Source organism: Chiloscyllium punctatum, chromosome 50 (assembly GCF_047496795.1).
Source record: "Chiloscyllium punctatum isolate Juve2018m chromosome 50, sChiPun1.3, whole genome shotgun sequence".
Taxonomy (NCBI): Eukaryota; Metazoa; Chordata; class Chondrichthyes; order Orectolobiformes; family Hemiscylliidae; genus Chiloscyllium; species Chiloscyllium punctatum.
Window position 1 is genome coordinate 26,878,881 of NC_092788.1, and position 69,832 is coordinate 26,948,712.

The window sequence follows — 69,832 nt, forward strand, 5'->3', positions numbered from 1 at the left end:
CTGTCGCTGTTTAATTCACTCCTTGTGTGCCTGCACGCGCTTTTCGAATATTCTGGAATCAGCTCCGAAAATGTTTTTATTTCTGAAAATTCATCTCCGAATGCAGTAACTCTCAGAATATAAAATGCCTGACCAAAATTATTTCCCGTGCCCTGCTGGGTTTGAAGTTCTAACGTCTAGTTTCCACTCACTGAAACGAGGAAACTTCCTTCATATTTACTCTTAAGATCTTCACATCAGCTGGATAACCTCTATTCGAACACAACTAAGTCTCTCCTGATTTCTCCCGTATTATTCTTTATCTATGCCATCATCCCATTAAAACGCCTCTTTTCTTTTCTGGTGGCTTTATCTCCCAGTAAACCTCATTTCCTTCATTTCGAACAACATGGTATCATGGGCGTGTCATTCCTAATGTCTTCGTATTTCAGTAAATGGTGCCCGTGTCATTATTCATGTCCTTCTATCCCTGCAAATTTCAACCTGAGAAAGGATGCTGGGTCGAATTCAATGCATAAAAACTCACCACTAAGCTGTGCAATCTTATTACCGAAGCAGGAAAGGTGGAAGCAATTTCAATTACAGCTGCAACAGAATCGGGTCAAATCGCAGTCACATGCTTGACTGTTGTTCTTATAGTTATTTCTTCTCTACGTGGGCTGAAGTTACACAGTGAGGGATCAATTACTATTGCCAGACATACATAAGGGGGCGTATGAAATGCTGAAGTTGTGAGACCAGAGCAGGTTTTTATTGACATAGACCATTCACTGTTCGAACATCAGTCTTAGGAATTAGACAGAGAGCGATTTTGAGCAAAATTTGAGCAGGGACATTTACGCCATGACGTAATACCAAATTATGTGGTTACTTTGTTGTTTACCTCATTTGTGTGTTTTGCCTCATTGAGGATTTTGAAGTTATCCTCTCTGTACAAAAGTTTCGTGCTTTTGCACCATTATACAAAAGATGCAGTGCAATAACACCCAATGCTGTTTCAGTCCACTTGTACAGATATTGACCCCTGGAAACAGCACTATGCACTCGCCTCGAGTCTAGAAAATAATTTGCTACATTCCCATTCTTAATGCTCTTTTCATTACATTGGCTTCTGTTCTTCACAGAACCTGATTCAGCAGATCTTGTCACTGAGTCATTACTTTGGATGTGTTCAGATCATGTGAGCAGAATATCACAGTCCATAACCCAGAAGTCAGACCATACTCAGGGAACCGTACTCTGCTCTAGATCATTTCATGAACACCAGGAAGGAATATATATGATCTTCAAAATTTACTCACCTGTTTTTTCAGAAGCAAGGTAAACAATTCCAGGTTTCTGCTTTTGTTGTCACACCGACAAGGTTGTAATTGCTGGAACCAGTTGAGACTGTCCGCTCTTCCATATCAATTTTCTCCCCAGGAAGTGTTAAGATGATGGTCTGAATGGGATTCTTCAAAAAAGAAGAATCTTTTTATCGATTGATTTCTGGTTTAGGGCCGACCAGGCTTCCGCTGGTCCTCTACGCTAGCGCTGATCACAGCAGTTTCCCGCAGTCTTCAGCGTTTTTGTAGCAAGTACCTTCGAGGATGACATCAAAAGATATTTGCTGTTACTGTATGATACTCTACCAATAGAGACAGCTCTATCAATGGAGGCAGCTCAGTCCGCTGGGATGGGAAAATTTCTGCAGTGTGTCCTGCGGATCAGATACAATGCACTTTATCATTCAGATCATACAGAGTGAGAGTGCTCGAAAAGGCAAAGCGAGATTTCCCCACAGGAGTTTATTGTAGGTGGAACAATACCAGTGGCATTACCCGAACCGAGGAAAGAACAGTCTTAGAAGTCCATTTGGCAAGTTTACTTTTCAGACTCTGGTCACCATGCTCCACGAGCCCTGCAGCTTGTGGGCAATAAGCACAATGAAGTTGGTGGTGGATCCCAAAATGAAAGTATAATTCTTCATTAATATGTCCAATAAAATGGGGGTGAGGGTGGAGGGTGGCATTGTCAGAAGGTAGACAATATCAAATACCAAAGCAGGTCATAATCTCCTCGAGTAAAACATTTACAACAGTTTTAGCAGTAGTGTTGGAAGTGGGGTAAGCTTGAACCCATCAAGGAAAAGAAAATCTACAATGACCAAAACATAATTATAGTACTGACACTTTTGCAACTCAATGAAGTCTTTAAACATCTTTTGCAGTTGGCATTAGGTGGTCAGAGGTCGACTCACACTTGTCAGAGAATGTAGAACATAGAAAGTACAGCACAAAACAGGCCCATTCATCCACGATGTTCTGCCGCGATTTAATCCTAATGTAAAATATAATAACAACCTACACACCCCTCAATTCACTGCTATCCATGTGCAAGTCTAGAAGTTGCTTAAATGTCCCCAATAACTCTGCTTCCACCACTACCACTGGTAACGTATTCCATGCATTCACAGCTCTCTGTGTTAAAACAAAAAACTACTTCTGATATCTCCTTTATACCTTCCTCCTAATATCTTCAAACTATGAGTTCTCATACCAGTCAATCTTGTCCTGGGGAAAATACTCTAGCTATTGACTCTATCTATTCCTCTCATTATTTTGTACACCTCTATCAGGTCTTCTCTCTTCCTCCTTCTCTCCAGAGAGATATCCGAGCCTATTCAACATTTTTATCATAAGCCAAGCCCCCCAGTTCAAGCAGAATCCTGGTAAACCTTCTTTGCAGCCTCTCCCAAGCCTCTGTATCTTTCCTACAGGAGGGCAACCAGAACTGGACACAATATTTCAAGTATTACTTCACCAGGGACTTGTAGAGCTGCAGCAAAACGTCACAGCTCTTAAACTCTGTCCCCCCGTTGATGAAAGCCGAAACTCCATATGCTTTCTTGACAACCTTATCCACTTGTATTGCAACTTTGAGGGATCTATGTACTTGCACATCCAAATCCCTCTGTTCCTCCACACTGCCTTAAATCCTATCTTTAATCCTATATTCAGCATTCGAGCTCCACCTTCCAACATGCATCATTTCGCATTTATCCAGGTTGAACTCAATCTGCCATTTCTCAGCCCAGCTCTGCATTCTGTCTATGTTGCGCTGCAGCCTACAGAGCCATTTATACTATCGCTGACACCTCCAAACTTTATGTCATCTGCAAATTTACTAACCCTCCCCTCAACCTACTCATCCAAGTCATTTAAAAAAAACTGCATAAAGCAGAGGCACAAGTACAGAACCCTGGGAGACCCCACTCAACACTGTCGTCTAGGCAGAATACTTTCTATCTACAGCCACTCTCTGCCTTCTGTCAGCCAGCGAATTCTGTGTATATCTGTTTAATGCCTGGAAACAGAGTGTTGATGGAGGGTTGTCTGTTTATGTCTGATTAATGGTCGGTGATAGGGTGTGGTGCAGGGTTGTGTGTGTTTTTCTGTATATATCTGCTTAATGACAGGAGACAGACTGGTGGTGGTCGAATGCTGTGTGTGTGTATTTATGTGCATATCTGCTCAATGGAAGGAAAACAGGGCAGTGGTGGAGGGTTGTGTGTGTGTGTGTTTCTGTGTATATCTGTTTAATGGCACGAGATAGGGTTGTCCTGGAGGGGTGTGCGTGTGATTCTGTGTATGTCTATTTAAGGGCTGGAGACAGGGTGGTGGTGTGTGTGTTTCTGTGTATATCTGTTCAGTGGCAGGAGACAAGGTGGTCATGAAGGGTTGTGTGTGTGTTCCTGAAAATATCTGCTCAATGGCAGGAGGCACGTTGTTCATGGAATGTTGTGTTTGTATGTGTGTTTCTGCGTGTATCTATTTAATTGCAGGAGATAGGGTGGTCGTGGAGGATTGTGTTTGCATGTGCGTTTTTGTGTATATCTGTTTAAGGGCAGTAGGCAGGGTGTTCGTAGAAGGTTGTGTGTGTATATTTCCGTGTATAACTGTTTGATGAGAGGAGACATGGTGGTCAAGGAGGTTTGACTGAGTGTGCATGTGTGTTTCTGTGCATATGTGCTTAATGGCACGAGACAATTTGGTGTGTGTATGTTATTGTGTATATCTGTCCAATGGCAGGAGGCAGGGTGTTCATGGAGTGTTGTGCATGTGGGTGTTTCTGCGTATATCCTTTATAATGGCAGGAGACAGGGTTGTGGTGGAGGATATATGTCTGTGTTTCTGTGTCGAAGTGCTTATTGGTAGGAGACACGTTGGTGGTGGAGGTTTGTGTGCCTGTGTTTCTCTGCATATCTGTAAAATGGCAGGAGACAGGGTGGTGGTGGTGGAGGGGTATGTGTGTGTTTCTGTGTATATCCGTTTAATACCAGTAGACAGAGTGTTGGTGGAGGGTTGTCTGTCTGTTTGTTTTTTTTTCTGTGTCTGTCTGTTTAATGCTGGTGTTAGGGTGGTTGTGCAGGGATGTGTATGTTTTTCTGTAAGTATCTGCTTAATGACGGGAGACCGACTGGTGTTGGTGGAGGGTTGTGTGTGTCTGTTTCTTTGTATATCTGATTAATTGCAGGAAACAGTGTGGCGGTGGAGCGTTCTGTATGTATGTGTGTTTCTGTGTATATCTGTTTAAGGGCAGGAGACAGGGTGATGGTAGAGGGATGTGTGTGTGCTTCTGTGTATATCTGTTTTATGGGATGGAGAGAGTGTGGTGGTGGAGGGGTGTGCGTGTGTGATTCTGTGTATATCTGATGAACGGCAGGAAACGGGGTGGTGGTCAAGAGATATGTATGTGTGTGTGTTTGTGTGTTTGTGTATATACCTGCTTAAAGGCAGGAGACAGGTGGTAGTGGAGAGTATAGTGTCTGTATTCCTGTATCTATGTGCTTACTGGCAGGAGACAGGGTGGTGGTGGACGGTTGTGTATGCATGTGCGTTTTTGCGTATATCCATTTAAGGTCAGTAAGCAGGGTGTTCATAGAACATAGAATATAGATCATTATGGCGCAGGACAGGCCCTTCGGCCCTCAAGGTTGCGCCGACCTGTCATTCCAATCTGAAGCCTATCTAACCTACGCTATTCCATGTACGTCCACTTCCTTGTCCAATGACGACTTAAATTTACTTAAAGTTGGCGAATCTACTACCGTTGCAGTCAAAGCATTCCATACCCTTACTACTCTCTGAGTAAAGAAACTACCTCTGACATCTGTCCTATATCTGTCACCTCTCAATTTAAAGCTATGCCCCTCGTGCTCGCCGTCACCATACTTGGAAAAATGCTCTCCCTGTCCATCCTATCTAATTCTCTGATTATCTTATCTGTCTCTATTGAGTCACGTCTCAAACTTCACTCCAACGAAAACAGCCTCAAGTCCCTCAGACTTTCATCAGACGACCTTCTCTCCATACCAGGCAACATCCTAGTAAATCTCTTCTGCACTCTTTCCAAATCATACTTCTTATACTTCTTATATTGCGGTGACCAGAACTGTACACAATACTCCAAGTGCGGCCGCACCAGAGTTTTGTACAGATGTAGCATAACCTCATGGCTTCAGAACTCGATCCCTATTTTAATGCCTTCTTAGCAACACAGTCAACCTGGGTGGCAACTTTCAAGCATCTGTGTACCTGGACACCGAGATCTCTCTGCTCATCTACACAACCATGAATCTTTTCATAAGCCCAGTACTTTGAATTGCTGTTCCTCCGACCAAAGTGCATCCCCTTTCACTTGTCCACATTAAACTCCATTTGCCACCTCTCAGCCCAGCTCTGCAGCTTATCTATGTCTCTCTGTAACCTCTTTCGTCACTATCCACAACTCCACCGACCTTAGTGTTGTCTGCAAATTTACTAACCCACCCTTCTACTCCCTTATCCAGGTCGTTTATAAAAATGATGAACAGCAGTGGACCCAACACCGACCCTTGCGGCACATCACTAGTAACTGAACTCCAGATGAACATTTCCCATCAACCACCACCCTCTGTCTTCTTTCAGCCGGCCAATTACTGATCCAACCTGCTATATCTCCTACAATCCCATTCCTCCGCATTTTGAACGATAGCCTACTGTGGAGAATCTTATCAAATGCGTTGCTGATATCCATATACACCACATCATCCAGTTTACTCTCATCTACCTGTTTGGTCACTTTCTCAAAGAACTCTATACGGTTTGTGAGGCACGACATAACCTTCACAAAACCGTGCTGACTCTCCCTTATCAAATTATTCTTTTCTAGATGATTGTAAATCCTGTCTGTTATAAACTTTTCCAACACTTTACCAATAACTGAAGTAAGGCTCACTGGTCTATAATTACCAGGGTTGTCTCTACTCCCCTGCTTGAATAGGGGAACCACATTTGCTATTCTCCAGTCTTCTAGCACTATTCCTGTAGACAATGACGATTTAAAGATCAATGCCAAAGGCTCAGCAACCTCCTCCCTGGCTTCCCAGAGGATCCCAGGCTAAATCCCATCCGGCCCAGTGGACTTATCTATTTTCACACTCTGTAGGATTTCTAATACCTCTTCATTGTGAACCTCATTCCCACCTAGTCTAATAGCCTGTATCTAAGTATTCTTCTCGGCAACATTGTCGTTTTCTAGAGTGAATACTGTCGAAAAATATTCATTTAGTGCTTTCTCCAGCTCCTCCGACTCTTCACACAACTTCCCATTAATATTCTTGATTGCCCCTAATTTTACTCTTGTCATTCTTTTATTCCTTAAATACCTATAGAAAGCTTTATGGTTTACCCTGATCCTATCGGCCAACAACTTCTCATGTCTCCTTCTGGCTCTTCTGAGCTCTCTCTTCAGGTCTTTCCTGGCTACCTTGTAACCCTCATGTGCCCTAAGTGAGCATTCACATCTCATCCGAACATAAGCCTCCCTCTTCCTCTTGACCAGAGATTCTACTTCCTTCGTAAAACACGTCTCCTGCGCTCGACAGCTTCCTCCCTGCCTGACAGGTACATATTTATCGAGGACTCTCAGGAGCGTTTCCTTGAATAAGCTCCACATTTCTAATGTGCCCATTCCCTGCAGGTTCCTTCCCCATCCTATACTTCCTAAATCTTGCCTAATCGCATCGTAACTGCCGGTCCATCAGCTGTAAATTTCGTGGAAGTTGCGTGTGTGTGTATTTCCGTGTATAACTGTTTGATGACAGGAGACAGGGTGGTCGAGGAGATTTGAGTGAGTGAGTGTGTGTTTCCGTGTATATGTGCTTACTGGCACGAGACAGTTTGGTGTGTGTGTTTTTTGTGTATATCTGTCCAATGGCAGGAGGCAGGGTGTTCATGGAGTTTTGTGTGTGCTTGTGTGTGCGTGTGTGTGTGTGTGTGTATGTGTGTGTGTGTGTGTGTCTGCATGTGTGTGTGAGTTTCTGCATATATCTTTGTCATGGCAGGAAACAGGGTGGTGGTTGAGGGATGTGTGTGTGTTTGTGTGTATAACTGCTTAAAGGCAGGAAACAGGGTGGTGGTGGAGGGTTGTGCATTGGGTTCAGTGTCTACCTGTTTAATGTCAGGAGGCAGGATGGTTATATTGGGTTGTGTACATGTGTGTCAATGTGTATATCTATTTAAGGGCTAGAGACAGGGTGGGAGTGGAGTGTGCTGTGTGTGTGTTTCTGTGTATAAGTGTTTAATGGCAGGTGGCATGTTGGTGTGGAGGGTTGCGTGTGTGCTTCTGCGTATATATGCTAAATGACAGGTGACATGATTGTGTGTGAGTGTTTCTCTGTATACCTGCTCAATGGCAGGAGACAGGATGGTCATGGAGGGTTGTGAGTGTTTCTGCGTATCTCTATTCAATGTCAGGAGACAGTGGTGTTGAAGGGTAGAGTGTCTGTGTTTCTGTGTCTGTGTGCTTAGTGGCAGGGGACAGGGTGGTGGAGGATTGTGCATGTTTCTGTGTATACCTGTTTAAGGTCAATAGACAGGGTGTTCGTAGAAGGTTGTATGTGTGTTTCTGTGTATATCTGTTTAATGGCAAGTGACAGGGTGGTGGTCGAGGTTGGTGTGTGTGTGTTTCTGTGTATATATGTTTAATTGCAGGAGACGTGGTGGTCCTTGAGGGTTGTGCGTGCGTTTCTGTGTATATCTGCTTATGGCAGGCAACAAGATGTTGGTCGGGGGTTTTGTGTGTGTTTGTGTGTGGGTGTTTCTGTGTATATCTGTTTAATGGCATAAAACAATGTGGTGGTTAACAATTGTGTGTTTGTGCATTTCTACGTATATCTGTTTAATCGCAGGGGACAGGGTTGAGGTGGAGGGTTGTGTGTGTGTGTTTCTGTGCATGTCTGTTCAATGGCAGGAGACAGGGTGATGGTGTCGAGATTAGTTTGTGTTTCTGTTTGTATCGGTTTAATCGCCAGAGACAGTGTGATGGTGGAGGGTTGTGTCTGTGTGTTAATGTGTATATCTGATTAACGGCAGCAAACGGGGTGGTGGTGGAGGGTTCTGTATATGTGGGTGTTTCTGTGTATATCTGTTTCAGGGCAGGACACATGATGGTGGTCAAGGGTTTTGTGTGTGTACTTTTGTATATCTCTGCTAAATGGCAGCAGAATAGGGTGGTGGTGGACGGACATGTGTGTGTTTGTGTGTATATCTGTTTAATGTCAGCAGACAGGGTGGCGGTCGAGGATTGTGTGTTGTGTGCTTTTCTATGTATATCTGTATAGTGGGCAGGAGAAATGGTTGTGGTTCAATTGTAGAGTGCGTGTTTGTGTGTATATCCACTTAGTAGCAGGAAATAAGGTTGTGTTGGAGGACTCTGTGTGTGTTTCTGCATATATCTATTTAATGGCTGCTGACAGGGAGGTAGTGGTGATTTGTGTGTTTCTGTATATATATATATATTGAATTGCAGGAGACAGGCTGGCAATGGAGGGTTGTGTATGTGCTTCTGTGTATATCTGTTTTAGGGCAGGAGACAGGGTGATGGTTGAGGGTTGTGTGTGTGTGTGTATTTCTGTGTATATCTGCTCAATGGCACGAGAACAGTGTGGTGGTGGAGGGTTGTGTGTGTGTTTGTGTGTGTTTCTGTATATATCAGTTTAATGCCAGGAGACAGAGTGTTGGTGTAGGGTTGTCTGTGCGTTTTTGTTTGTGCCAGTCTCTTTAATGGTCGTTGATAAGGTGGTGGTGCAGGGTTGTGTGCGTTTTTCTGTATATATATCTGCTTAATGACAGGAGACAGACTGGTGTTCGTGGAGGGTTGTGTGCATGTGTGTTTCTGTGTATATCTGTTTAATGGCAGGAGACAGGGTGGTGCTGAAGATATGCGTGTATGTTTCTGTGTGCATCTGTTTATTTGCAGGAGACAGGGTGTTGGAGGAGGATGGTGTGTGTGTGTTTCTGTGTATATATGTTTAATTTCAGGAGACAGGGTGGTGGTGGAGGGATTTGTACATGTGTTACTGTATATATCTGTTTATGGGTAGAGATGGGGTGTCATGGAGGTTTGTGTGTGTGTGTGTTTCTGTGTATATCTGTTTAAGGACTGGTGACAGGGTGGTGGTGGAGGGTTGTGTGTGTATTTCTGTATATCTCTGTTTAATAATAGGAGAACAAGGTGGTGTTGGAGGATTGTGTGTGTGTGTTTCTGTGTATAACTGTTTAATAGCCGGAGACAGGGTGGTGCTGGAGTTTTGTGTGTGTATTTCTGGACATATCTGTTTAATTACAGGAGACAGGTGGAGGGTTGCGTGTGTGTTTCTGTGTATACCTTCTCAATGACAGGAGACAAATTGGGTGTCAAGGATTGTGTGCGTGTGTGTGTGTGTGTTCCTGTGTATATCTGTTTAATGGCAGAAAACAATGTGGTGGTGAAGGGGTTTGTGTGTGTTTCTGTGTATATCTGTTTAATTGCAGGAGACAGCGTGGTGGTGAAGGGTTGTGTGTGTGTGTTTCTGTGTATGTCTATTTAATGGCAAGAGACAGGGGGATGGTGTCGAGATGTGTGTGTGTTTCTTTTTATACCTGTTTAATTGCCAGTGAGTGTGTGATGGTAGACCATTGTGTGTGTGAGTGTGTGTGCGTGTGTTTCTGTGTAGATCTGTGTAATAGCAGGAGTCAGTGTGGTCCTGAATGATTGTGTGTGTGTTTCTGGGTATATTTGTTTAATTGCAGAAAACAATGTGGTAGTGAAGGGTTGTGTGTGTGTGTGTTTCTGTTATATTTGTTTAATGGCAGGAGACAGGAAGGTGTTTTAGAGATTTGTGTGTGTTTCTGTGTATATCTGCTTATTGTTCGGAGGCAAGGTGTTGGTGCAGGGTTGTGTGTGTATGTGCTTCTGTATATATCTGCTTGATAGCGTGAGACAACGTGGCGGTGGAGGCTTGTGTTTTGTGTTTTAGTGTATATCTGATTAGTGGCAAGAAACAGGGTTTTGGTGGAGAGTTGTGTGTGTTTCTGTGTATATCTATTTAATGGAAGGAGACAGTGTGATGATGGAGGGTTGTGTGTGTTTCTGCATATATCTGCTTATTGGCAGGAGACAGGGTAGTGGTGGAAGGTTGTGTGCTGGTGTTTCTGTCAATACAGTTTAATAACAGGAGACAGGTATTGGTGCAGGTTGATGTGCATGTTTTTCTGCATTTTACGTGAACCGTGCAATTTGCTGCAGAGACATTCACACCTGGACACGAGCCACAATGATAATAACTGAGTTGGAAACGTGTTGGAACTGAGTTGGAAGAGTGTCTATTTTTTAACGTTTTCAAGATGTCAATTTCAGCAACGCGCTATTGGAAACAGAAAGGTGAAAGGTACAATGGCTTCAACTTTCAGTACTGGATGCCACTGAGCCGCAGGAGGGGCGACTGTGGCTTGTTTCTGTAGTGTAGTGGTCATCACGTTCGCCTCACACGCGAAAGGTCACCAGTTCGAAACAGCTTTGTTCTACAACTGCAGCCTTTGACATAGACAAGAACCAAGTTTTCTTGCTTACTTTCCCATCTGCAAACCTGCCTTCGAATTTGCTTGAACAAATCTGCTCTCGAAGTGAACTGCAATACAATCCCATTTAAATACTGTGGAAAGAATTGAAAATGATGATATGCGTTCTGTTTGAGAGTAGTTACACCCTTCTGATGCTTCCACGAAGCGTGCAAGCATCAGAATTCCTCAACTCGTCTGTCTGTCAAATGTATCCCAAAGTCGTCACTGAAAGACCTCATTTGGAAGGTGTCTGTCGTTATTCAACGTGCGAGAATTGGCACCAGAGGTCCTGAATCATGTTTTGGAGCAGTTCGCACGTTAGTGGATCTTTCAATCAGCAACAGCAATGGAAGAAATTACACTCTCAGAGGAACCTCTGGACCTGTGCTTTCATAGCGTCGCTAGTACTAAGGTGCGCCCCGAGACCGAAGCCACGTTGGAACTGAAACGGAGGGATCGACAGAGAGACTACAGAATGACATCGCATCCATTTGGTTTTCTTTAAATCACTGAGGAGCAGGAAAATGTAAACGGGGAAGGCGAGTGGGGAAGTGAGGCAGTTGCAGCTCTGGAGAAACTCCTTCTTTGTGATTCACTCAGCAACCAGACACGTGAAGGTGACTCAGGCGTGAGAGCTCTTCACATCGTCAACAAAAAGCAAACAAGGGCAGTTAGCACCTCTTCCGGAGTGGGGGTGGGGTGAGGTAATTACCTTTTGACTTCTGTTACTATGTTCAGAAACTGCCTTTTAGATTGAGGTGAAGAGAAACTGCATTTCTAAAAAGCACCATGGAATTTGTTAAACTTTATTGAGTCGCTTCTCGTCGATTCCCACACAGGTTTCCAACTCAGCTGGTATCCATGAGGCTCATGTCCAGGTGTGAACATCTCTGCAGCAAATTGCACGGTGAAGGTAAAAGACAAGGAAAGTGGCATCTCGAACGGGCCCCGAGGTCAGACCTTCCTCACAATGTAATCTGTCGTTCTCGGATTGTAATGCTACCTCCGGTTTTAGGGTGGAACATTCTTTGGCAACCTTATTTGGCAAAACAGACACAGTGACTGAAACTATGCTGCACGGTATGATTTGGGACACGGCCTGCTCAGCTTTGTGCGTTTTCCCTGTAGTCCTGTGTGTTTCATGTTCCGTGTAAACGTGAAAGTTGTCCTGTTTCGAGCAATGGGTGAAATCATTTAGCAAAGCAAGAATCGAAATTGCAGTCAAGTCAAGCAGCTGATGGTAATTTGACTCAATCATAACCGATCATATATTCTGAAGCACTCACAAATACATTTGTAGCTGAATCCAGTCTGAGAAGATAGACTCAGCTTACCATTTATTTTTGTCTGGATTGATGGGCTATCGTTATCTGCTGAGAAATTGATATTGTAGACGGGCACATCCGAGCAGCTGTGCGAGTCGGAGAGGGATCAGAGAACCCTTTTCACGTGAGTTTGCATCTGTTGTTATGCAGGAGCACAATTGGAAATGCAAGGAAACGGTGTGCTGGGTGTGTTGGTTGCGTGGCCGAGCGGTCTAAGACGCTGAATTAAGGCTCCAGCCTCGACAGAGGCGTGGGTTCGTAATCCCACCGCTGCTTTCTGTTCCAGGCAAGTTGAGCTTTTACTGGAACCGAATGGAGACTGTTATTTCATCGCTGTTGCGAAACAGAGTCCTACGGTGACTCGACTCGTCGGTATTTGGGTTTCTGGCAAATGAGAAAATCGTTCCACTGTATTTCGATGTCATGTGTTATTGAATTTCTCCCACTTCCTTAATTTCCGTCCTGGAGACATCGGAAGGGAAAGGTAATCTAATCGAGACTGCGATTGGTGAAATTCACTTTTTATGGCCCATTCTTATTATGTTCTTTCTTTGTCGCTTTGCAGCATTGTCTGGGAAGTTGTGGTGCACTCAGGCTCCAGTCTGTTTGAAAGAGTAGTTTGGAATTGCCCAGCTGTTAGTTGAGTGATTACTTTATGGCTCATGCCCCCGGACTGTCTCACATTTAACATTCATTCTCGCTGTGTCTGAAAATGCATTTGGTTTTCCAGTTTTGTTTGTGTTCTGTGTTAAATGCTTTCTGTTTTGCGATTCGCTCAATACATTACGAATTAACAGTGTTTCTGAGGTAACTTCCAGCTGCAAAAATCCTCAACTGAGAATCTGGGAAACTTTCACGGAGTATGGTCAGTCGGAGCAAAAGTAAGGATGAGGTTCGTTTCTGCAGTGTTTCACAATACTACTTTTGCCGTGAGCAGTCGAACAGAAGAAATGATTTTGCCACAGACTGCGACGGTAAGCTCCACAAAAACGTAATTCTCTAAAGCAGGTGTAAGCAACACAACGTTATTGGGGTACACCGCGTGGAAACAGATACTTCGGTGTATCACGTCCATGCTCAGCACATAGCCAAATTTAAACAAGTCCCATTAAACAACGAGCTCATGGAAACAGAAAGGTGAAAGGAAGAATGGCTTCAACTTTCAGTGCTGGATAGCTCTGAGCCCCACCAGGGACGGCAGAGGCCTGTTTCTGTAGTGTAGTGGTCATCACGTTCGCCTCACACGCGAAAAGTCCCCAGTTCGAAACTGGGCAGAAAATGTTTTGTTCTTCAACTGCAGTCTTTTACATGGACAAGAACGGAGCTTTCTTGCTTGCTTTCCCATCTGCAAACCTGTCTTCGAGTTTGTTTGAATAAATCTTCTCTCGTAGTGAAATGCAATGCAATTCCATTTACTTGCAGTGCAAAGCATTGTAAAGTTTTTCTCCAACCTGGTTCTGATCATATGCCATTCTGTTTGAGAGTGTAGTTACCCCCTTCTGATCCTTCCACGAAAAGCAGTACGAATTTGCATTCCTTGCGCAGGCGGCCCGGTTCAAAGACAGGGAAGAAGCCGATGCGCTGGTGTCACAGTCCACCACGGATTCCTCAACTCGTCTGTCTGTCAAATGTATCCCAAAGTCGTCTCTGAAAGACCTCATTTGGAAGGTGTCTGTCGTTATTCAACGTGCGAGAATTGGCACCAGAGGTCCTGAATCATGTTCTGGAGCAGTTCGCACGTTAGTGGCTCTTTCAATCAGCAACAGCAATGGAAGAAATTACACTCTCAGAGGAACCTCTGGACCTGTGCTGTCATAGCGTCGCTAGTACTAAGGTGCGCCCCGAGACCTAAGCCACGTTGGAACTGAAACGGAGGAATCGACAGAGAGACTACAGAATGACATCGCATTCATTTGGTTTTCTTTAAATCACTGACGAGCAGGAAAATGTAAAAGGGGAGGACGAGTGGGGAAGTGAGGCAGTCGCAGCTCTGGAGTAACTCCTTCTTTGTGATTCACTCAGCAACCAGAGACGTGAAGGTGAATCAGGCGTGAGAGCTCTTTGCATCGTGAACAAAAAGCAATCAAGGGCAGTTAGCACCTCTTCCGGAGTGGGGTGGGGTGAGGTTATTACCTTTTGACTTCTGTTACTATGTTCAGAAACTGCCTTTTGGATTGATGTGAAGAGAAACTGCATTTCTAAAAAGCACCATGGAACTTGTTAAACTTTATTGAGTTTTTCCGGAGCTTACCGTCGCAGTCTGTGGCAAAATCATTTCGTCTGTTCGACTGCTCACGGGAAAGGTCGTATTGTGAAACCCTGCAGAAACGAACAACTTCCTTACTTTTGCTCCGACTGACCATACTCCGTGAAAGTTTCCCAGATTCTCAGTGGAGGATTTTTGCAGCTGAAAGTTACCTCAGAAACACTGTTAATTCGTAATGTATTGTGTGAATCGCAAAACAGAAAGCAGTTAACACGGAATACAAACAAAACTGGAAAACCAAATGCATTTTCAGACACAGAGATGCATGAATGCTAAATGTGAGACGGTCCGGGTGCATGAGCCATAAAGTAATCACACAACAAACAACAGGGCAATTCCAAACTACTCTTTCAAACATACTGGAGCCAGAGTGCACCACGACTTCCCAGACAATGCTGCAAAGAAACAAAGAAAGAACATAATACGAATGAGCCATAAAAAGAGAATTTTACCAATCAAAGTCTCAATTAAATTACCTTTCCCTTCCGATGTCTCCAGGACGGAAATTAAGGAAGTGGGAGAAATTCAATAACACATGACATCGAAACGATTTTCTCATTTGCAAGAAACCCAAATACCGACGAGTCGAGTCACCGTAGGACTCTGTTCCGCAACAGCGATGAAATAACAGTCTCCATTCGGTTCCAGTAAAAGCTCAACTTGCCTGGAACAGAAAGCAACAGGAGAGCTGCTTGCGATTCTCCGCGCGGGAGGTGAACAGGGCAATTCCAAACTACTCTTTCAAACATACTGGAGCCTGAGTGCACCACCACTTCCCAGACAATGCTGCAAAAAGACAAAGAAAGGACATCATACGAATGCGCCATAAAAAGTGAATTTCACCAATCACAGTCGCCATATCTCTGCCCCCTCTCCCTCTGTCCGCCTCTCTCTTACCCCCTGTATCTCGCCCACTATCTTTAACCACTTACTGTCCTCCTCTCTCTGTCCCTCACTCTCTGTCCATCTCTCTCTGTCCCCCTGTCTCTCTGTCCCCCTCTATCTCTCCCGCTCGCTGTCCCCCTCTTTCTGACCCCCTCTATCTCCCCCACTCTCTGCACCCCCTCTCTCTGTCACCCTCTCCCTGTCCTCTCTCTCTCTCTCTCTCTGTATCCCCCTCTTTGTACCCCCCTCTCTCTGTGTCTCTCCTTTCTGTACCCCTCTCCGTGTCCCGTCTCTGACCCCCCCCTCACTTTGCCACTGCGTTCTGTCCCCGTCTCTGTCTCTCTGTCCACCCTCTCTTTGTCCCCCTCTCTCTGGCCCCTCTCTCTCTGTCCGCCCACTCTCTGCCCCCCTCTCAGTGTGCCCCTCTCTCTGCCACCCCTCTCTCTGCCCACCTCTCTCTGCCCCCTCTCTCTGCCACCCCTCTCTCTGCCACCTCTCTCTGCCCCCCTCTCTGGACACCTCTCTCTGCCCCCTCTCTCTGCACAACTCTCTCTGTCCACCCTGTCTCTGTCCTCCCTCTCCCTGTCCTCCCTCTCTCTGTCCACCCTCTGTCTGTGCTCCCTCTCTCTGTTCCCGTGCTCTCTGTACCCCACTCTCTGTCCCCCTCTGTCTCTCTCCCCCTCTGTTTCTGTCCCCCAGTCCCTGTTCCACACTCTGTGAACCCTCCCTGTCCCTCAACTCTCTGTCCCCCCACTCTCTGTACCTCCATCTCTATTCCCACCCGTTCTCCTCTCTCTGTCCCCCACGTCTCTGTACTCCCCCCCTTTGTCACCCACTCTCTGTCCTTCTCTCTCTCTCCACCTCTCTCTGTCACCCTTCTCTCTCTGGCCCGCTCTCTCTGTCCCCCCTCTCTCTGTCACCCTTCTCTCTGTCCCCCTCTCTGTCCCCCCTTTCTCTGTCCACCCTCTCTCTGTTCACCCTCTCTATGTCCCCCTCTTTGTGTACACCTCTCTTTGTCCCGCCACTCTCTGTCCCCCTCTCTCAGCCCCCCTTTCTCTGTCTCCCTCTCTCTGCCCCCCAGTGCCCCCCTCTGTCCCCACTCTCTCTGACCTATTCTCTCTGTTCCCGCTCTCTCTGTACCCCACTCTCTGTCCTCCTCTGTCTCTCCCCCCTCTCTCTGTCCCACCTCTGTCTCTCCCCCCTCTGTCTCTCTCCTCTCTGTCTCTCCCCCTCTGTCTCTGAACCCCTCTCTCTGTCCCCTCTCTCTGCAGCCCTCTCTCTGGCCCCCCTCTCGCTGTCCCTTCTCTCTATGTCCCAGCGCTCTCTGTCCCCATCTGTCTTTCCCCCCCTCCCTGTGTCCCCCCTCTGTCTCTCCCCCCTCTGTCTCTCTCCTCTCTGTCTCTCCCCCTCTGTCTCTGTCCCCCTCTCTCTGTACCGCTCTCTCTGTACCGCGCTCTCTTTCCCCTCTCTCTCTGCCCTTCCCTCTGAACGCCTCTCTCTGCCCCCTCTCTCTCTGTCCCGCACTCTCTCTGGCCCCCTCTCTCTCTGTAACAGTCTCTCTGTCCCCCCCTCTCTGTCCTCCCTATCTCTGTCCCCCTCTCAGCGTCCGCCTCTCTCTGTGATCCCATTTCTCTGTCTGCTCTCTCTGTCACCGCTCTCCCTGCCCCCCACTCTGCCCCCCTCTCCATCACCTCGCTCTCTGCCCCCCCCCTCTCTGCTCCCCCTCTCTGCACACCCTCTCTGTCCCTCTCTCTCTATTCCCCCTCTCACTTTCCCCACCTCTCTGTCCCCGTCTTTCTCTGTCCCCGTCTCTCTCTGTCCACGTCTCTCTCTGACCCCCCTCTTTCTGTACCCCTCTCTCTGTACCCCTCTCTCTGTCCCTCCCGTCCTCCTCTCAGATTCCCCCTCTCTCTGTCATCCCCTCTCACTGTCTGCTCTCTCTGTCAACCCTCTCTCTGCCCCTCGCTCTCTGCCCCCCTCTCTGTCTCCCCTCTCTCTGCCCTCTCTCTCTGCCCCCCACTCGGAACCCCTCTCTCTCTGCCCCCTCTCTCTGCACCCCTCTCTCTGTTCCTCTCTCTCTGTCCACCCTTTCTCTGTCCCCCTCTCTCTGTCACCCCGTCTCAGTCCCCCCATCTCTGCCCCCCTGTCTCTCTACATCCTCTCTCTGTCCATACTCTCTCTCTGTCCCCTCTCTCTCTGTCGCCCCTCTGTCTGTCACATCTCTCTCTGCCCCCCTGTCTCTGTCCCCGCTCTGTCCCCCTCTCACTGTCCCCCTCTCTCTGTCCCCATATCTCTGTCCACCCTCTCTCTGTCCCCCACTCTCTGTTCCCACTCTCTCTGAACCCCTCTCTCTGCTCCCCACGTCCCCCCTCTCTCTGTACCGCTCTCTCTCTCTGTGCCCCCTCTCTCTGCCCTCCCCTCTGAACTCCTCTCTCTGCCCCCTCTCTCTCTGTCCTGCACTCTCTCTGGCCCCCTCTCTCTATATACCAGTCTCTCTGTTCCCCCCTCTCTCTGTCCCCTCTCTCTCTGTTCCCCCTTCTATCTATCCCCACTCTTTCTGTCCCTCTCTCAGTGTCTCCCTCTCACTGTGATCCCCTGTCACTGTCTGCTCTCTCTCTGTCACCCTTCACTCTGCACCCCTCTCTCTGCCCCTTCTCTCTGCACACCCTCCCTGAACCCCTCTCTCTGCCTCTCTCTCTCTGTCCCCCTCTCTCTGTCCCCCTTCCACTTGCCCCCACTCTCTGTCCCCGTCTCTCTCTGATCCTGTCTCTCTCTGTCCCCCTCTCTCTGTCCCTCTCTCTCTGTCCCCCTCTCAGCGTCCCCCTCTCTCTGTGATCCCCTCTCACTATCTGCTCTCTCTCTGTCAACCCTCTTTCTGCCACCCTCTCTCTGCCACCTGTCTCTGCCCCCTCTCTGAACGCTCTCTCTGCCCCATCTCTCTGCACCACTCTGTCGGTCCCCTTCTCTTTGTCCACCCTCTATCTGTCCCCCTCTCTCTGTCACCCCGTCTCAGTCACCCCTCTCTGCCCCCCGTCTCTGTTCATCCTCTCTATGTCCACACTCTCTCTCTGTCCCCCTCTCTCAGTCCCACTCTCGCTGTCCACTCACTCTCTGACCCCCACTCTCTGGCCACCCCTCTCTCTGACCCCCCACTCTTTGTCCCCAACTCTCTCTGTCCCCCACTCTCTCTGCACCCCGTCTCTGTTCCCCCTCTCTCTGTCACCCCTCTCTCTGTCCCCCTCTCTCTCTGTCCCCTCTCTCTGTCCCCCACGCTCTGTCCCCTCTCTCTCTGTCCCCTCTACCTCTGTCCCCCACTCTCTCTGCCCCCTATCTCTGTCCCCTCTCTCTCTGTCCCTCACTCTCTGTCCCCCCTCTCTCTGTCCCCTCTCTCTCTCTGTCCCCTCTCTCTCTGCCCCCTCTCTCTGTCCCCCACTCTCTCTGGCCACCTCTCTCTCTTACCCCTCTCTCTGTCCCCTCTCTCTCTGGCCCCCTCTCTCTCTTCCCCCCTCTCTCTGCCCCCCTCACTGTCCCCCCTCTCTCTGTCCCCCCTCTCTCTGTCCTCCTCTCTGTCCCCCTGTCAGTGCCCCCCTCTCCCTGAACCCATCTCTCTGAACCCCTCTCTCTATCCCCCTCTGTCTATCCCCCTCTCTCTATTCCCCTCGCTCTGTCCACCTCTCTCTTTATGCTTCTCTCTGTTTCCCCCTCTCTCTGTCCCCCCTCTCTCTGTCCCCTTCTCTCAGTCCCCCCCTCACTGTGTCCCCCTCGCTCTGAACCCCTGTCTCTGAACACCTCTCTCTATCCCCCTCTCTCTATACCCCTCTCTCTATCCCCCTCGGTCTGTCCCCCTCTCTCTGTCACCCTCTCTCTGTCCACCCTCGCTCTGTCCACCCTCTCTCTGTCACGCCTCTCTCTTCCCCCCTCTCTCTGCCCCCCTCTGAACCCATCTCTCTGCCCCCTCTCTCTGCCCCCTCTCTCTGCCCCCCTCTCTCTATTCCCAACCCCCCCGTCCACCTCTCTCTGTCCACCCTCTCTCTGTCCCCACGACTGTCTGTCGCTCTAAGTCTGTCCCTGTCTCTCTGTCCCCCCTCTCTCTGGCCCCCCTCTTTCTGTCCCCCTCTCTCTGTGATCCCCTCTCACTGTCCGCTCCCCCTCTCTTCCCCCATCCCTCTGTCCCCCATCTCTCTGTCCCTCCCCTATCTGTGTCCCCTCTCTCTCTGTCCCCCTCTCTCTGGGTCACCCCTCTCCCTGCCCCCTCTCTGGCCCCCTCTCTGTCCCCCTCTCTCTGTCCCCCTCTCTCTGTCCCTTCTCTCTCTGTCCACCCTCTCTCTGTCCCCCTCTCTCTGTCCCCCCGTCTTTGTCCCCCCTCTCTCTGCCCCCCGTCTCTGTCCCTCTCTCTATTTCCACGCTCTCTCTCTGTCCCCCCATCTCTGCCCCGTTTTTCTGTCCACCCTCTCTCTGTCCACGCTCTCCCTCTGTCCCCCTCTCTCTTTCCCCCTCTCTCTGTCCCCTCTCTCTCTGTCACCTCTCTTTGTCCCTCTCTCCCTGGCCCCCATCTCTCTGTCTCCCCTCTCTCTGTCCCCCACTCTCACTGTGCCCCACTCTCTCTGACCCCCACTATCTCTGTCCCCTCTCTCTCTGTCGCCTTCTCTCTCTGTCCCGCCTCTCTCTGTCCTCCCTCTCTCTGTCACCCCTCTCTCTTCCCCCTCTCTCTCTGTTCCCCACTCTCTGTCCCCCTCTCTCTGTCCCCCATCTCTGTGCCCCCTCTCTGCCCCTGTCTCTGTCCACCTTCTCTCTGCCCCACTCTCTCTTTGTCGCCCCCTCTCTGTCCCCCGTCTCTGTCACCCTCTTTCTGTGCCCCTTGCTATGTCCCCCTCTCTCTGTCCACCCTCTCGCTGTCCCCCACTCTCTGTTCCCACTCACTCTGAACCCCTCTCTCTGCCCCCACATCACCCGTCTCTCTCTGTCCCGATCTCCCTGTCCCCCCTCTCTCTGCCCTCCCCTCGGAACTCCTCTCTCTGCCCCCTCTCTCTCTCTGTCCCCCTCTCTCTCTGTCCCCCTCTACTTGACCCCCCCTCTCTCTGGCCCCCTCTCTCTCTGGGCACCTCTCTCTCTGGGCCCGCCTCTCTCTGTTCCCCCTCTCCCTGTCCCCTCTCCCTGTCCCCTCTCTCTTCTGTCCCCGTCTCTCTGCCCCCACTCTCTTTGCCCCCCTCTCTCTGTCCCCTCTCTCTCTCTATCCCCTCTCTCTCTTTCCCCTCTTTCTCTGACCCCCTCTCTCTCTGTCCCCCCTCTCTCTGGCCCCCTCTCTCTGTTTCCCCCTCTCTCTGTCTCCCCTCTCTCTGTCCCCCTTCTCTCTGTCCCCCTCTCAGTGTCCCCCTCTCTCTGAACCCCTCTCTCTGAACACCTCTCTCTATCCCCCGCTCTCTATCGCCCTCTCTCTATCCCCTCGCTCTGTCCCCCTCTCTCTGTCACCCTCTCTCTGTCCACCCTCTCTCTGTCCACCCTCTCTCTGTCACGCCTCTCTCTGCCCCCCTCTCTCTCTGCCTCCCCATCTGAACCCCTCTCTCTGCCCCCCTCTTTTTATACCCCTCTCTCTGTCCCCCTCCCTCTGTCACCCTCTCTCTGTCCCCCTCTCTCTCTGTCCCCCTCTACTTGACCTCCCCTCTCTCTGGCCCCCTCTCTCTCTGGGCCCCTCTCTCTCTGGGCCCGCCTCTCTCTGTTCCCCCTCTCCCTGTCCCCTCTCTCTCTCTGTCCCCGTCTCTCTGCCCCCACTCTCTTTGCCCCCCTCTCTCTGTCCCCTCTCTCTCTCTATCCCCTCTCTCTCTTTCCCCTCTTTCTCTGACCCCCTCTCTCTCTGTCCCCCCTCTCTCTGGCCCCCTCTCTCTGTTTTCCCCTCTCTCTGTCTCCCCTCTCTCTGTCCCCCTTCTCTATGTCCCCATCTCAGTGTCCCCCTCTCTCTGAACCCCTCTCTCTGAACACCTCTCTCTATCCCCCGCTCTCTATCGCCCTCTCTCTATCCCCTCGCTCTGTCCCCCTCTCTCTGTCACCCTCTCTCTGTCCACCCTCTCTCTGTCCACCCTCTCTCTGTCAAGCCTCTCTCTGCCCCCCTCTCTCTCTGCCTCCCCATCTGAACCCCTCTCTCTGCCCTCCTCTCTCTGCCCCCCTCTTTTTATACCCCTCTCTCTGTCCCCCTCCCTCTGTCAGCCTCTCTCTGTCCACCCTCTGTCTGTCCCCACATCTATCTGTCCCTCAAAGTCTGTCCCCGTCTCTCTGTCACCCGTCTCCCTGCCCCGTCCCTCTGTCCCACTCTCGCTCAGTCCACCCTCCCTGTCCCCCTGTCTCTCCGTCTTCCCTCGCTGTCACCCCCGTTCCAACCCACTCTGTCCCCTTCTTTCTGTCCCCCTCTCTCTGTCCCCCTCTCTGTCACCCGTCTCTCTGCCCCCTCTCTCTGTCCCCCCTCTGAACCCCTCTACTTCCCCCCCTCTCTCTGTCCTGCACTCTCTGACCCGCTCTCTCTGTCCCCCCCTCTGCCCTGACCTCTGAACCCCTCTCTCTGCCCTCCTCTCTCTGTCCCCCACTCTCTCTATCCCCCACTCTCCCTGTCCCGTCTCTCCCTGTCCCCGTCTCTCTCTGTCCCCCTCTCAGTGTCCCCCTCTCTCTGTGATCCCCTCTTACTGTCCGCTCTCTGTCTGTCACCCTTCTCTCTGCCCCCTCACACTGCCTCCCCCTCTGTCACCCCTCTCTCTGCCCCCTCTCTCTGCTCCCCATCTCTGAACGCCTCTCTCTGCCCCCCCACCTCTCTCTCCCTGTCCACCTCTCTCGGTCCACCCTCTCTCTGTCCACCCTCTCTTTGTCCCCCCCGTCTCTATCCCCCCTCTCTCTCTGCCCCCATGTCTCTGTCCTCCCTCTCTCTGTCCACCCTCTGTCTGTGCTCCCTCTCTCTGTTCCCGTGCTCTCTGTACCCCACTCTCTGTCCCCCTCTGTCTCTCTCCCCCTCTGTTTCTGTCCCCCAGTCCCTGTTCCACACTCTGTGAACCCTCCCTGTCCCTCAACTCTCTGTCCCCCCACTCTCTGTACCTCCATCTCTATTCCCACCCGTTCTCCTCTCTCTGTCCCCCACGTCTCTGTACTCCCCCCCTTTGTCACCCACTCTCTGTCCTTCTCTCTCTCTCCACCTCTCTCTGTCACCCTTCTCTCTCTGGCCCGCTCTCTCTGTCCCCCCTCTCTCTGTCACCCTTCTCTCTGTCCCCCTCTCTGTCCCCCCTTTCTCTGTCCACCCTCTCTCTGTTCACCCTCTCTATGTCCCCCTCTTTGTGTACACCTCTCTTTGTCCCGCCACTCTCTGTCCCCCTCTCTCAGCCCCCCTTTCTCTGTCTCCCTCTCTCTGCCCCCCAGTGCCCCCCTCTGTCCCCACTCTCTCTGACCTATTCTCTCTGTTCCCGCTCTCTCTGTACCCCACTCTCTGTCCTCCTCTGTCTCTCCCCCCTCTCTCTGTCCCACCTCTGTCTCTCCCCCCTCTGTCTCTCTCCTCTCTGTCTCTCCCCCTCTGTCTCTGAACCCCTCTCTCTGTCCCCTCTCTCTGCAGCCCTCTCTCTGGCCCCCCTCTCGCTGTCCCTTCTCTCTATGTCCCAGCGCTCTCTGTCCCCATCTGTCTTTCCCCCCCTCCCTGTGTCCCCCCTCTGTCTCTCCCCCCTCTGTCTCTCTCCTCTCTGTCTCTCCCCCTCTGTCTCTGTCCCCCTCTCTCTGTACCGCTCTCTCTGTACCGCGCTCTCTTTCCCCTCTCTCTCTGCCCTTCCCTCTGAACGCCTCTCTCTGCCCCCTCTCTCTCTGTCCCGCACTCTCTCTGGCCCCCTCTCTCTCTGTAACAGTCTCTCTGTCCCCCCCTCTCTGTCCTCCCTATCTCTGTCCCCCTCTCAGCGTCCGCCTCTCTCTGTGATCCCATTTCTCTGTCTGCTCTCTCTGTCACCGCTCTCCCTGCCCCCCACTCTGCCCCCCTCTCCATCACCTCGCTCTCTGCCCCCCCCTCTCTGCCCCCCCCTCTCTGCACACCCTCTCTGTCCCTCTCTCTCTATTCCCCCTCTCACTTTCCCCACCTCTCTGTCCCCGTCTTTCTCTGTCCCCGTCTCTCTCTGTCCACGTCTCTCTCTGCCCCCCCTCTTTCTGTACCCCTCTCTCTGTACCCCTCTCTCTGTCCCTCCCGTCCTCCTCTCAGATTCCCCCTCTCTCTGTCATCCCCTCTCACTGTCTGCTCTCTCTGTCAACCCTCTCTCTGCCCCTCGCTCTCTGCCCCCCTCTCTGTCTCCCCTCTCTCTGCCCCCCACTCGGAACCCCTCTCTCTCTGCCCCCTCTCTCTGCACCCCTCTCTCTGTTCACCTCTCTCTGTCCACCCTTTCTCTGTCCCCCTCTCTCTGTCACCCCGTCTCAGTCCCCCCATCTCTGCCCCCCTGTCTCTCTACATCCTCTCTCTGTCCATACTCTCTCTCTGTCCCCTCTCTCTCTGTCGCCCCTCTGTCTGTCACATCTCTCTCTGCCCCCCTGTCTCTGTCCCCTCTCTGTCCCCCTCTCACTGTCCCCCTCTCTCTGTCCCCATATCTCTGTCCACCCTCTCTCTGTCCCCCACTCTCTGTTCCCACTCTCTCTGAACCCCTCTCTCTGCTCCCCACGTCCCCCCTCTCTCTGTACCGCTCTCTCTCTCTGTGCCCCCTCTCTCTGCCCTCCCCTCTGAACTCCTCTCTCTGCCCCCTCTCTCTCTGTCCTGCACTCTCTCTGGCCCCCTCTCTCTATATACCAGTCTCTCTGTTCCCCCCTCTCTCTGTCCCCTCTCTCTCTGTTCCCCCTTCTATCTATCCCCACTCTTTCTGTCCCTCTCTCAGTGTCTCCCTCTCACTGTGATCCCCTGTCACTGTCTGCTCTCTCTCTGTCACCCTTCACTCTGCACCCCTCTCTCTGCCCCTTCTCTCTGCACACCCTCCCTGAACCCCTCTCTCTGCCTCTCTCTCTCTGTCCCCCTCTCTCTGTCCCCCTTCCACTCTCTGTCCCCGTCTCTCTCTGATCCTGTCTCTCTCTGTCCCCCTCTCTCTGTCCCTCTCTCTCTGTCCCCCTCTCAGCGTCCCCCTCTCTCTGTGATCCCCTCTCACTATCTGCTCTCTCTCTGTCAACCCTCTTTCTGCCACCCTCTCTCTGCCACCTGTCTCTGCCCCCTCTCTGAACGCTCTCTCTGCCCCATCTCTCTGCACCACTCTGTCGGTCCCCTTCTCTTTGTCCACCCTCTATCTGTCCCCCTCTCTCTGTCACCCCGTCTCAGTCACCCCTCTCTGCCCCCCGTCTCTGTTCATCCTCTCTATGTCCACACTCTCTCTTTGTCCCCCTCTCTCAGTCCCACTCTCGCTGTCCACTCACTCTCTGACCCCCACTCTCTGGCCACCCCTCTCTCTGACCCCCCACTCTTTGTCCCCAACTCTCTCTGTCCCCCACTCTCTCTGCACCCCGTCTCTGTTCCCCCTCTCTCTGTCACCCCTCTCTCTGTCCCCCTCTCTCTCTGTCCCCTCTCTCTGTCCCCCACGCTCTGTCCCCTCTCTCTCTGTCCCCTCTACCTCTGTCCCCCACTCTCTCTGCCCCCTATCTCTGTCCCCTCTCTCTCTGTCCCTCACTCTCTGTCCCCCCTCTCTCTGTCCCCTCTCTCTCTCTGTCCCCTCTCTCTCTGCCCCCTCTCTCTGTCCCCCACTCTCTCTGGCCACCTCTCTCTCTTACCCCTCTCTCTGTCCCCTCTCTCTCTGGCCCCCTCTCTCTCTTCCCCCCTCTCTCTGCCCCCCTCACTGTCCCCCCTCTCTCTGTCCCCCCTCTCTCTGTCCTCCTCTCTGTCCCCCTGTCAGTGCCCCCCTCTCCCTGAACCCATCTCTCTGAACCCCTCTCTCTATCCCCCTCTGTCTATCCCCCTCTCTCTATTCCCCTCGCTCTGTCCACCTCTCTCTTTATGCTTCTCTCTGTTTCCCCTTCTCTCTGTCCCCCCCTCACTGTGTCCCCCTCGCTCTGAACCCCTGTCTCTGAACACCTCTCTCTATCCCCCTCTCTCTATACCCCTCTCTCTATCCCCCTCGGTCTGTCCCCCTCTCTCTGTCACCCTCTCTCTGTCCACCCTCGCTCTGTCCACCCTCTCTCTGTCACGCCTCTCTCTTCCCCCCTCTCTCTGCCCCCCTCTGAACCCATCTCTCTGCCCCCTCTCTCTGCCCCCTCTCTCTGCCCCCCTCTCTCTATTCCCAACCCCCCCGTCCACCTCTCTCTGTCCACCCTCTCTCTGTCCCCACGACTGTCTGTCGCTCTAAGTCTGTCCCTGTCTCTCTGTCCCCCCTCTCTCTGGCCCCCCTCTTTCTGTCCCCCTCTCTCTGTGATCCCCTCTCACTGTCCGCTCCCCCTCTCTTCCCCCATCCCTCTGTCCCCCATCTCTCTGTCCCTCCCCTATCTGTGTCCCCTCTCTCTCTGTCCCCCTCTCTCTGGGTCACCCCTCTCCCTGCCCCCTCTCTGGCCCCCTCTCTGTCCCCCTCTCTCTGTCCCCCTCTCTCTGTCCCTTCTCTCTCTGTCCACCCTCTCTCTGTCCCCCTCTCTCTGTCCCCCCGTCTTTGTCCCCCCTCTCTCCGCCCCCCGTCTCTGTCCCTCTCTCTATTTCCACGCTCTCTCTCTGTCCCCCCATCTCTGCCCCGTTTTTCTGTCCACCCTCTCTCTGTCCACGCTCTCCCTCTGTCCCCCTCTCTCTTTCCCCCTCTCTCTGTCCCCTCTCTCTCTGTCACCTCTCTTTGTCCCTCTCTCCCTGGCCCCCATCTCTCTGTCCCCCCTCTCTCTGTCCCCCACTCTCACTGTGCCCCACTCTCTCTGACCCCCACTATCTCTGTCCCCTCTCTCTCTGTCGCCTTCTCTCTCTGTCCCGCCTCTCTCTGTCCTCCCTCTCTCTGTCACCCCTCTCTCTTCCCCCTCTCTCTCTGTTCCCCACTCTCTGTCCCCCTCTCTCTGTCCCCCATCTCTGTGCCCCCTCTCTGCCCCTGTCTCTGTCCACCTTCTCTCTGCCCCACTCTCTCTTTGTCGCCCCCTCTCTGTCCCCCGTCTCTGTCACCCTCTTTCTGTGCCCCTTGCTATGTCCCCCTCTCTCTGTCCACCCTCTCGCTGTCCCCCACTCTCTGTTCCCACTCACTCTGAACCCCTCTCTCTGCCCCCACATCACCCGTCTCTCTCTGTCCCGATCTCCCTGTCCCCCCTCTCTCTGCCCTCCCCTCGGAACTCCTCTCTCTGCCCCCTCTCTCTCTCTGTCCCCCTCTCTCTCTGTCCCCCTCTACTTGACCCCCCCTCTCTCTGGCCCCCTCTCTCTCTGGGCACCTCTCTCTCTGGGCCCGCCTCTCTCTGTTCCCCCTCTCCCTGTCCCCTCTCCCTGTCCCCTCTCTCTCTCTGTCCCCGTCTCTCTGCCCCCACTCTCTTTGCCCCCCTCTCTCTGTCCCCTCTCTCTCTCTATCCCCTCTCTCTCTTTCCCCTCTTTCTCTGACCCCCTCTCTCTCTGTCCCCCCTCTCTCTGGCCCCCTCTCTCTGTTTCCCCCTCTCTCTGTCTCCCCTCTCTCTGTCCCCCTTCTCTCTGTCCCCCTCTCAGTGTCCCCCTCTCTCTGAACCCCTCTCTCTGAACACCTCTCTCTATCCCCCGCTCTCTATCGCCCTCTCTCTATCCCCTCGCTCTGTCCCCCTCTCTCTGTCACCCTCTCTCTGTCCACCCTCTCTCTGTCCACCCTCTCTCTGTCACGCCTCTCTCTGCCCCCCTCTCTCTCTGCCTCCCCATCTGAACCCCTCTCTCTGCCCTCCTCTCTCTGCCCCCCTCTTTTTATACGCCTCTCTCTGTCCCCCTCCCTCTGTCACCCTCTCTCTCTGTCCCCCTCTCTCTCTGTCCCCCTCTACTTGACCCCCCCTCTCTCTGGCCCCCTCTCTCTCTGGGCCCCTCTCTCTCTGGGCCCGCCTCTCTCTGTTCCCCCTCTCCCTGTCCCCTCTGTCTCTCTGTCCCCGTCTCTCTGCCCCCACTCTCTTTGCCCCCCTCTCTCTGTCCCCTCTCTCTCTCTATCCCCTCTCTCTCTTTCCCCTCTTTCTCTGACCCCCTCTCTCTCTGTCCCCCCTCTCTCTGGCCCCCTCTCTCTGTTTCCCCCTCTCTCTGTCTCCCCTCTCTCTGTCCCCCTTCTCTCTGTCCCCCTCTCAGTGTCCCCCTCTCTCTGAACCCCTCTCTCTGAACATCTCTCTCTATCCCCCGCTCTCTATCGCCCTCTCTCTGTCCACCCTCTCTCTGTCCACCCTCTCTCTGTCAAGCCTCTCTCTGCCCCCCTCTCTCTCTGCCTCCCCATCTGAACCCCTCTCTCTGCCCTCCTCTCTCTGCCCCCCTCTTTTTATACCCCTCTCTCTGTCCCCCTCCCTCTGTCACCCTCTCTCTGTCCACCCTCTGTCTGTCCCCACATCTATCTGTCCCTCAAAGTCTGTCCCCGTCTCTCTGTCACCCGTCTCCCTGCCCCGTCCCTCTGTCCCACTCTCGCTCAGTCCACCCTCCCTGTCCCCCTGTCTCTCCGTCTTCCCTCGCTGTCACCCCCGTTCCAACCCACTCTGTCCCCTTCTTTCTGTCCCCCTCTCTCTGTCCCCCTCTCTGTCACCCGTCTCTCTGCCCCCTCTCTCTGTCCCCCCTCTGAACCCCTCTACTTCCCCCCCCTCTCTCTGTCCTGCACTCTCTGACCCGCTCTCTCTGTCCCCCCCTCTGCCCTGACCTCTGAACCTCTCTCTCTGCCCTCCTCTCTCTGTCCCCCACTCTCTCTATCCCCCACTCTCCCTGTCCCGTCTCTCCCTGTCCCCGTCTCTCTCTGTCCCCCTCTCAGTGTCCCCCTCTCTCTGTGATCCCCTCTTACTGTCCGCTCTCTGTCTGTCACCCTTCTCTCTGCCCCCTCACACTGCCTCCCCCTCTGTCACCCCTCTCTCTGCCCCCTCTCTCTGCTCCCCATCTCTGAACGCCTCTCTCTGCCCCCCACCTCTCTCTCCCTGTCCACCTCTCTCGGTCCACCCTCTCTCTGTCCCCCCCGTCTCTATCCCCCCTCTCTCTCTGCCCCCATGTCTCTGTCCACCCTCTCTCTGTCCACACTCTCTCTCTGTCCCCTATCTCTGTCTCCCCTCTCTGCCCCCCTCTTTCTGTCCACCCTCTCCATGTCCAGACTCTCCCTCTGTCCCCCTCTCTCTTTCCGCCCCTCTCTGCCCTCCTCTCTCTGTCCCCTCTCTCTGTTCCTGTCTCTCTGTCCCCCTCTCTCTATCCCCCTTTCTCGATCCCACTCTCTCTGTCCACCCTCTTTCTGTCCACACTCTCTCTGTCAACCCTATCTCTGTCCCCACGTCTGTCTGTCCCTCTAAGTCAATCCCTGTCTCTCTGTCACCCCTCGCTCAGTCCACCCTCCCGGTCCCCTTGTCTGTCTGTCTCCCCTCGCTGTCACCCCCGTTCCACCTCTCTCTCTATCCCACTCTCTCTGTCCCCCCTCTCTCTGTCGCCCCTCTCTCTGCCCCCCCCCCTCTCTGTCTCCCTCTCTCTGTGATCCCCTCTCACTCTCTGCTCCCCCTCTGTCCCCCATCTCTCTGTCCCCCTCTCTGTGTCCCCCCTCTCTGCCCCCTCTTTCTGTCCACCCTCTCTCTGTCCATACTCTCCCTCTGCCCCTCTCTCTTTCCCCCCTCTCTCTGTCCCCGTCTCTCTGTCGCCCTCTCTCTATCCCCATTTCTCTATCCGCCTCTCTCTGTCCACCCTCTCTCTGTCCACACTCTCTCTGTCAACCCTCTCTCTGTCCCCACGTCTTTCTATCGCTCACCCCTCTCCCTGCCCCCTCCCTCTGTCCCACTCTCGCTCAATCCACCCTCCCTGTCCCGTTGTCTCTCTGTCTCCCCTCACTGTCACCCCCGTTCCACCTCTCTCTGTCCCCTTCTCTCTGTCCCCCATCTCTCTATCCCCGCTCTCTGTATCCCCATCTCTCTGTCCCCCTCTCTCTGACCCCCCTCTCTCGGTCCCCCTCTCTCTGTCCACCCTCTCTCTGTCCCCCTATCTGTGTGATCTCCTCCCTCTGCCCCCTCTCTGTCACCGTCTCACTGTCCCCCCTCTCTCTGCCCCCCTCTGTCCCCCTCTCTCTGTCCCCATCTCTCTGTCCCCCTCTCTCTGTCCTCCCCTCTCTTCCCCGTCTGTCTGCCCCCTCTCTCCCCGCTCTCTGTCCCCATTCTCTCTGTCCCATCTCTCTGTACCCCCCTCTCTGTCGCCATCTCTCGGCACCCTCTCTGTCAGCATCTCTCTGTCCCCCTCCCTCTGTCCCCTCTCTCTGTCCCCACTCTCTCTGTCGCCATCTCTCTGCCTCCTCTCTGTCACCGTCTGTCTGTCCCTCCTCCCTCTGTCCCCCTCACTCTGTCCCCCACTCTTTGTCCCCCCTCGCTCTGACCCCCTTTCTCTCCCCCTCTATCTGTCCCTCTCTCTCTCTGTTCCCGTCTCTCTCTGTTCCCCTCTCTCTGTCCCTCTCTCTCTGTCCCCCTTTCTCTGTCCCTCTCTCTCTGTTCCACTCTCCCTCTGTCCCCCTCTCTCTTTCCTCATCTCTCTGTCCCCCACTCTATCTGTCGCCCTCTCTCTGCCCCCCCACTGTCCCCCCTCTCTCTGTCCCCCTCTCTCTGTCCCCCTCTCTCTGTACCCCCTCTCTCTTCCCCGTCTTTCTGCCCCCGTCTCTCCCCGCTCTCTGTCCCCCGTCTCTCTGTCCCCCACTCTCTTTGCCCCCCTCTCTCTGTCCCCTCTCTCTCTCTATCCCCTCTCTCTGTTGCCCCTCTTCCTGTCCCCCTCTCTCTAACCCCCTTCCTTCGCACTTCCTCTCTCTCTATCCCCCCTCTCTGTCCCCCTCCATCTGTCCCCCTCTCTCTGTCCCCCCTCTCTGTCACCCTCTCTCTCTGTCCCCCCTCTCTCTGCCCCCCTCTCCTTCTGTCCTGCTCTCACTTTCACCCTCTCTCTGACCCCCCTCTCTCTATTACCCCCTCTCTCTGTCCCCCTCTCTCTCTGTTCCACTCTCTCTGCCCCCCTCTCTCCCCCACTCTTTGTTCCCCTCTCTGTTGCCTTCTCTCTGCCCACTCTCTGTTCCCGGCTCTCTGTGCCCCTCTCTCTCAACCCCTCTCTCTGCCCCCCTCTCTCTGGCCCCCTCTCTCTCCCACTCTGTCCCCAACTCCCTGTCCCCCTCTATCTCTGTCCTCCGCTCTCTGTCCCCCCTCTCTGTCCCCCTCTCTCTGTCCCTCTCTTTCCCCCGCAATCTGTCCCCCTCTCTTTGTTGCTCTATCTCTGCCAACTCTCTGTCCCCCATTCTCTGACCTCTCTCTCTCCGACACTGTACCCCTCTCTCTGTCCCGCTCTCTCTGACCCCCTATACTTCCCCCTCTTTCCGTCCCTCTCTCTCTGACCCCCTATCTCTCTCCATCATCTCCCTCACTCTCTGTGCCCCTCTCTCTGTCATCCTCTCTCTGCCCCGCTCACCCTCCAGCCCGCCTCTCGCTGTCCCCCCTCTCTGTCCCCCTCTCTCTCTCTGTCCCCCTCTCTCTGGCTTCCCCTCTCTCTGTCCGAGTCTATCACTGTCCCCCTCTCTCTCTGTGTCCCCCTCTTCTCTCTTTTCTCCTCTCTCTGTCCCCCTCTCTCTCCCCCGCTCTCTGTCTCCCTCTCTCTGTTGCCCCCTCTCTGCTTACTCTCTGTCACCCTTTCTCCGTCGCCCTCTCTCTGTCCCACTCTCTCTGTCTCCTCCCTCTCTGCTCACCTCTATCTCCCCCACTCTCTGTGCCCTCTCTTTCTGTCACCCTCTCTCTGACCCCCCTCTCTGCCCCCTATCTCTGACCTCCTCTCTCTGCCCCCCTCTCTCTCTCCCATTCTGTACCCCAGTCTCTGGCAACTTCCATCTGACCTCCTCAACCACCCCCCACTCTCCGTCCCCCTCTCTCAAAACGCCTCTATCTCCCTCATTCTCTGTGCCTCTATCTCTGTCGCCATCTCTCTGCCACCGTCTCCCTCCCACCAGCCTCTCTCTGTCCCCCTCTATCTTTGTCCCCCTCTATCTGTTACCCCGTACCCCTCTCTCTGTACCCCCTCTCTCTCTGTCCCCCTCTCTCTCTGTTCCCCTCTCTCTGTCCGCCTCTATCTCTGTCCCCCTCTCTCTATGTCCCCCTCTTCTCTCTGTCCTCCTCTCTCTGTCCCCCTGTCTGTCTCCCCCACTCTCTGTCCCCCTCTCTCTGTGCCCTCTCTCTAACCCCCTGTCTGCCACCCTCTCTCTCTCTCCAACTCTGTACCCCTCTCTCTTTCCCCCACTCTCTGTCGCCCCTCCCTCTGAACCCCACTATCTCCCCCTCTCTCTGTCCTGCTCTCTCTGACCCCCTCTACCTCCCCCTATTTCCGCCCACCTCTCTCTGACCCCCTCTATCTCTCTAACACTCTGTGCCACTCTCTCTGTCGCCCTCTCTCTTTCCCCTTCTCCCTGCCACCCGTCTCTGTCCCCCTCTCTCTCTGTCCCTCTCTCTCTGTCCCCCTCTCTCTGACCCCGTCTATCTACCCACTCGCTGTCACCCTCTCTTTGCCATCCTCTCTCTCTTCCCACTCTCTGTCCTGCCTCTGTCTTCCCACACTCTCTGTCCCCCTATCTCTGTCGCCTTCTCACCGTCCCCCTCTCTCTGTCCCCTCTCTCTCCGTCCCCCTCTGTCTGACCCCCTCTATCTCCCCCACTCCCTTTCCCCCTCTCTCTGTCCCCTCTCGCTGACCACCACTATCTCCCCATTCTCTGCCCTTGTCTCTGTCTCCCTCTCTCTTTGTCCCCCTCTCTCTGTCCCCCCTCTGTCTGTCACGCCTCTCTCTCCCCCAATCTCTGTCCCCTCTCTCTGTTCCCCCCTCTCTGTCCCCCTCATTCGGACCCCCTCTATCTCACCCACTCTATGTCCCCGCTCTCTGTCCCCCTCTCCCTCCGCCCCATCACTCTGTCCCACTCTCTCTGTTGCCCTCTCTCTGCCCCCTCTCTCTCTGAACCCCCCGTCCCCTTCTCTCTCTGTCCCCCTCCCTCTCTGCCCCCTCTCTCTATCCCCCTCTCTGTCCCTCTCCCTCTCTGTCCCCTCTCTCTGCCCCCTCTCTCTGTCGCCCTCTCCCGTCTCCCTCCCTTTGTCGCCCTCTCACGTCTCCCTCTCTCTCCCCTGCTCTCTGCACCCCTCTCTCTCTGCCTCCGTCTCTCTCTGCCCCCCTCACTCTGTCCCCCTCTGTCAGCCCCATCTCTCTCTGCCCCCCTCTCTCTCTGACCCCCCTCTCTCTGTCCCACCCTCTCTCTGTCCCGCTCTCTCTCTGTCCATCACTCTCTCTGTCCCCCTCTCTCTCACTGTCCCCCATCTCCCTGTCCTCCTCTCTCTGTCCCCTCTCTCTGTCCCGTCTCTCTCTGCTCCCCTCTATCTCCCCACTCTCTGACCCCTCTCTCTCTGTCCGCCTCTCTCTGTCCCCCCTCTCTCTGTCACTCTCTCTCTATGCCCCCCTCTGTCTGTCCCGCTATCTCTGACACCCTCTCTCTGCCCCCTCTAACTAACCCACTCTGTACCCGTCTCACTGTCCCCCTCCCTCTTATCTCCTCTATCTCCCCCACTTTCCATCCCCCTCTCTCTAATCCCCTCTATCTCCCTCATTCTCTGTGCCTCTGTCTCTGTCGCCCTCTCCCTGCCTCCTTCTCCCTCCCACCGGCCTCTCTCTGTCCCCTCCCTCTAACCCCCTCTCTCTCCCGCGCTCTCTGTCGCCCACTCTCTTTTCCCCTCTCTGTCCCCCTCTGTCTGTACCCCGTCTCTCTGTCCCCTCTCTTTCTGTCCCCCTCTCTCTCTGCCCCCTCTCTCTGTCGCCCTCTCTCTGCCCCCTCTATCTCTCCCCCCTCTCGCTCTTCCCCCTCTTTCTGTCGCCCTCTCTCTGTCCCCCTCTCTCTGTCCCCTCTCTCTCTGCTCCCCTCTATCTCCCCAACTCTCTGTCCCCTCTCTCTGTCACCCTCCCTCTGTCCCCCCTGCCTCTGCCCCTCCTCTCTCTGTCCCTCTCTACCTCCCCCCTCTCTGACCTCCTATCTCTGACCCCCTCTCTCTGCCCCCCCTCTCTACCACTCTGTAACCCAGTCTCTGGCCCCCTTCATCTGACCTCCTCTATCTCCCCCACTTTCCGTCCCCCTCTCTCAATCCCCCTCTATCTCCTTCATTCTCTGTGCCCCTGTCTCTGTCGCCGTCTCTCTGCCTCCCTCTCCCTCCCACCCACCTCTCTTTGGCCCCCTCTATTTTGTCCCACTCTATCTGTTCCCCCGTCCCCCTCTCTCTGTCCCCCCTCTCTCTCTCTGTTCCCCTCTCTCTGTCCGCCTCTATCTCTGTCCCCCTCTCTCTCTGTCCACCATTCTCTCTGCCCTCCTCTCTCTGTCTACATCTCTCTCCCCGCTCTCTGTCTCCCTCTCTCTGTTGCCCTCTCTCTGCTTACTCTCTGTCCCCCTCTCTCTGTGCCCTCTCTCTGCCACCCTCTCTCTCTCCAACTCTGTACCCCTCTCTCTGTCCCCCACTCTCTGTCCCCCTCACACTGTCCCCCACTATCTCCACTCTCTCTGTCCCGCGCTCTCTGATACCTCGACCACCCCCTCTTTCCGTCCCCCTCTCTCTGACCCCCTCTATCTCCCTCACCCTCTGTGCTCCTCTCTCTGTCACCCTCTCTCTCTGTCCCCCTCTCTGCCCCCTCTCTCTCTGTCCCCCCTCTCTGTCCCCTCTCTCTGACCCCCTCTATCACCCCCACTCTCTGCCACCCTCTCTCTGCATCCTCTCTCTGTCCCCCACTGTCCTGCCTCTATCTGTCCACCCTCTCTGTCCCACTCTCTCTGTAGCCCTCTCTCTACCCCCGCTCTCTGTCCTCTCTCTCTGTCCCCCTCTCTCAGACCCCCTCGATCACCCCACTCTCTGTCCTCCTCCCTCTGTCACCTGTCTCTGACCCGCTCTATCTCACCCACTTTCTGCCCCTCTCTCTGTCCCTCTCTTTTTGTCCCCCTCGCACCGATCCTCTCTCTGTCTCCCCTTCTCCCCCCCCACTCTCTGTCCCCTCTCTGTCCCCCTCTCTTTCTGCCCCCCTCTCTCTGCCCCCCCTCTCTCTCCGTCTGTACCCCTCTCTCTGTCCCCAACTCTCTGTCCCGCCTCCCTCTGACCCCTCTATCTCCCCCCTCTCTGTCCCACTCTCTGAAATCCTATACTTCCACCTCTTTCTGTCCCCCTTTCTCTGATCCCCTCTATCACACTCGCTCGCGGTGCCCCTCCCTCTGTCGTCCTCTCTCTGCCCCGCTCTCCCTCCAGCCCGCCCCTCACTGTCCCCCTCTCTGTCCCCCTCTCTCTCTGTCCCCTCTCTGTGTCCCCCTCTCTCTATGACCCCTTTCACTGTCCCCATCTCTCTCTGCCACATCACTCTGTCCCCCTCTCTCTCTGTCGCTCTCTCTGCCCCCTCTCTCTCCGCCCACCTCTCACTGTCCCTCTCTCTCTGCCCCCTCTCTCTTACCCCCTCTCTCCGTCGCCCTCTCTCTGTCCCCCTCTCCCTCTCCCCCCTTCTCTGTCCCCTCTCTTTGTCCCCTCTCTCTCTCTGCTGCCCTCTATCTCCCCCACGCTCTGTGCCCTCACTCTCAGTCACCATCTCCCTGAACCCTCTCTCTCTGTCCGCCACTTCTCTCTGTCTCGCCCTCTCTCTGTCTGCCTCTCTCTCTGTCCCCCTCTCTCTCTGTCCCCCTCTCTCTCCCTGCAATCTGTTGCCCTCTCTCTGACCCCTCTCTCTGTCCCCCTCTCGCTCTGTCCCCCTCTCTCTCTGCCCCCAGTCACTGTCCCCTCTCTCCATCGCCCTCTCTCTGTCCCCCTGTCTCTGACCCCCGCTCTCCCCCCCTCTCTCTCCCACTCTGTACCCAAGTCTCTGGCCCCCTCCCTCTGACCTCCTCCATCTCCCCCACTTTCCGTCCTCATCTCTCAAACCCCCACTTTCTCCCTCATTCTCTGTGACCCTGTCTCTGTCGCCCTCTGTCTGCCCCGTCTGCCTCCCACCCGCCTCTCTCTGTCCCCCTCCATCATTGTCCCCCTCTGTCTGTCCCCCCGTCCCCCTCTCTCTGTCCCCCCTCTCTCTCTGTCCCCCTCTCTCTCTGTTCCCCTCTTCTCTCTGTCCCCCTCTCTGTCCCCCCTCTCTCCCCCGCTCTCTGTCTCCCTCTCTCAGTTGCCCTCCCTCTGCTTACTCTCTGTCGCCCCTCCCTCTGACCGCCACAATCTCCCCCTCTCTCTGTCCCGCTCTCTCTAACCCCCTCTACCTCCCCCTATTTCCGTCCTCCACTCTCTGACCCCCTCTCTCTCTCTCACTTTCTTTACCACTGTCTCTGTCGCTCTCTCTCTGTCGCCCCTATCCCGCCAACCCGCCTCTCTCTGTCCCCCTCTCTCTGACCCCCTCTACCTCCCCCAAGCTCTGTCACCCTCTCTCTGCCCTCCTCTCTCTGTCCCCCCTTTCTGTCCTGCCTCTATCTGTCCACACTCTCTGTCCCCCACTCTCTGTCGCCCTTTCTCTGTCCCCCTCTCTCGGTCCCCTCTATCTGTCCCTCTCTCTCTGACCCCCTCCATCTCCCCCACTCCCTGCCCTCTCTCTCTGACCACCGCTATCTCCCCACTCTCTGCACCTCTCTCTGACGCCTCTCTCTTTATCCCACTCTCTCTGCCCCTCTCTCTCTGCCACCCCTCTCTCTCCCCCAATCTCTGTCCACTCTCTCTGTCCCCTCTCTCTCTCTGCCCCCTCTCTCTGTCCCTCTCTCTCTGCCCCCCACATTCGGACGCCCTCTATCTCACCCACTCTCTGTCACCGCTCTCTGTCCCCCGCTCTCTGTCCCTCACTCTCTGTCCATCTCTCTGTGTCCCCTTTCTCTGTCCCCTCTCTCTCTCTCTCCCCACTCTGTACCCCTCTCTCTGTCCCCCACTCTCTGTTAACCCTCCCTCTGACACCCTCTATATCCCCCTCTCTCTCTGTCCCTCTCTCTCAGACCCCCACTATCTCTTCCACTCTCTGTCTCCCCTCTCTGTTTCCCTCTCTCTCTGTCCCCCTCTCTCTCTGTTACCCCTGTCTCTGTCCCCCATCTCTCAGTCCCTCCCTCTCTGTCCCCCACTATCTCCCCCTCTCTCTGTCCCGCTCTCTCTGACCACATCTACCTCCTCCTCTTTCCGTCCCCCTCTCTGACCCCCTCTCTCTGCCCCCCTCTCTCTCCCACTCTGTAACCCAGTCTCTGGCCCCCTTCCTCTGACCTCCTCTATCTCCCCCACTTTCCGTCCCCTCTCTCAATCCCCCTCTATCTCCTTCATTCTCTGTGCCCCTCTCTCTGTCACCCTCTCTCGGTCTCCCGTCTCCCTCCCACCCGCGTCTCTCTGTCCCCCTCTCTCTCTCTTTCCCCCTCTCTCTCTGTCCCTCTATCTGTGACCCCCTCTATCTTCCCCACTCTCTGTCACCCTCTCTCGGCACTCCTCTCTCTGTCCCCCCCTCGGTCCTGCCTCTATCTTTCCACACTCTATGTACCCTCTCTATCTGTCGCCCATCTCTGTCCTGCCTCTATCTGTCCACCCTCTCTGTCCCCCTCTCTCTGTCGCCCTCTCTCTATCCCCCTCTCTCGGTCGCCAAACTCTCTGGCCCCCATCTCTCTGACCCCCTCTCTCTGATCCTCTCTATCACCCCCACTCTCTGCCCCTCTCTCTGTCCCCCTCTCTCTTTGTCCCCTCTCTCTGACTCCCCTCTCTCTCCCCCACTCTATGTCCCCTCTCTCTGTTCCCCTCTCCCTGTCCCCGTCTCTCTGTCCCCCACATTCTGACCGCTACTATCGCCACCACTCTCTGTCCCCGCTCTCTGTCCCCCTCTCTCTGACCCCCTCTATCTCTCCCCTGCTCGCTGCCCCCTCTCTGTCCCCTTCTCTCTCTGTTCCCCCTGTCTCTGTCCCCCTCTCTCAGTCCCCCTCTCTCTCTATCACTCTCGCTCTGTCCCCCTTCCTCTGTCCCCCCTCTCTCTCCCCTGTGGACAGAGAGAGGCAGGACAGAGAGGGGGGACAGATGGAGGCAGTACAGAGAGGACGGCAGAGTGAGGGTGACAGAGAGTGGGGGAGTTAGAGGGGGTCAGAGAGAGGGCGACAGAGAGAAGTCGACAGAAAGAGAGGGGACAGAGAGGGTGGACAGATAGCGGCAGTTCAGACAGGGGAGACAGATAGAGAGGGTACATACAGGGTGGACAGATAGAGGCAGGACAGAGAGGGGGGACAGATGGAGGCAGTACAGAGTGGACGACAGAGTGAGGGTGACAGAGAGTGGGGGAAGTAGAGGGGGTCAGAGAGAGGGCGACAGAGAGAAGTGGACAGAAAAAGAGGGGACAGAGAGAGGGGGACAGAGAGGGTGGACAGATAGAGGCAGGAGAGAGAAGGGAGAGAGACAGAGAGGGCACATAGAGGGTGGAAAGATAGAGGCAGGACAGGGGGGGGACAGAGAGAGGAGTGCAGAGAGAGGGTGACAGAGAGTGGGGGAGATAGAGGGGGTCAGAGATAGAGGGACAGAGAGAGACAGGGGGACAGAGAGAGGCGGGTGGGAGGGAGACGGGAGGCCGAGTGAGGGGCACAGAGAGAGGGGCAGAGAGTGGGGGAGATAGAGGGTGTCAGTGAGAGGAGGACGGACAGAGGGGGAGGTAGAGGTGGTCAGAGAGAGCGGGACAGAGAGACGGGGACATAGTGGGGGACAGAGAGGGAGGGACAGAGACAAGGGGAAAGAGAGAGAGAGGGGGACAGAGAGAGGGGACATAGAGTGGGGGAGAGAGAGGGGAGACAGAGAGAGGGGACAAAGAGAGAAGGGGACAGAGAGAGGGGCAGAGAGTTGGGGAGATAGAGTGGGTCAGAGAGAGGAGGTCAGAGAGAGGGGGACAGAGAGAGAGGCGACCGAGAGAGGGGGATAGAGAGAGGGCGACAGAGAGAGGGGGACAGAGAGGGTGGACAGATAGAGGCAGGACAGAGAGGGGGCACAGATGGAGGCAGTACAGAGAGGACGGCAGAGTTAGGGTGACAGAGAGTGGGGTAGGTAGAGGGGGTCAGAGAGAGGGCGACAGAGAGAAGTGGACAGAAAGAGAGGGGACAGAGAGAGAGGGACAGGGAGGGTGGACAGATAGAGGCAGGACAGAGAAGGGAGACAGATAGAGAGGGTACATAGAGGGTGGAAAGATAGAGGCAGGACCGAGGGGGGGGGGACAGAGAGAGGAGTGCAGAGAGAGAGTGACAGAAATTGGGGGAGATAGAGGGGGTCAGAGATAGAGGGACAGAGAGAGAGGGGGAAAGAGAGAGAGAGGGGGACAGAGAGAGGCGGGTGGGAGGGAGACGGGTGACCGAGAGAGGGGGACAGAGAGTGAGGCACAGAGAGTGAGGGAGATAGAGTGTGTCAATGAGAGGGGGATGGAAAGAGGGGGAGGTAGAGGTGGTCAGAGAGAGCGGGACAGAGAGCGGGGGAGATAGTGGGGGACAGAGAGGGAGGGACAGAGAGAGGGGGGACAGAGACAGGGGGAACAAAGAGAGAGGGAAACAGAGAGTGGGGACAGAGAGTGGGAGAGATAGAGGGGGTCTGAGCGAGAGGGACAGAGAGAGAGGGGGATATAGAGGGGGTCAGAGGGAGGGTTAACCGAGAGTGTGGGACAGAGAGAGGGGTACAGAGTGGGGAGAGAGAGAGGGAACAGAGAAAGGGGGACACAGAGAGATGGACAGAGAGTGGGGGACAGAGAGAGGGGAACAGAGAGAGGTGGTACAGAGAGAGAGGGGATAGTAAGAGGGGGACAGGGAGAGGATGACAGAGAGCGCGGGCAGAGAATTGGGGGAGAGATAGAGGCGGGTGGGAGAGAGAGTGGGGCAGGAAGAGGGTGACAGAGAAAGGGGGACAGAGAGTGGGGGAGATAGAGGGTGTCAGAGTGAGAGGGACAGAGGGGGAGATAGAGGGGGTCAGAGAGATGAAGTCAGAGAGAGGGGGCAGCGAGCAGGGGAGAGAGAGGGGGACAGAGAAAGGGGACAGAGCGAGAGGGACAGAGAGAGGGGGACTGAGAGAGGGGGACAGAGACAGGGGTAACAGAGAGAGAAGGGGACAGAGAGTGAGGGGACAAATAGAGAGGGGGACAGAGAGAGGGGGCAGACAGTGGCGGAGATAGAGTGGGTCAGAGAGAGGTGGTCAGAGAGAGGGGGACAGAGAGAGAGGCGACGAGAGAGGGGGATAGAGAGGGGGCGACAGAGAGAGAGGGACAGAGAGGGTGGACAGATAGAGGCAGGACAGAGAGGGGGGACAGATAGAGGCAGTACAGAGAGGACGGCAGAGTGAGGGTGACAGAGAGTGGGGGAGGTAGAGCGGGGTCAGAGAGAGGGCGACAGAGAGAAGTGGACAGAAAGAGAGGGGACAGAGAGAGGGGGACAGAGAGGGTGGACAGATAGAGGCAGGACGGCGGGGGGGGGGGGGGGACAGAGAGAGAGGAGTGCAGAGAGGGGGTGACAGAGAGTAGGGGAGATAGAGGGGGGTCAGAGATAGAGGGACAGAAGACAGAGGGGGAAAGAGAGAGAGAGGAGGACAGAGAGAGGCGGGTGGGAGGGAGACGGGAGACCGAGAGAGTGTGTCAGAGAGAGGGGCACAGAGAGTGAGGGAGATAGAGGGTGTCAGTGAGAGGGGGACGGAAAGAGGGGGAGGTAGAGGTGGTCAGAGAGAGCGGGACAGAGAGAGGGGGAGATAGTGGGGGACAGAGAGGGAGGGACAGAGAGAGGGGGGACAGAGACAGGGGGAACAGAGAGAGAGGGAAACCAGGAGAGTGGGGACAGAGAGTGGGAGAGATAGAGCGGGTCTGAGTGAGAGGGACAGAGAGAGGGGGATATAGAGGGGGTCAGAGGGAGAGTTAACAGAGAGTGGGGGACAGAGAGAGGGGTACAGAGTGGTGAGAGAGAGGGGAACAGAGAAAGGGGGACACAGAGAGATGGACAGAGAGTGGGACAGAGAGAGGTGAAAAGAGAGAGGTGGTACAGAGAGAGAGTGGACAGTGAGAGGGGGACAGGGGAGGATGACAGACAGAGGGGGGCAGAGAGTGCGGGAGAGATAGAGGCGGGTGGGAGAGAGAGTGGGGCAGAAAGAGGGTGACTGAGAGAGGTGGACAGAGAGTGGGGGAGATAGAGGGTGTCAGAGTGAGAGGGACAGAGGGGGAGATAGAGGGGGTCAGAGAGAGGTGGTCAGAGAGAGGGGGCAGCGAGCAGGGGAGAGAGACCCCCTCTCTGCCCCCCGCTCTCTGTTCCCCCTTTCGGACGCCCTCTATCTCACACACTCTCTGTCCCCGCTTCCTGTCCATCACTCTCTGTCCATCTCTCTCTGTCCCCCTCTCTCTGCCCGCCCCACTCACTGTCCCCACTCTCTGTCCCCCCCTCGCTGACACAGTCTCTCTCCCCCACTCTGTACCACTCTCTCTGCCCCCCCACTCTCCGTTAAACCTGCCTCTTACCCCATCTATATCCCCCCTCTCTCTGTCCCTCTCTCTCTGACCCCCTCTATCTCTCCCACTCTCTGTCCCCTCTCTCTGTCTCCCTCTCTATGCCCCCCCTTCCTCCTCTCTCTCTGTCCCCCTTTCGCTATGTCCCCCTCTCGCTCTGTCCCCCCCTCTGTCCCCCTCTCTTTCCGTCCCCCTCACTCTCTGCCCCTCTCTCTCTGTCCACGTCTCTCTCTGTCCCCCCTCTCTGTCCCCCGCTCTCTCTGTCACCCTCTCTCTGCTCTCATTTCCCTGTCCCCCTCTCTCTCCTACCACTATCTGTCCACCATCTCTGTCCCGCTCGCTCTGTCGCCCTCTCTCTATCCCCTCTCTCTCTGTCCCAACCTCTCTCACCCCCACTCTCTGTCCCCTCTCTCTGTCCTCCTCTCTCTGTCCTCCTCTCTCTCTGTCCAACTCTCTCTGTCCCCCTCTCTCTGTTCCCATCATTCTGACCCCCTCTATCTCACCCACTCTCTGTCCTGGCTCTCTGTTCCCACTCTCTGTCCTTGTCTATCTGTTCCCCTCGCTTCCCCCTCCCCTCTCTGTCCACACTCTCTGTCCTTCTCTCTGTCCTCCCCTCTCTCTGTCCCCACTCTCTGCCACCCCCCTCTGTCCCCATCTCTCTCGGTCCCCCTCTCTCTGTCCCCATCTCTCTGACCCCCTCTCTCTCCCCAACTCTGTACCCCTCTCTCTGTGCCCCTCTCTCTGTTCACCCTCCCTCTGACCCCCTCTATATGCCCCTCTCTCTCTGTCCCTCTCTCTCTGACCCCCTCTATCTCTCCCACTCTCTGCACCCTCTCTTTGTCTCCCTCTCTCTCTGTCCCCCTCAATCACTGTTCTGCCTGTCACTGTCCCCATCTCTCTGTCCTCTCTCTCTCTCTCTGTCTTCCTCCCTCTGTCCCCCTCTCTCTGTCCCCACTCTCTGCCACCCCCTCTGTCCCCAGTCTCTCGGTCCCCCTCTCTCTGTCCCCATCTCTCTGACCCCCTCGCTCTCCTCAACTCTGTACCCCTCTCTCTGTCCCTCTCTCTCTGATCCCCTCTATCTCTCCCACTCTCTGTCCCCTCTCCCTGTCTCCCTCCCTTTGCACCCCCGTCCTCCTCTCTTTCTGTCCCCCTCTCTCTGTCCCCCTCTCTCTGACCCCATCTTTCTCCCCCACTCTTTACCCCCCTCACTGTCCCCCACTCTCTGTTCACCCTCTCTCCTACCCCCTCTATATACCCCTCACTCTCTCTGTCGCCCTCTCGCTGACCCTCTCTCTCTGACCCCCTATCTCTGCCCCCCTCTCTCTGTCCCGGTCTTTCTCTCCCTCTCTCTGTCCCGCTCTCTCTGACCTCCTCTATCTCCCCCACCCTCTGCCTCCCTCTCTCTGCCACACTCTCCCTGTGCTCTCTTTCTCTGCCACCATCTATCTGCCCCACTGTCTCTGTCCACCCCCTCTCTCTGTCCCCCTCTCTCTGTCCCCGCTATTCCTCCCACCCGATTCTCTATGTCTCCTTTCTCTCTCTGTCCCCCTCTCTCTCTGTCCCCCCCTCTGTCCCTCTCTCTCTGTCCCCCTCTCTTTGTCCCCCTCTCTCTGACCCCCTCTGACTGACCCCCTCTGTCTTCCCCCCTCTCTGTCACCCTCTCTCTTCCTTCCTCACTCTTTCCCCCTCTCTGTCCTGCCTCTATCTGTTCACCCTCTCTCTCCCCCTCTCTCTGTCCCCCTCTCTGTGTAACCCTCTCTCTGTCCCCCTCTCCCTGTCCCCCACTCTCTGTCCATCTCTCTGTGTCCCCCTTTCTCTGTCCCCTCTCTCTCTCCCCACTCTGTACCCCTCTCTCTGTCCCCCACTCTCTGTTAACCCTCCCTCTGACCCCTTCTATATCCCCCTCTCTCTCTGTCCCTCTCACTCAGAACCCCTCTATCTCTCCCACTCTCTGTCCCCCTCTCTGTTTCCCTCTCTCTCTGTTCCCCCTGTCTCTGTCCCCCCTCTCTCTGTCCCTCCCTCTCTGTCCCCCACTATCTCCCCCTCTCTCTGTCCCGCTCTCTCTGACCACCTCTACCTCCCCCTCTTTCCGTCCCCCTCTCACTGACACCCTCTATCTCCCTCACTCTCTGTGCCCCTCTCTCTGTCACCCTCTCTAGGTCTCCCGTCTCCCTCCCACCCGCCTCTCTCTGTCCCCCCCTCTCTCTCTTTCCCCCTCTCTCTATGTCCCTCGATCTCTGACCCCCTTTATCTCCCCCACTCCCTGTCACCCTCTCTCTGCCCTCCTCTCTCTGTCCCCCTCTCTCTCTCATTCCCCCTCTCTCTCTGTCCCTCTATCTCTGACCCCCTCTATCTCCCCCACACTCTGTCACCCTCTCTCTGCACTCCTCTCTCTGTCCCCCACCTCTGTCCTGCCTCTATCTTTCCACCCTCTATGTACCATCTCTATCTGTCTCCCCTCTCTGTCCTGCCTCTATCTGTCCCCCCTCTCTGTCCCTCTCTCTCTGTCCCCTCTCTTTCTGTCCACTTCTCTCTGTCGCCCTCTCTCTGACCCCCTCTACCTTCCCCACTCTCTGTCACCCTCACTCTGCCGTCCTCTGTGTACTGCCTCTATCTGTCCCCCTCTCTCTGACCCCCTCTCTCTGACCCACTCTATCTCCCCCACTCTCTGCCCCTCTCTCTGTCCCCCTCTCACTTTGTCCCCTCTCTCTCCCCCACTCTATGTCCCCTCTCTCTGTCCCCGCCCCTCTGTCCCCCACATTCTGACCGCCTCTATCGCTCCCACTCTCTATCCCCTCTCTCTCTGTCCACCTCACTCTCTGTCCCCTTCTCTCTCTGTTCCCCCTGTCTCAGTCCCCCTCTCTCAGTCCCCCTCTCTCTGTCCCTCTCGCTCTGTCCCCCTTCCTCTGTCCCCCCTCTCTCTCCCCTGCTCGCTGCCCACTCTCTCTGACCACCTCTATCTGACCCCCTACATCTCCCCCCTGACCCCTCTCTCTGACCCCCTCCATCTCCCCCACTCTCTGTCCCCGTCTCTCTGTCACCCTCTTTCTGCCCCACTCTCTCTCCCACCCGCCTCTATCTCTTCCCCACTCTCTGCCCCCCTCTCTCTGTCATTCTCTCCCTGTCCCCCTCTCACTGTCTCCTCTCTCTCTGTAGCACCTCTCTCTGTCCCCCTCTCTCTGTCCCCCCCTCTCTCTCTCTGACCCTCTATCTCCCCCTCTCTCTCTTTGGTCTCTCTGAAACCTCTATCCCCGCTCTCTCTGTCCCCCTCTCTCTGCCACCCTCTGTCTGCCACTCTCTCTATCCCCCTATCTCTGACCCCCTCTACCTCCCCCTCTAAACATCCACCTCTCTCTGACCCTCTGTATCTGCCTCACTCGAGTGCCCCTCTCTCTGTCCCCCCCTCTCCGTCCCACCCGTCTCTCTCTGTCCCCCCTCTCTCTCTGTCCCCCTCTCTCTCAGTCCCCCTCTCTCTCTGTCCCCCCTCTCTCTAGGTCCCCCTCTCTCTCTGCCACCGTCTCTCTCAGTCACCCTCTCTCTCTGCCGCCCTCTCCTCAGTCCCCCTTTATCTCTGTGCCCCTCTCTCTGTCCCCCCTCTCTGACCCCCTCTATCTTCCCCAATCTCTGCCACCCTCTCTCTGCCCTCCTCTCTCTGTCCCCCCTCTCTGTCCTGCCTCTATCTGTCTACCCTCTCTGTCCCCTCTCTGTCTATCCCCCCTCTCTGTCCTGCCTCTGTCTGTCCACCCTCTCTGTCCCACTCTCTCTGTCGCCTCTCTCAGTCCCCTTCTCTGTCCCCTCCCTCTTTCCCCATCTCTCTGACACCCTCTATCACCCCCACTCTCTGTCACCCTCTCTCTGTCCCTCTCTCTGACCCCCTCTATCAAACTCACTCTCTTCCCCTCTCTCTGTCCCCCTCTCTCTCTGTCCCTCTCTCTCTGACCGCCCGACTCTCTGTCCCCACTCTCTGCCCCCCCCCTCTCTGACACACTCTGTCTCCCCCACTCTGTACCACTCTCTCTGTCCCCCACTCTCCGTTAAACCTCCCTCTTACCCCATCTATATCCCCCTCTCTCTCTGTCCTTCTCTCTCTGACCCCCTCTATCTCTCCCACTCTCTGTTCCCTCTCTCTGTCTCTCTCTCTCTGCCCCCCCCCGTCGTCCTCTCTCTCTGTCCCCCTCTCTCTATGTCCCCCTCTCTCTCTGTCCACCCCTCTGATCCCGCTCTCTTTCTGTCCCCCTCACTCTCTGCCCCACTCTCTCTGTCCCCGTCTCTCTCTGTTCCACCCCCTGCTCCCCGCTCTCTCTGTCCCCCTCTCTCTGTCACCCTCTCTCTGTCACCCTCTCTCTGCTCTCCTTTCCCTGTCCCCTCTCTCTCCTGCCACTATCTGTCCACCATCTCTGCCCCACTCTCTCTGTCGCCCGCTCTCTGTGAACCTCTCTCTGTCCCCTCTCTCTGTCCTCCTCTCTCTGTCCTCCTCTCTCTCTGTCCCACTCTCTCTGTCCCCCTCTCTCTGTTCCCCTCATTCTGACCCCCTCTATCTCATCCACTCTCTGCCCGGGCTCTCTGTTCCCCACTCTCTGTCCTTGTCAATCTGTTCTCCTCGCTTTCCCCCCCCCCTCTGTCCACACACTCTGTCCATCTCTCTGTCCCCCCCTCTCTCTGTCTCCACTCTCTGCCACCCCCCTCTGTCCCCATCTCTCTCGGTCCCCCTCTCTCTGTCCCCATCTCTCTGTCCCCCTCTCTCTGTTCACCCTCCCTCTGACCCCCTCTATATCCCCCTCTCTCTCTGTCCGCCTCTCTCTGACCCCCTCTATCTCTCCCACTCTCTGTCCCCCTGTCCCCTCTCTTTGTCTCCCTCTCTCTCTGTCCCCCTAAATCACTGTTCCGCCTGTCACTGTCATCCTCTCTCTGTCCTTTTCTCTCTATCTCCCTCCCTCTGTCCCCCTCTCTCTGTCCCCACTCTCTGCCACCCCCCTCTGTTTCCATCTCTCTCGGTCCCCCTCTCTCTGTCCCCATCTCTCTGACTCCCTCTCTGTCCCCAACTCTGTACCCCTCTCTCTGTCCCCCTCTCTCTGTTCACCCTCCCTCTGACCCCTTCTATATCCGCCTCTCTCTTTGTCCCTCTCTCTCTGACCCCCTCTATCTCTCCCACTTTCTACCACCCTCTCTCTGTCCCCTCTCGATCTGTCCCCCCTCTCTGTCCTGCCTCTATCTGTCCACCCTCTCTGTCCCACTCTCTCTGTCACCCTCTTTCTGCCCCCTTCTCTGCCCCCTCCGTCTTTCCCCCTCTTTCTGACTCCCTCTATCTCCACGACTCTCTGTCACCCTCTCTCTGTCCCTCTCTCTGACCCCCTCTATCTACCTCACTCTCTGCCCCTCTCTCTGTCCCCCTCTCTCTTTGTCCCCCTCTCTCTGTCCCCCCTCTCTCTGTCCCACCTCTCTCTCCCCCACTCTCTGTCCCCTCTGGATAGAGGGTGTCAAAGAGAGAGGGACAGAGAGAGGAGGACAGAGAGAGAGGGGGGGCAGAGAGAGAGGGGGGCAGAGACCCCCACTCTGCCCCCCGCTCTCTGTTCCCCCTTTCGGACGCCCTCTATCTCACCCACTCTCTGTCCCCGCTCCCTGTCGACCACTCTCTCTGTCCCACTCTCTCTGTCCCCCTCTCTCTGTCCGCCCCACTCTCTGTCCCCACTCTCTGTACCCCCCTCGCTGTCACAGTCTCTCTCCCCCACTCTGTACCACTCTCTCTGTCCCCCACTCTCCGTTAAACCTCCCTCTTACCCAGTCTATATCCCCCTGTCTCTGTCCCTCTCTCTCAGACCCCCTCTATCTCTCCCACTCTCTGTCCTCTCTATCTTTCTTCCTCTCTATGCTCCCCGTCCTCCTCTCTCTCTGTCCCCCTTTCTCTATGTCCCCCTCTCTCTCTGTCCCCCCCTGTCCCCCTCTCTTTCTGTCCCCCTCACTCTCTGCCCCTCTCTCTCTTTCCCCGTCTCTCTCTGTCCCCCCCCCCCTCAGTCCCCCGCTCTCTCTGTGCCTCTCTCTCTGTCACCCTTTCTCTGCTCTCCTTTCCCTGTCCCCCCTCTCTCTCCTGCCACTACCTGTCCACCATCTCTGTTCCCCTCGCTCTGTCGCCCTCTCTCTGTCCCCCTCCCTCTCTGTCCCCCCTCGATGTCCCCCTCTCTCTCTGTCCCCCTCTCTTTGTCCCCCTCTCTCTGACCCCCTCTATCTTCCCCACTCTCTGTCACCCTCTCTCTTCCTTCCTCTCTCTGTCCCCCCTCTCTGTCCTGCCTCTATCTGTTCACCCTGTCTGTCCCCCTCTCTCTGTCCCCTCTCTCTGTCCTCCTCTCTCTCTGTCCCCCTCTCTCTATCCCCCTCTCTCTGTTCCCATCATTCTGACCCCCTCTATCTCACCCACTCTCTGTCCCGGCTCTCTGTTCCCCACTTTCTGTCCTTGTCTCTCTGTTCCCCTTGCTTTCCACCCCCCCCTCTCTGACCACACTCTCTGTCCCTCTCTCTGTCCCGCACTCTCTGTCCCCTGTCCCTCTGATCCCCACTATCTCCCCCTCTGTCTGTCCCCATCTCTCGGACCCCCTCTATCTCCCCCACTCTCTGTGCCCCTCTCTCTGTCGCCCTCTCTCTGTCCCCGCTCTCCCTCCCACCCGCCTCTCTCTGTCCCCCTCTCTCTCACTGTCCCCCCTCTCTCTGTACCCCCTCCCTGTCCCCCTCTCTCTCTGTCCCCCTCTCTTTGTCCCGCTCTCTCTGACCCCCTCTGTCTTCCCCACTCTCTGTCACCCTCTCTCTTCCTTCCTCTCTCTGTCCCCCCTCTCTGTCCTGCCTCTATCTGTTCACCCTGTCTGTCCCCCTCTCTCTGTCCCCTCTCTCTGTCCTCCTCTCTCTCTGTCCCCCTTTCTCTGTCCCCCTCTCTCTGTTCCCATCATTCTGACCCCCTCTATCTCACCCACTCTCTGTCCCCGGTTCTCTGTTCCCCACTCTTTGTCCTTGTCTCTCTGTTCCCCTCGCTTTTTCCCCACCTCTCTGTCCACACTCTCTGTCCCTCTCTCTGTCCCCCCTCTCTCTGTCCCCAATCTCTGCCACCCCCCTCTGTCCCCATCTCTCTCGGTCCCCCTCTCTCTGTCCCCATCTTTCTTACCCCCTCTCTCTCCCCAACTCTGTTCTCCTATCTCTGTCCCCCTCTCTCTTACGTCCTCTATATCCCCCTCTCTCTCTGTCCCTCTCTCTCTGACCCACTCTATCTCACCCACTCTCTGTCCCCTCTCTCTGTACCCCTCAATCACTGTTGCGCCTGTCACTGTCCCCCTCTCTCTGTCCTCTCTCTCTGTCTCCCTCCCTCTGTCCCCCACTCTCTGTCCCCTCTCTCTCTGTCCCCCCACTCTCTGACCCTCTCTCTCTGCCGCTATCTCTGTATCCCCTCTGTCTGTCCCCCACCCTGTGTACCGCTCTCTCTGTCCCCCTTTCACTCTGTACCCCTCTATCTTCCCCCTCTCTGTCCCACTCTCTCTGAGCACCTCTATATCCCCCACTCTCTGTCCCCCTCTCTCTGTCACCCTCTTTCTGCCCCCCTCTCTCTCCCTCCCGCCTCTCTCTCTCCCCAACTCTGCCCCCTCTCTGTTTCACCCTCTCTCTGTCCCTCTCTCTCTGTCCCCTCTCTCTCTTTCCCCCCTCTCTCTGCACCCCTCTATCTGACCCCCTCTGTCTCACCCACTGTCTGTCACCGCTCTCATCCCCCACTCTCTGTCTATCTCTCACTGTACCCTCTCTCTGTTCCCACTCTCTGTCCCAAAGTCTCTGTCCCCATCTCTCTCTGTCCCCCGCTCTCTGTCCCCCACTCTCTGACCCCATCTCTCTCCCCCACTCTTTACCCCTCTTACTGTCCCCCACTCTCTGTTCACCCTCTCTCCTACCCCCTCTATATCCCCCTCACTCTCTCTGTCGCCCTCTCGCTGACCCACTCTCTCTGACCCCCTATCTCTGTCCCCCTCTCTCTCTGTCCCGGTCTTTCTCTCCCTCTCTCTGTCCCGCTCTCTCTGACCCCCTATATCTCCCCCACCCTCTGCCTCCCTCTCTCTGCCACACTCTCCCTGTGCCCTCTCTCTCTGCCCCCATCTATCTGCCCCACTCTCTCTGTCCACCCCTCTCTGTAAACCCTCTCTCTGTCTTCCTCTCTCTTTTCCCCCCTCCCTCTGCCCCCCTCTCTCTCCCCCGCTCTCTGCCTCCCTCTTTCTGTTCCCCTATCTCTCTGCCCCCTCTCCCTGTCCCCCTCTCTCTGTCGCACTCACCTGCCCACACTCTCTCCGTCCGACTCTCTCTCTGTCCCCCTCTCTCTGTTCCCCTCGCTCTGACCCCCTCTATCTCCCCACGCTCTGACCCCACTCTCTGTCCTTCTCTCTCTGTCCCCCACTCTCTGTCCATCTCTCTCTGCCCCCTCTCTCTGTCCTTCTCTCTCTGACCCCCTCTCTCTGACCCCACACTCTCAATGCACACTCTCTCCCCAATTCTGTAACACTCTCTCTGTCCCCCACTCACTGTCCCCCCTCCCTCTGATCCCCACTATCTCCCCCTCTGTCTGTCCCCATCTCTCGGACACCCTCTATCTCCCCCACTCTCTGTGCCCCTCTCTCTGTCGCCCTCTCGCTATCCCCGCTCTCCCTCCCACCCGCCTCTCTCTGTCCCCCTCTCTCTCTCTGTCCCCCTCTCTCTCTTTCCCCCCTCTCTGTCCCCCTCTCTCTCTGTCCCCCTCTCTTTGTCCCCCTCTCTCTCTCTGTCCCCCTCTCTCTCTTTCCCCCTCTCTGACTCCCTCTCTCTCTGTCCCCCTCTCTTTGTCCCACTCTCTCTGACCCCCTCTATCTTCCCCACTCTCTGTCACCCTCTCTCTTCCTTCCTCTCTCTGCCCCCCTCTCTGTCCTGCCTCTATCTGTTCACCCTGTCTGTCCCCCTCTCTCTGTCCCCCTTTCTGTGTCAGCCAGTCTCTGTCCCCCTCTCTCTGTACCCCCTCCATCTGTCCCCTCTCTCTCGCACATTCTCTGTCCCCTCTCTCTGTTCCCCCTCTCTCTCTGTCCCCCTCTCACTGTCCCCCTCTCACTGTCCCCCTCTCTCTATCCCCCTCTTTTTGACCCCCTCTATCTCACCCACTCTCTGTCCCCGCTCCCTGTTCCCCACTCTCTGTCCATCTCTCTCTGTCCCGCTCTCTCTGTCCCCCCTCCCTCTGTCCCCACTCTCTGCCCCCTCTCTTGTCGCCCTCTCTGCCCCCACGCTGTTGCTTTCACTCTGTCCCCACTTTCTCTCTCTCCCCCTCTCTCTGTACCCCCTCTCTCTGTCCCCTCTCTCTGTGTCCCCCCTTTCTCTGTCGCCCCTCTTGTCGCCGTCTGTCTGCCCCCCTCTGTCGCCCTCTCTCTGCCCTCTCTCTGTCACCGTCTCTCTGTGCCCTCCCTCTCTGTCCCCCTCTCTCTGTGCACCACACACCTACCTCTCTCTGCCCCTCTCTCTGTCCCCCTCTCTCTGTACCCTCTCTCTGACCCCCTATATCTCCCCCACTCGCCATCCTCTGTCTCTGTCCTCCCTCTCTCTGACCGCCCTTTTTCTGTGGCCCCTTTTTCTGTCCCCCTCTCTCTGTCGCCCTCTCTCTCCCCCTCTCTGTCACCGTCTCTCTGTACCCCCTCCCAATGTTCCCCCTCTCTGTCCCCCCTCTCTCTTTCCCCCTCTCTCGGACCCCTCTCTCTCTTTCCCCCTCTCTCTGACCCCACTATCTCCCCCACTCTCTGCCTCATCTCTCTCTGGCCCCTCTCTCTCTGTCGCTCTCTCTCTGTCCCCCTCTCCCTGACCCCCCTCTCTCTGCCCCCACTCAATCTGCCCCCTCTCTCTCTGTCCCCCTCTCTCTGTACCCCTCTCTCTCTGCCCCCCCTCTATCTCACCTACTCTCTGTCCCCACTCTCTGTCCCACCTCTATCTGTCCACCCTCTCTGTCCCCTCTCTCTGTCCACCCTCTCACTGTCCCCCTCTCTCTGTCCCCTCTCTCTCTCTCTCTCTCCCCTCCCTCTCTGTCCTTCTCTCTCTGCCCCGTCACTCTAACCGCCTCTCTCTGTCTCCCCTTTTCTCTGTCCTCCCTTTCTCTGTTCCACCTCTCTCTGTCGCCCTGTCTCTGCCCCCTCTTTGTCACCGTCTCTCTGCCCCCTCCCTCTGACCCCCTCTCTCTGTCCCCTCTCACTGTCGCTATATCTCTCCCTCTCTCTGTCACCGTCTCTCTGTCCCACCTCCCTCTGTGTCCCTCTCTCTGACCCCCTCTCTGTCACCCCCATCTCTTTCCCCCCTCTTTTTCCCCCCTCTCTCTGTGCCCCCTTTCTCTATTCCCCTCTCTCGGTTCTCCTCTCTCTCCCCCTCTCTGTCACCGTCTCTCTGTCCCACCTCCCTCTGTGCTTCTCTCTCTGTCCCCCCTCTCTGACCCCCCCTCTCTGTCCCTCCTCTCTCTGCCCCGCTCTCTCAGTCCCCCTCTCTCTCTGTCCCTCTCTCTCTGTCCTCCTCTATCTGCCCCACTCTCTGTCCCCTCTCTCTGTCCCGCCTCTCTCTGTCCACCCTCCCTGTCCCCTCTCTGCCCACTTTCTCTGCCCCTTCTCTCTGTCCCCCCACTCTCTGCCCCTCTCTCTTTGCCCCTTCGCTCTCTGTCGCCCACTCTCTGACCCCCTCTACCTCCCCCTCTTTCCGTACCCCTCTCTCTGACCCCTCAATCTCCCTCACTCTCTCTGCCCCTCTCTCTGTCGCCCTCTCTCTGTCGCCCCTCTCCCTCCCACCTGCTTCTCTCTGTCCCCCTCTCTCTCTGTCCCCCCTTTCTGTCCCCCTCTCTCTCTGTCGCCATCTCTCTGTCCCCCGCTCTCTGACCCCCTCTATCTCCCCCACTCTCTGCCACCCTCTCTCTGCCCTCCTCTCTCTGCCCCCCCCGTGTCCTGCATCTATCTGTCCACCCTCTCTGTCCCCCACTCTCTGTCCACCTCTCTCTGTCCCCACTCTCTCTGACCCCCTTTCCCTGTCCCACCTCTCTCTGCCGCCAGTCTGTCTGCCCCCTCTCTGTCCCCCCTCGTTGTCCCCCCTTTGTCTCTCTGTCCCGCTCTCTCTGTCCCCCTCTATCCTCCCCACTCTCTGTCCCCACTCTCTGTCCCGTCTCTGTCTGTCCACCCTCTCTGTCCCCTCTCTCTGTCCCCCTCACTCTGTCCCCCTCTCTCTGTCCCCCTCTCTTTGTCCCCCCTCTCTCTGCACCCCCCCCGCTCTCTGTCGCCCACACTCTCTCCGCTCCTCTTTCTGCCCACTCTCTCTGTGCCCCATCTCTCTGTCCCCCCGCCCCTCTCTCTGTCCTCTCTCTCTCTCCCCTGTCTCTCTGTCCCCCTCTCTATGTCCCTCCTTTCTCTGCCCCACTCTCTGTCGCCCTCTCTCTGCCCACTCTCTGTCACCGTCTGTCTGTCCTCCCTCCCTCTGTCCACTTCTATCTGTCCCCCCTCTCTGTCCATACTCTCTCTGCCCCCCACGCCCCCCTCTCTCTGCCTCTCTCTGTCGCCCTCTCTCTGCCCCCCCCCTTGTTCCCCTCTCTGTGTACCCCCTCTCTCTCTCTCCCCCCTCTGTCGCCATCTCTCTGCCCCCTTTCTGTCACCGTCTCTCTGCCCCCCTATCCCCCCTCACTCTGTTCCTCCCAATCCTCCCTCTCTCTGCCCCTCTCTCTGCCCCTCTCTCAGTCGCTCTCTCTCTGCCCCCCTTCCCTTTGTCCCCCTCTCTCAGTCCCCTCTCTCTGACCACCTATAACTCCCCCACTCGCTGTTCCCTGTCTCTGTTCCCCCACACTCTGCCCCCTCCACTCTCTGTCCCTCTCTCTCTGCCCCCTCTCTGTCACCGTCTCTCTGCCCCCCCGTCCCCCTCACTCTGTTCCCCCCACTCCTCCCTCTCTCTGCCCCTTTCTCTGTCACCCTCTCTCTGCCCCCTTACCTTAGTCCCCCTCTCTCAGGCCCCTCTCTCTGACGCCCTATATCTCCCCCACTCGCTGTTCCCTGTCTCTGTTCCCCCACACTCTGCCCCCTCCACTTTCTGTCCCCCCCTCTCTCTGCCCCATCTATGTCCCCTCTCTCTGACACCCATATCTCCCCCACTCGCTGTCCCCTGTCTCTGGCTCCCCCTCTCTGCCCCCTCCTCCCTCTGACCCCTCTCTGTTGAGACCCTCTCTCTGTCCCCCCTCCCTTTTCCCCACCATCTCTGTCCCCCCTCTCTCTGTCACCCCTATCTATCTGCCCCACTCTATGTACCCCTCTCTCTCTGTCCCCCCTGTCTCTGCCCTCCTCTCTCCGTCCCCCTCTCTGTCGCCGTCTGTCTCTCCCCAGCTCTGTCAACGTCTCTCTGTTCTTCCCTCTCTCTGTTCCCACTCTCTCCGCCCCCGCTCTCTCTGTCCCCCTCTATCTCCCCCACTCTCTGTCCCCACTCTCTCTCCCGTCTCTATCTGTCCACCCTCTCTGTCCCCTCTCTCTGTCCCCCCTCACTCTGTCCCCCTCTCTCTGTCCCCCTCTCTTTGTCCCCCTCTCTCTGCCCCCACCGCTCTCTGTCGCCCACTCTCTCTCCGCTCCTCTTTCTGCCCACTCTCTCTGTGCCCCATCTCTCTGTCCCCCCGCCCCTCTCTCTGTACTCTCTCTCTCTCCCCTGTCTCTCTGTCCCCCTCTCTATGTCCCTCCTTTCTCTGCCCCACTCTCTGTCGCCCTCTCTCTGCCCACTCTCTGTCACCGTCTGTCTGTCCTCCCTCCCTCTGTCCACTTCTATCTGTCCCCCCTCTCTGTCCATACTCTCTCTGCCCCCCACGCCTCCCTCTCTCTGCCTCTCTCTGTCGCCCTCTCTCTGCACCCCCCCTTTGTCCCCCTCTCTGTGTACCCCCTCTCTCTCTCCCACCTCTGTCGCCATCTCTCTGCCCCCTTTCTGTCACCCTCTCTCTGCCCCCCCATCCCCGCTCACTCTGTTCCTCCCAATCCTCCCTCTCTCTGCCCCTCTCTCTGTCGCCCTCTCTGTGCCCCCCTTACCTTAGTCCCCCCCTCTCTGTCCGCTCTCTCTGACCCCCATATCTCCCCCACTCGCTGTCACCTGTCTCTGTCTCCCCCTCTCTGCCCCCTCCACTCTCTGTCCCCCCTTTCTCTGTCCCCCTCTCTGTTGCCGTCTCTCTGTCCCCCCCTCCCTTTTACCCCCATCTCTGCCCCCCCTCTCTCTGTCACTCCTATCTATCTGCCCCACTCTATGTACCCCTCTCTCTCTGTCTCCCCCTCTCTCTCTGTCTCCCCCTCTCTCTGTCCCTCTCTCTCTGTCCCCCCTGTCTCTGCCCTCCTCTCTCCATCCCCCCTCTCTGTCGCCGTCTGTCTCTCCCCAGCTCTGTCAACGTCTCTCTGTTCTTCCCTCTCTCTGTTCCCACTCTCTCAGCCCCCTCTCTCTCTGTCCCCCTCTCTCTATCAAGCTCTCTCTGACCCCCTCTGTCTCCCCCACTCTCTGTGCCCATCTCTCTGTCGCCCTCTCTCTGTCCCACCTCTCCCTCACGCCCGCCTCTCTCTGTCCCCCTCTCACTCTCTGTCCCCTCTCTCTCTGTCTCCCTCTCTCTCTGTTCCCCCTCTCTCTGCCCCCCCCCTCTGTCCCCCTTTCTCTCTGTCCCCCTCTCTCTGTCCCCTTCGCTCTGACCCTATCTATCTCCCCCACTCTCTGTCACCCTCTCTCTGCCCTCCTCTCTCTGTCCTCCCTCTCTGTCCTGCCTCTATTTGACCACCCTCTCTGTCCTCTCTCTATCTGTCCCCCCTCTCTGTCCTGCCTCTATCTGTCCACCCTCTCTGTCCCCCACTCTCTGTCGGCCTCTCTGTCCACCTCTCTCTGTTCCCTCTCTCTCTGTCCCTCTCTCTCTGACCCTCTCTATCTCCGCCACTCTCTGTCCTCTCTCTCTGTCCCCACTCTCTGAACCCGTCCATCTACCCACTCACTGAACCTCTCTCTGTACCCCTCTGTCTTTGTCCCCCTCTCTCTGCTCCACTCTCTGCCCCCGCTCTCTGTCCATCTCTCTCTGTCCTTCTCTCTCTGTCCCCCTCTATCTCCCCGTCTCTGTACCCCTCTCTCTGTCCCCCACTCTCTGTTTACCCTCCCTCTGACCCCCACTATATCCCCGCCTGTCTCTGTCCCTCTCTCTCTGACCCCCTCTATCTCTCCCACTCTCTGTATTCTCTCTCTGTCCCCCTCTCTCTCTGCCACCCTTTCTCTCCCCCACTATCCGTCCCCTCTCTCTGTCCCACTCTATCTGACCCGCTCTCTCTGCCCCTCTCTGTCCCCCTCTCTCTGTCCCCCACTCCCTGTTTACCCTCCCTCTGACCCCCTCTGTCTCTGACCCTCTCTCTCGGACCCCCTCTATCACTCCCACTCCCTGTCTTCTCTCTCTGTCCCCCTCTCTCTGTGTTCCCCCTGTCTGTACCCCTCTCTCTGTCCCTCTCTCTCGGCCCTCTCTCTCTCTGTCACCCTGTCCCTGTCCCCCTCTCACTGTCCCGTCTCTTTCTGTACCCTCTCTCTCTGTTCCCCACTTTTGACCCCCTCTGTCTCAACCACTGCCTGTCCCCACTCTCTATCACGCTCTTTCTGTCCCGCCTCTCTCTCTCTGTCCCCATCTCTGTCTGTCCCCTCTGTCTCTGTCCCCCTCTCTCTGACCCCCTCTCTCTCCCCAACTCTGTACCCTTCTCTCTGTCCCCCACTCTCTGTTCACCATCCATCTGTGCCCCTCTGTTTACCAGTCTCTCTCTGTCCCCCTCTCTCTGACACCCTCTATATCTCCCACTCTCTCTCCCCCGCTGTCTGTCCCTCTCTCTCTGTCCACCTCCCTTATCCCCCTCTTTCTGGCCCCCCCTTTTTCTGTCCCCCCTCTCTTTCCCACTCTCTCTGTCCTCCCCTCCCTCTGTACCCACTCTCTCTCCCCCGCTCGCAGTCCTCTCTCTCTCTCTGGCCCCCTTATCTCTCTGTCCTCCCCTCTCTCTGTCCCCCTCTCTCTGTCCCCCTCTCACTGTCCCCTCTCTCTCTGTACCCCCTCTCTCTGTGCCCCTCTTGCTGCGCCCCCCTGTCTCACCCACTGTCTGCCCCGCTCTCTGTCCCCCTCTCTCTCTCTGTCCCCCTCTCTCTCTGTCCCCACTCTCTCTCCCCCATCTCTGTCCCCATCTCTCTCTGTCCCCCTCTCTGTCGCCCTCTCTCTGACCCACTTTCTCTCCCCCACTCTTTACCCCTTTCTCTGTCCCCTACTCTCTGTTCACCCTCCCTCTGACCCACCTGTATATCCCCCACTCTCTCTGTCCCACTCTCTCTGACCCTCACTATCTCTCCCACTCTCTGTCCCCTCTCTCTGTCGCCCCTCTCTCTCTGTCCCCCTCTCCCTGTCCCCCTCTCCCTCTATTCCCCCTGTCTATTTCCACCACTCTCTCTGACACCCTCACTACGTCCCTCTCTCTCTGGCCCTTCCCTCTCTCCCGCGCTCTCTTGACCCGCTCTCTCTGTCCCCCTCTCTCTGTGTTCCTCCTTTCTCTGTCCCCCTGTCTCTGTCCCCCTCTCTCTGTCCCCCTCTTTCTCTGACAGATCTATCTCTGTCCTCCTCTCTCTGTGCCCCCTCTCTCTGACCCCCTCTCTCTCTGCCCCCTCTCACTATCCCCTCTCTCTGTCACTCTCTCCCTGTCCCCCTCTCACTGTCCCCTCTCTTTCTGTACCCCCTCTCTCTGTTCCCCTCTTTTTGACCCCCTCTGTCTCACCCACCGTCTGTCCACGCTCTGTATCCCCCTCTTTCTGTCCCCCTTTCTCACTCTGTCCCCCTCTCTTTCTGTCTCCCTCTCTCTCCCCCACTCTGTACCCCTCTCCCTGTCCCCCTCTCTCTGACCCCCTCTATCTCTCCCACTCTCTCTCCCCCGCTGTCTGTCTCACTCTCTCTGTCCCCATCCCTCTGACCCCTGTATCTCCCCCACTCTCTGTCCCCCTCTCTCTGTCCCCAAATTCTGATCCCGTCCATCTACCCACTCTTTGCCCCTCTCTCTGTCCCCCCCTCTTTGTCCTCCTCTCTCGGCCCCCGCTATCTCTCTCCCACTCTCTGTCCCCTCTCTCTGTCCCCCTCTCTCTCTGTCCCCCACTTTCTGTTCCCCCCTGTCTGTCCCCCACATTCTGACCCCCTCTATCTCTCCCACTCTCTGTCCCCCTCTCTCTCAGTTCCCCTCTCTCTCAGTTCCCCCGGTCTCTGCTCCCCCTCGCTGTCCCACTCTCTCTGTCCCCCTCCCTCTGTCCCACTCTCTCTGTCCCCCTTTCCCTGTCCCCCCTCCCTCTGTTCCCCCTGTCTATCTCCACCACTCTCTCTGACACCCTCACTACGTCCCTCTCTCTCTGGCCCCCTCCCTCTCTCCCGCGCTCTCTGGACCCGCTCTCTCTGTCCTTACTCTCTCTGTCCCCCTCTCTCTGTTCCCCCCGTCCTCTGTACCCCCTGTCTCTCCCCCTCTCCCTGCCCCCTCTCTCTGACCCCCTCCCTCTGTCCCCTCTCTTTATCGCCTCTCTCTGCCCCCTCACTCTCTGTAGGCCTCTCTCTCTGTCCCCTCTCTCTGACCCCTTCTATCTCGCCCACTCTCTGTCCCCTCTCTCTATCTCCCACTCTCTCTGACCCCCTCTCTCTCTGCCCCCTCTCTCTCTCCAACTCTGTACCCCTCTCTCTGTCCTCCACTCTCTGTCCACCCTCCCTCTGACCCCCACTATCTCCCCCTCTTTCTGTCCCGCTCTCTCTGTCCCCCTCCCTCTGACCCCTGTATCTCCCCCACTCTCTGTCCCCCTCTCTCTGTCCCCAAATTCTGACCCCGTCCATCTACCCACTCTTTGCCCCTCTCTCTGACCCCCACTATCTCCCTCTCTTTCTGTCCCGCTCTCTCTGACCCCCCTCTACGCCCACCTCTTTCCGTACCCCTCTCTCTGACCCCCTCTAACTCCCTCACTCTCTGTGCCCCTCTGTCTGTCTCCCTCTCTCTGTCCCCCCTCTCTCTGTACCCGTCTCTCTCTCTGACCCCCCCTCTGTCCCCCTCTCTCTCTGTCCACCTCTCTGCCTGCCCCACTCTCTCTCTGTCCCCCACTCTCTCTGTCCCCCACTCTGCCCCCGCTCTCTCTGTCACCCTCTCTTTGTCCCTCTCTCTGACCCCCTCTACCTTCCCCACTCTCTGTCACCCTCTCTCTGCCCTCCTCTATCTGTCCCCCCTCTTTGTCCTGCCTCTCTCTGTCCACCCTCTCTGTCCCCTCTCTATCTGTCCCCCCCTCTCTGTCCTGTTTCTATAGGCCCACCCTCTCTGTCCCACTCTCTCCGTCGCCCTCTCTCTGCCCCCTCTCTCTGTCCCCTCTCTCTCTGTCTCTCTCTATCTCCCCCTCTGTCTGTCCCCCTTTCTCTGATGCCCTCTATCTTCCCCACTCTCTGTCCACCTCTCTCTGTCACCCTCTCCCAGTCCCCTCTCTCTCTGTACCCAGCTGTCTGCCCCACTTTCTCTGTACCACCCTCTCTCTGTCCCCTCCGTCCCCACATCTCTCTCCCCCCGCTCACTGCCCCATCTCTCTATCTCCCTCTCTCTCTGCCCCCTCTCTCTGTACCTCTCTCTCTGACCCCTTCTCTCTGAACCCCACTCTCTCTGCCCCCATGTCTCTCAAACCTTGTACCCCTCTCTCTGACCACCACTCTCTGTCCCCCCCCCCCGACCCCCACTATCTCCCCCTCTCTCTGTCCCGCTCTCTGTGACCCTGTCTACCTCCACCTCTTTCCGTCCGTCTCTAGCTGGCCCCATCCATCTCACTCACTCTCTGAGCCCCTCTCTCTCTGTCGCTCTCTCTCTCTGCCTCCCCTCTCCCTCCAACCCGCCTCTCTCTGCTCCCCCTCCCTCTCTCTCTCTCTCTCTCTCCCCCTCTCTCTGTCCCCCCTCTCTGTCCCCCCTCTCTCTGTCCCCCTCTCTCTCTGCCCCCTCTCTCTCTGTCCCCCTCTCTCTCTGTCCCCCACCTCTGTCCCCCTCTCTCTCTGTCCCCATCTCGCTGTCCCCTCTCTCTGAACCACTCTATCTCCCCACTCTCTGCCCCTCTATCTCTTTGTCCCCCTCTCTCTGTCCCCCCTCTCTCTGTCCCCCCTTTCTCTCCCCCACACTTTGTCCACTCTCTCTGTCCCCCTCTCTCTCTGTCCCCCTCTCTCTTCCCCCTCTCTCTGTCCCCTCTCTCTCTGTAACCCTCTCTCTGACCCCCTCTGTCTCCCCCACTCTCTGTCCCTCTCTCTCCGTCCCCACTCTCTGACACCGTCCATCTGTCCCCCATCTCTGTCCCCTTCTCTATTTGTCCCCCTCTCTCGGCACCCTCTCTCGGCCCCCGCTATCTCTCCCCACTCTCTGTCCCCTCTCTCTGTCCTCCTCTCTCTCTGTTCCCCTACTCTCTGTTCCCCCCTGTCCGTCCCCCTCATTCTGACCCCCTCTATCTCACCCACTCTCTGTCCCCGCTCTCTGTCTCCCACTGTCTGTCCATCTCTCTCTGTACCCCTCTATCTGACCCCCTCTCTCTCCCCCTCTCTGTACCCCTCTCTCTCTGTCCCCCACTCTCTGTTTACCCTCCCTCTGACCCCCTCTATATCCCCGTCTGTCTCTGTCCCTCTCTTTCTGACCCCCTCTATCTCTCCCACTCTCTGTCGCCCTCTCTGTCTCCCTCTCTCTCTGTCCCCCTCTCTCTGTGTTCCTCCTTTCTCTGTCCCCCCCTGTCTCTGTCCCCCTCTCTCTGTCCCCCTCTTTCTTTGCCAGGTCTATCTCTGTCCCCCTCTCTCTGTGCCCTCTCTCTCTGACCCCTCTCTCTCTGCCCCCTCTCACTATCCCCTCTCTCTCTGTCACTCTCCCGCTGTCCCCCTCTCACTGTCCCCTCTCTTTCTGTACCCCCTCTCTCTGTTCCCCTCTTTTTGACCCCCTCTGTCTCACCCACTGTCTGTCCACGCTCTGTATCCCCCTCTTTCTATCCCCCTTTCTCTCTCTGTCCCCCTCTCTTTCTGTCTCCCTCACTCTCCCCCACTCTGTACCCCTCTCCCTGTCCCCCTCTCTCTGACCCCCTCTATCTCTCCCACTCTCTCTCCCCCGCTGTCTGTCCCACTCTCTCTGTCCCCCTTCCTCTGACCCCTGTATCTCCCCCACTATCTGTCCCCCTCTCTCTGTCCCCACTCTCTGACCCCGTCCATCTACCCACTCTTTGCCCATCTCTCTGTCTCCCCCTCTTTGTCCTCTGCCCCCTCTCTCGGCCCCCGCTATCTCTCCCCCACTCTCTGTCCCCTCTCTCTGTCCCCCTCTCTCTCTGTCCCCCACTTTCTGCTCCCCCCTGTCTGTCCCCATCATTCTGACCCCCTCTATCTCTCCCACTCTCTGTCCTCTCTCTCTGCCCCCCCCCCCTCTGTCCCCCTCTCTCTCAGTTCCCCTCTCTCTCAGTTCCCCCGGTCTCTGCTCTCCCTCACTGTCCCTCTCTCTCTGTCCCCCTCCCTCTGTCCCCCCCTCTCTGTGCCCCTCTCTCTCTGTCCGCCTCTCTATCTGTCCCTCTCTCTCTGTCCCGCCTCTATCTGTCCTGCCTCTGTGTCCCCTCTCTCTGTCCCCCCTCACTCTGTCCCCCTCTCACTCTCCCCCTCTCTCTGTCCCACCTCTCTCTGACCCTTCCCTCATTATGTCCTCCCCTATTTCTCTCTCTCCCCGCTCACCTTATCTCTCCCTTCCCTCTCTCTCTCTCCCTCTGTCTATCCCTGCTCCTTCACTCTTTCTCCAACTTCTCTCACTCTCGATCCCCCTACCTTGGTCTCTCTCTCTCCGTTTCTTTCTTACTGAATCTCTCTCCCTCTTGTCCTGCCCTTCCTCTCTCTCTGACACACTCTGTCTCCCTGGTCCTTCCCTCTCCCTCTGACCCAAAGACTGGGGGTTGGTGGTGAGGCTGCGTGTGGCGGGGTGGGCGTGAGATGATCGAGAGATGTGGGAAGTGGGAGTTGGGGAAAATGGGGTTGAGACGGAATTGCGGGGGGGGGGGGAGATAGAGACGGCAGGAGAGAGAGAGAGAGGGTGAGGGGCAGAGAGAAGAATGGAGGCAGGTGGATAAACTCATGTTGGGGGTGCGAGAGAGAGAAGGGGAGAGTGAGGCAGAAAGAATAGTGGAGGCAGGTGGAGAAACCGGGGTTGGGGGCTGTCTGAGAGGGGACCAGAGAGAGTGAAAGGGAGAGGTGGTGAGAAAGAGACAGTGTGCAGAAAGAGAGAGAGAGGGAGAGAATTGAGGAGGAAAAGGGGGGAGAGGAAATGGGGAGGCCAGGTTGGAGTGGGGGGTGTGGTCAGAGGGAGTTAAACCCAACTCCTGAGCTCAGGGAGCGGTGTCCTCCCCTACCCTGAGGACCAGGATTTAGGGCTGAGTCTGTCTCTCTCCAGCTCAGTTTCTCGAACACAAAGACACACAACAACATCAGTCACTCTGCTGCTCGGCATGCTTTAATCAACATTTTTATTAGTTACAAATGGAGGTGATGGATATAGTCAGTGGGATGGTGCCTTTTCTCACTGGCCCCTGAGTTGTGAGAAACATTGAAATGTTTTCCTGTAACCCCCCTGTGGGATAAGGATGGAAAAACCAGCGCTACCCTCAGTCTGTTACCATAGCGACAGGCTGCTCCACCGTGGAAACACTGAACTGAAATGAGAAAATCCCGGATGGTGTGATTAATGAGGGAATTTGATGGATGGATGGATTTGGGTGAAGGGATATTTCAGTACATTCTTCAGCTGCTGCCTGAACTTAGTCTGGGTCACGGCATAAATCGCGGTGTTTGTGCAGCAACTGAGGAGCTGCAGCATGACGCCCAATTCCTGCACAAAGTTATGGAGAAACAGTGGGGTAAACGCAATCCACCACATCCGGTTCCATATAGAATACAGCATTAACGTTGACCATAATAGGATGAAATTGGCCGAGATCACAAACAGTAAAATGATGGATTTTTTTCGGTTTCTCATTTCAGTGTCAGATTGAGCGTCCCCATTGGTGTGAGCGCGGAGTCTCCTGCGGGCTCTGCTGGTCACTAAAATGTGTCTGACGGTGAGAACATTGAGCAGCAGAATCAGGAGAAATGGGACACACGGGGTTAGAATGTTGTGGAGGAACTCGATTGTGACCCAGACACGGGAGGATAGAACTGCGATTGTTACATCACAAAACCAGGGGCGGTTCATCAGCCCATACCGGGCCTCGAGCATAAAATACCAGAAAATGTTCTTTAAAGAGCTCAGCACAGTCACTGCTCCCAGAACCACAGCCGCCGTTTTCTCACTGCAATATTTACTTTTCAGCTTCTGGCAACAAATGGCCACAAACCGATCAAAGGTGAAAGTGACGGTGAACCAGACAGAGCAGTCAGTGGCTGCATAAAGCAGGACGGCGTGGATATTACACACGGGGACGGAGTACACCAGGAAATAAAAATGTTCCCGATAAACAATGGGAATGTGTCTCAGGATCAGGTCGAGGATAATGACCAGGAGATCCGCCGCTGCCATGGCCCCCAGGTAACGTCTGACACATGGAGACAATTCACAATCTTTATAAAGCAGGATGTAGATGGTCACTACGTTAACTGTGAGGAAGGAAAACAAACCCATTATCCATCAGCCTGGAGGCAAAGGGACCCGTTTGATCGGGGACCCAGTGAGATTTTCAAATGTGTCCCTGTATTCAGGGATTTATTAAAATAATTGGAGCTGGAATAACAAATGGGAAGATCTGAATTACTGATAAAAATGTGACATAAACCACAAGGAACCCTTCCTCCCCAAACACAAAGAGACACATCCATAAGGACAGATGGTTTCTCGAACATTCACACACACTCGATCACTCGAGAGCAGACACCGGTCACTCCTTCCCAGTTCCTAATACGGAGGGTGGAAACGTTGCTGTCCTGAAGGATTCTCTCCCAGTTACCTGAAGACAAACGGAGTTTGGGAATTCTGTATTTTGTTCTAATTTGTGGTCGATCCTGTGTCATGGAGAAATGTAAACATAGGGAAAACGTATTCACCCCTTTAACTGGCTGAGGGGCCTTCGGAACAGTGTCTCCTTCTCCCTCGAACGGGATCTCTTCCCTCAGGATCTTATCATTTGTTCAATTCACTGACGTCCGGCCGTTCACAAACAATGTCAGGGACAGAATGTTCCGGGGAATGTGAGTTATAGAATGTCGGGGACAGAACATTCCGGGGAATGTCAGTTATAGAATGTCAGGTACAGAACGTTCCGGGGAATGTCAGTTATAGAATGTAAGGGACAGAACGTTGCGGGGAATGTCAGTTATAGAATGTCAGGGACAGAACGTTCCGGGGAATGTCAGTTATAGAATGTCGGGGACAGAACGTTCCGGGGAATGTCAGTTACAGAATGTTGGGGACAGAATGTTTCGGGGAACTCCTTGACCTGTCCGTCACCTTTCCCACCATGTCCACACCACACTCCTCTCTGACCAATCACCTTTCCCCACCTCCATCTAACGATCGCATTCCCAGCTTCCATCCCCCAGCCCCAGCCCTAGCCCTAGCACCCTCCCATTTATCTCAACTCCCTGGTCCACATGCCTCTTTCCGAACTAAAGGATTATGCCCGAAACGTTGATTCCCCTGCTCATCGGATGCTGCCTGACTTGCTGTGCTTTTCCAGCACCACACTCCCAATCAGGAAACAGTCTGACACAGTCATACTCACGGGACCAGGCCTGATGGGTCATGTTTCATGAAGCCCCATCACAATCCCTGGATATATGCTGTCCCACCGGCAGGACAGACCCACCAGCGGTGGGGACTCCCTGGGATGCAGTCAGGGAAGGAGTTACCCTGCAATTCACCAACATTGATTCCACAACCGGGGAAGGCTCATGGTAACAGGTTACAAATGGTCAAGGAAATCGCCTGAGGACGGTAATTCCTGCCCCTCCACCCCACCCCTTCCGTGATAACTCGGTTCCCTCGAGGTTGGAAACAGATCAGTGGAAGCACTGAGGGTGACAAGGACACTGACCGTCCTCTGGGTGTTGGACTTCAATGTCCATCACCAAGAGTGTCTCCATAGGTCCACCGCTGCCTTAGCAGGGAGAGACCTCACATACACAGCAGCCAGACTTGGCAAATGATGGGGGAACCAACAAGAGGGAAACATTCTCACCCAATCCCTTGTCCCAGAGGGATCTGTCCCTAACAGTATCTGTAGAAGCAGCCAGCACACAGGTGGAGGGAAAGTCTTAGCCTCAAATGTGAAGACCCTGCCCACTGTGTTATGTGCATGGGTACACTGTAATGTTAATGGGGTGAGAGATGGAGGATCCAGTCACAGGAATGGGAACTAAAGGCATCGCCAGATCAGCTGAAATGGTTAGATATAGCACATTCTCAAACCACCTCACAGAACCAGCCCAGAAACCATACACCCAGAGGAGATATCTGTTCACCGTGGAACACTGTTTTAGAGCAGGCCAGTGGACTGCTCAGTACAACCCAGCAATCTGTCCAGAGTGGAACACTGCGCAGATCATGTCAGAGCATTTAGCTTTAAACCATCTGTCGAGTATGGGAAGCTGGGATAGAGTCGAAAATACTGCAGATGCTGGAATCCAAAGTCGACAGGCAGGAATCTGGGAGAACACAGCAAACCAGGCAGCATCAGAAGGTAGAAAGTCGACGTTTCGGGAGGAACCGTTCTGCAGGAGCCCTGAAGAAGGTTTACACCGTAAATGTCAAACTTCACACCTCCTGATGCTGCCTGGCTTGCTGTGTTCCACCGGCCTCCCGCCTGTTCGTTGTGGGAAGCAGTGGAGAGCACACCCATGCATTGATCGATAAACCCGGATTAGATATCTGTCCAGCACCAGGAGATGCGCAGTGATCACCAATTTGTAACCTGGAGAAGTTACATTCCCAGCATGTAGGACTGTGTACCTCAACCCAGTACATTGATCTGTATACCAGGAGCAGTTACCTTCCCAGCATGTAGGACTGTGTACACCACCCCAGTACATTGATCTGTATACCAGGAGCAGTTACCTTCCCAGCATGTAGGACTGTGTACCCCACCCCAGTGCATTAATCTGTAACCCAGGAGCAGTTATCCTCCCAGCATGTAGGACTGTGTACACCAACCCAGTGCATTGATCTGTAAACCAGGAGCAGTTACCCTCCCAGCATGTAGGACAGTGTACACCACCCCAGTGCATTGATCTGTAAACCAGGAGCAGTTATCCTCCCAGCATGTAGGACTGTGTACACCAACCCAGTGCATTGATCTGTAAACCAGGAGCAGTTACCATCCCAGCATGTAGACTGTGTACACCACCCAGTGCATTGATCTGTAAACCAGGAGCAGTTACCCTCCCAACATGTAGGACTGTGTACCCCACCCCACTGCATTGATCTGTAAACCAGGAGCAGTTACCCTCTCAGCATATAGGACTGTGTACGCCACCCTTGTGTGTTTGCTCAGTAACACTGTGTTAGATCACTGCCCAGTGTGGGGAAACTTGCAGCCCATGCTGGAAGTGACAGGATGTGCAGCTCCCGTCCATTTACAGCTCCAAATCTCCATTGTGCCATGACAAGGGGGTGCCGTGGGTGTGAAGATCACTGCCAGAGAGACAGAGATGGAAGGGCAATCAGTTTGAACAATGACAAATGGGAGGGGTATGGGAAATAGACAGAGAGGTGGAGACTGAGAGACAGTGTAATGGAATGATGTGTTGCCAAGTTTCAGAATGCTGAAATGAAAATATTTTAACAGCATCCAGTAACATAAGCTAGCGTTTCTAGGAATGATAGGTGAACAGGCTATTGGTGGGAGTTTAGATGGTGCAGAGTATTGGATGAGTATTTGTTCTGCAGCTTTGTATCTGGGTATAGCGTCAGCAGAGTCTTTGACTCATTGAGCTAAATCTAACAATAATTTGTCTCATTGCCATTTTCATTGACTGTGACAGAGGGATCATCCACACGAGGCCGAGCTGGTTTCCTGGTGCTATCTTATCGAACTCATATCATTAACTACCCACCCCACTCCATGGTGTCCCTCTCATTCAATGGCAGTCCTAATCTCCCACCCATCATTGTTGTCCCATCATCGCCCGGATGCCCTTGGATATTCGGGAAACATGGGCACTGGCGCCATCTTTAAAAGGCCAAGGGGCACACGGTTGAGCTTTCTCAGTTAAGAGCTGCCCTGAACAGTTTACCCGGAGCATGGCAGATAAGGGGCAATTACGCCACGGTTTGTCGACAGTGGCACGGAGGTCCTGGTGGATGGGCTACTACAGAGGGGGGACCATTCTCTTCCCAGAGGGGGAAACAGCACCAGACCCACCGAGCATGGTCTGAGCTTCCCACCCAGCTCAGTGCAGTATCTGCGGTCAGAAGAAATGTCCAGCAATACAGGACAAGCATCAATAAGCTTCCCCACTCTGTCAGGATAAGGGTCACTGTATTCTCTCTCCTCCCTCACACTCACTGTATATCTGTTATAGCACGGACCCCCGAACAAGGCTCATGCTCCACCACTCTCAACACTGCATGTAGCCCCTTCCCTCTCTGTCCCCGTCTCTGTCTCTCTCTCTCTCTCTGTCACCCCGTCCACCTTACCCCCCACATCAATTACACTGCATGTATAAAACGCTGTCGACAGACTCCCTCTGAAAACCTCACCATTTGCCATGATCCCCACCTACACCCACACTAAGAGCAGGGCCACCCACACCCACTCCCACCCTCCTACCCTCCCTGTCTCCCATTCCAGAAGAAACAGCCTGGAATAGGATAGAAAGGGCCAAGCCGGATGGTGGAGTGCCCGATATCCGTTCCCTCACCTCCTCCCCACCCCCCCCCCCCGCCATGTGGAGAGGACCCTGGTATGAGCCGGAGAGGAATAGGACGCCAAGTGTTGAGATTCTGAAACATCCACGTCCCACCGACCGAGTAAGGAGCAATATTCAGTGAAGGGCAATTCTCACTTTAAACCTCATGGCAGCTCCGTTTCCCCCCGGCACAACTTAGAAGCCGTGGCCCTGATGTCATCTCTCTTTTGTGTCGAGCTGGTACAAATGCAATCCCCAAGGTCTCGGTGGGCAGGAGGGTGGGCTTACAACACATCGTCACCACCACCTCCCAGGAAGGGAGCACGGACACTCCCTAACACACCTCCTACTGTAAACAGCTCTGATACTGAATTTAATCTGTGATAGTTACTGCTCTCCCCACTTGTCCTGACATCTTCAACAATCTGTGCTCATATACACCCAGCGCTCTCTGATCCAGCACACCCTTTATAACGGTACGGCCTGTTTTAAATTGTCTTTCATTGTCCTTCCTACCAAAGTGTATCACCTCGCATTGCTCTGCATTGATCCCCATCTGCCATAAACCTGAACACTACACCAACGTGTCACTGTCCTGTTAGAGTTCCACACTGTCCTCCATAGACTTCACAGTTCTTCCAGTTTGGTCTTATCTACAAACATTGAGATTGTCATAGCATCACAGTCCCCATGAAACAACTGAAATCCTGTCCCACTCAGGAGTGTGAGCTAGTGAAATACTGCTATGTTTATTTAAATTACCAGATGAGCTCAATGCCATGTCCTAACAATTCCTTTCAGTGTATTTGTGTATCTCTGTGTGGGGCAGGTCTGGCAGTCTCTGTGTTGCTTAAAGTGATGCAATGCCACCCTCTGCTGGCCTCCACACGCCACTGCACAGGCATTTTCAGAGAGTGAAAACCAACAGGGACACATTCAGAGATGGGGAGGCAGAGGGCAGCTGCTCACAGCACCATCCAAACTGATGTCTTATCCATGGACTGATCTAAATGTCCCTTAAACATTGTAGCTGTCCCTGCTTTCACCACTTCCTCTGGAAGTTCATTCCACACCCAAGCCAGCTTCTGTCTAACATATTTACCTCTCATGACCTTTGTAAATCTTTTTCCTCGCACCTTAAAATAACCCTCAGTTTTGAATCCCCAACTCTAGGGAAAAGATATCAGCCCTTCAGCTTATCTGTACCCCTCATTATCTTGTAAACCTCTGTAAAGTTACCCCTTAATCTCATCCTCTCCAGTGTAAAAAGTCCCAGCCTACCCAGCCTCTCCTTATCAATCACTCTCTCCATTCCCAGCAACATCCAGATTAATCTCTTCTGAACCCTCACCAGCTTAATAATATCAAGGTCAATAACATCAAAGTGAAAAGATAATGTATTTTATAAGTTTAGAGGAGACCAAAACTATAGGGCATAGTTTTAAGGTGAGAGGGAAACATTTAAAAGTGACCGAAGGGGCAGCTCCTTCACACAGAGGGTGGTGTGCCTATGGAAAGAGCAGGCAGGGTGACCGGACTGGATACAGTATTCCAGAAGAGGTCTCACCAATGTCCTGTATAACCTCAACATGACGTCCCAATTCCGATACTCAAAAGTCTGACCAATGAAGACAAGTGTGCTAAACACCTTCTTAATCGCACTATCTATCTGAGATGCAAATTTTAACGAATTATACCTGACGGACTAGGTCTCTGTTCTACAACACTGCCAAAGGCCCTGCTTTTAACTGTATAGGTCCTACTCTTGTTTGATTTACCAAACACAATACCTCGCATTAATCCAAACTAAACTCCACTTGCCACTCTTCAACTTAGTGAGTGATATTACCACCTACTCACCTTCCCCGTTTAATTTTAAAATTCCTTCCCCTCTGTAGGATGCCTTGATTCCGGCCTTGATTTTCACAAAGACCCTGAGCTTGGGTTGCCTTGTGTTGTTAGGGGGATGAGGGACTGATTGTAGGCACAGTCAGTGGGGAGGAGAGGCTGGACACTATTCAGTTGCCTTGTATCATTTCATGGTTTGAGGAAGAGGGCGGTCACACATGAGAGGTGGGTAATACTGATCCGTATTTTGGGGCCAAAAATTATGGTCTTTCTCTGTCTCTGTCTATTCGAGACCCTTTATTGGGCAGAGTGTGTCTGCAGGATTTCTTTCCCTAATATTGCAGACGACAGATAATAGCGATTCAAGATGGTCATAGTTAATTTCAATGGCATAGCACATGTACTCAACATCCTACAGTTTAGACAAATACCTTGCATTTGTTTAACAACACAAAGTGTTTTGTGTTGTTCAATAATGGGAACCTGATGATAATAAATCCATACAAAGCTGAACGCTGTTACTTAAAATATGACCGAAAATTTGGGTATGGTAGTGTAGTGGGTAGTGTCTCTGCCTCTGAGCCAGAGCTCTACATTTTATTCCAGTACCTGAACTTGCGTGGTAGTGTACGTCACTCTGAACTAGAAGGTCTGGATTCAAGTCCTGCCTGTTGCAAAGGTATGTCACATCATATCAGAACAGACTGATGAACAAACACACAGGAGAAGAATGTTACAGCCTTATGGGTTTTGCTGAGTGATGCTAGTGTCCTTACCTCCGAGCACAAAGGTCAAGGTGTAAATCCCACAGAAGTGTCTCAGGATACATCTGAACAAACTGATTAAAATGGATTTTGAATTATGACCTGATGGAGAAGGAAGAGGTGTCAGTATTGAATTTCAGAATTTAGGCCCAGGATGACAGAAAGTACAGCCATTCGTGTTGATTGGAGTCACATTTCGCAGCCATAGCGGTTTATAAAATCAGAATGGTCATGGATAGGGTGAGTAGTCAGGGTTTTTCCTCAGGTTAGGGGTGTCCAAAAATAGAGGGCATTGGTTAAAAGTGAGAGGGGCAAGGTTTTGAAGAGGCCTAAGGAGCATCTTTTCACACAGAGGGTGCTGTGCATATGGAATGAGCTGCCAGAGGAAGTGATG